The following is a 72,089-nucleotide window of genomic DNA, read 5'->3' on the forward strand; positions in this document are numbered from 1 at the left end:
TAAGCATTTTCATTCTCTTTGATTTCCCGAGAGGAAAGCTGGGTATAATTAAATATAATAATATAATAAATAATTTATGTATAATATAATAAATAAAATAAATAAACAAATATAATAGTATAATAGTATAATTAATATATAATATAAGTACTATAAAATATAATATAATCAATGGAATAATAATAATAATAATAATAATAACAATGATGCCCCTTGACTTTGGGCAGATGGGAAGAAAGCCTTTTCTCCAGTGCTTCGGGCAGCCAAATCTCTTTGCCTGGCCTGGTGGGATCACCAATTCTACCCACCCTTATTAGGCTACTAAAAGCCCATCTGGGGCTACTGGGTGGGCCACTGGTCACTCCTCGATGTCCTTCTCAAACAATGCCATGCAAAGGCATTCCCAAAGCGCCTTGTGTTGAGGGGCGTGCCGATGCTGATCCTGCAACCGTGGACCCTTGTCCTCCAAAGCACCTTCTTTGCATCATCCATCCATTCATTCCTTCATTCATTCCTTCACCCCCTTCCTTTTCCAATGACCCAAAATGAAACAAGGTAAGAAGGCTTGGCCTTACCAATTGGCCTCTGTGCTGTCATCCCGGACCAGGTTGTAGGCTTCTCGACAGGCCTCTTTGTCGATTTTGGTGGCCATGGTGCCTTGAAGAAGGAGCTTCTTCTCCCTGGGAGGCCAGGTGCCAAGAAGACAAGGAAGGCAAGAGAAAGGGCGGAAGAGGAAAAGAAAGGAGGCAATGTGCAGCCTGGTTTGGTGGAGCTTTTGTTGCAAAACACCCTCAGATCAGAACAAGGAGACAATCATCCACGGTGGCTTATTCCTGCAGAAGATCTAGACAGGTCGGAGCAGATGTGGGGTCCAGATCCAAAGGGAAAGAAGTGGGTGTGGATGGAAGGAAGGAAGGAGAAAAAGAGAAGGCTGATCATCAGGCTGCAGCCTCCTCCTCCTCCTCCTGCGGCTGCAGTTGGTCACACTCAAGTGATCTGTCACCCACTGAGTGAGCAAATCCAGATTAACCCCTTCCTTCACTGCAAAGGACTTGGCCTAGCTCCTTGCAAAGGAGGAAGAGAACAGGCTTCTCTCTCTCTCTCTTTCTCTCTTCTCTGCTCCTTCTCTCATCTACTTGTGAAATATAAGAATGAGAATGATGCTAATGGTGGGAAGTATCTCTCCCCCCCCACCAACCCCTCTCCTGGAAGCAAGTTGGTCTTTTCCTCGCAACCGCCCACTCCCTCCCCAGCTCTTTCTTCTCTGTTCTGGGCAGCATTGCCAGGATTTCTGTGGGATGAGGCCATGCGCCGCCTTGCCTTTTCTTTCTTTCTCTCTCTCTCTCTCTCTCTCTCTTTCTCTCTCTCTCTCTCTCTCTTTCTTTCTCTCTTTCTTTCTCTCTCTCTCTCTCTTTCTCTCTTTCTTTCTCTCTTTCTTTCTTTCTCTCTTTCTTTCTTGCTCTCTTTCTCTCTCTCTTTCTCTCTTTCTTTCTTGCTCTCTTTCTCTCTCTCTCTCTCTCTTTCTCTTTCTTTCTTTCTTTCTTTCTCCCTTTCTTTCTTTCTTTCTTTCTCTCTTTCTTTCTTTCTCTCTTTCTTTCTCTCTCTCTCTCTCTCTCTTTTTCTCTCTTTCTTTCTCTCTTTCTTTCTTTCTCTCTCTCTTTCTTTCTTTCTTTCTCTCTCTCTCTCTCTCTCTCTTTCTTTCTTTCTCTCTGCATCTTTTTCAAAAAGGGGTGTCTTGGAAACACTGTGTGGGCCTGCAAGGGGAGAGGCAGAGGGAAGAATAGAGAGAGGAGAGGAGGAGGTTAGATAGATACACAGAGATTAGATAGATAGATCAGACAGAGAGACAGACACTAGATAGACAGATAGAGATAGATTGATCTCTGCTTGGTCAGGCTGAAAGTCAGATAGATGATAGATCAGACCAGGCATATGAAAAACAGATCAACCAATAGACTGATAGATAGATAGATAGATAGATAAGCCTGGAAAGATGAAAAATAAATAAACCAATAGACTGATAGACAGACAGACAGACAGATAGATGATAGATCAGCCTGGAAAGATGAAAAATAAATAAACCAATAGACTGATAGACAGACAGAAAGACAGATAGATAGATAGATAGATAGACAGACAGACAGACAGACAGACAGATGGATAGATCAGCCTAGAAAGATGAAAAATAAATAAACCAATAGACAGACTGATGATAGATAGATAGATAGATAGATAGATAGATAGATAGATGATAAACAGATGATAGATCAGCCTGGAAAGATGAAAAATAAATAAACCAATAGACGACAGATAGATAGATAGATAGTTTGATCTATCTATCTGTCTGTCTATTGGTTTATTGGAATTAAAACTTTTGTGCCAGTTGCGCCCGTACCTTGGGAAGTCAGATCTGGCCACAGTGGTCCACGCTCTTGTTACATCCCGAATAGATTACTGCAACACACTCTACGTGGGGTGGCCTTTGAAGATTGTTCAGAAACTTCAACAAGTCCAACGGGCGGCGGCCAGATTACTCTTCGGAGCGTCATACAGGGAACATACCACCCCTCTGTTATGTCAGCTCCACTGGCTGCCAATCCAGTTCTGAGCACAATTCAAAGTGCTGGTTTTGACCTACAAAACCCTATACGGCTCCGGCCCAGTGTACCTCTCCGAACGCATCTCCTTCTACGTCCCGCCTCGTGGTTAAAGATCTTCCGGGGAGGCCCTGCTCTCGGCCCCACCTCTATCACAAGTGAGATTGGAGGGGATGAGGAGCAGGGCCTTCTCGGTGGTGGCCCCTTGCCTTGGAACTCACTTCCCAGGGAAATTGGGTCATTGACATCCCTCCTCTCATTTAGAAGGAAACTAAAAACATGGATATGGGACCAGGCCTTTGGGTAATCTGGCAGACAGACAAAGGACAGTGACAACTAGAATTGGATAGGACTTACAGATTTTGAGCTTGGCGAACGTTGATCATTAGATTAGTTTTTTATTAGTTTTGCTGTATAACTGGATTGTTTTAATTGTTTTTAATTGTTGCTGATATATATATTATCTTACTATTGTATTGCTGGCATCGAATTGTGCCTTCTGTAAGCTGCCCTGAGTCCCTCCTCGGGAGCTGAGAAGGGCGGGGTAGAAATGCGCGAAATAAATAAATTATTTATTTATTTATTTATTTTTCATATTTCCAGGCGGATCTATCTGTCTGTCTGTCTGTCTATTGGTTTATCTACTGGTATTTTTCATATTTCCAGGGAGATGGAGGCAGGGTATAAAAATCAAGTTCTTCTTCTTCTTCTTCTTCGATAGATTGATCGATCGATGATAGACAGATGATAGATCACACTAGACATATGAAAAATAGATAGACCAATAGATAGACAGATAGCTAGATCAGACAAATGATATATAGGTAAGGATATAGGTAGACCGATAGATGAGAGATAGACAACAGATAGATCTGATAGACAGACAGATCAGACACTAGATAAATAGATACACCAATTGATTGATTGGTTGATTGATCAGACAGATAGTTTGGCAGACATACAGAAGATCAATCAAGAGATCAGACAGAACGGATTGGACACCTGATAAAAAAGATAGCCCAATAAATATATATTGATGATAGAAATATCAGGCAATCAGATGAGAGATCAGACTGGACATACGAAAAATAGATAGAGAGATGACAGATCAGATAAACTATATATAGGTAAGTACTAAGTAGATAGGTAGACAGAGAGATGATAGATAAATAGATAGATCAGGCAGGCAGGCAGACAGATCAGACACTAGGTGGATAGATACACCAATAGATAGACAGGTTGATTGATCAGACAGATAGTCAAGCAAGTATACAGATGATCAATCAATAGATCAGATATAACAGGCAGATTGGACACATGATAAAGAAAGATAGACCAATAAATATATATTGGTGACTAGCCACCCCCTGCCAGGTGTTGCTGTGGTCCACATGGGGGTTCTGCGTGGAAGGTTTGGCCCAATTGTATCGTTGCTGAGGTTCAGAATGCTCTGTGATTGTAGGTGAACTACAAATCCCAGCAACTACAACTCCCAAATGTCAAGATTCTATTTTCCCCAAACTTCACCAGTGTTCACATTTGGGCATGTTGAGTATTCGTGTAGAGTTTGGTCCAGATCCATCATTGTTTGAGTCCACAGTGATCTCTGGATGTAGGTGAACTACAACTCCAAAACCAAAGGACACTGCCCACCAAACCCTTCCAGTATTTTCTGTTGATCATGGGAGAACTGTGTGCCAAGTTTGGTTCAATTCCATTGTTGGTGGAGTTCAGAATGCTCTTTGATTGTAGGTGAAATATAAATCCCAGCAACTGCAATTCCCAAATGTCAAGGTCTATTTTCCCCAAACTCCACCAGTGTTCATATTTGGGCATATTGAATATTTGTGCCAAGTTTGGTCCATATCCATCACTGAGTGCACCGTGCTCTCTGGATGTAGGTGAACTACAACTCCTAAACCAAAGGACACTGCCCACCAAATCCTTCCAGTATTTTCTGTTGGTCATGGGAGAACTGTGTGCCAAGTTTGGTTCAATTCCATCGTTGGTGGGGTTCAGAATGCTCTTTGATTTTAGGTGAACTATAAATTCCAGCAACTACAACTCCCAAATGACAAAATCATTTTTTTTTTAGTGAAGGACATACATTGGGTTGTTAAGTGTCTTGTGTTCAAATTTGGTGGCAATCCCCCCAGTGGTTTTTGAGTTCTGTTAATCCCACAAAAGAACATTACATTTTTATTTATATAGATTGAAAGATCAGGCACATGATAGGTAGATCAATAGATAGATATTGATCAGACAAGTGATAGATGGATAGATTAGACAAACAGACCGAATGGCAATATTTTTGAATGAAGCCAAATACAACATAGGACGCATTTTGTGTTGGTCCCTAATCAGCACTTGGACATTGTACTTTGGGAACTAGAACTTCCAGAATCCATATCCATCCAAGTTGGTTAGGGGATTCTGGGAGTTGTAGTTTTTTTTAAAAGGAACATTATGAATGTATCGATTTATATTACAAAAAAATGAAAATTATGAGAATTTAAAAAAGCAACATTCCCAAAAGTGTCAGCCAATTGTGGGTGTCGTTTTGTCCTTTTGTGTTGATTATGCTAATGGCGCCATGGCATGCGTGTGTGTATGCGCGCCCACGCTTTCCCACAGCCGTGTGTTTCGCCTTGGATCTGTGCCTGGCCTTTCCTTTGCTGGCCTTTGGCTGGCGTGGAGAAGTTACTATGGCAACTTCCCAATTCCTGGCAAAAGCGAGGCACGACTTTGCAGAAGGGTCCAATGGTGCACATGCAAAGAACAGAGGAGGAGCCCTTGCTTTGTGCAGAAAACCTTGCATCCTGGCCCTGAATGGCACCTCCTTCTCATAGGTTTGCATCGTTGGTTGTGCACGGAGGGACCTCTGCCATGCTTTCAAAGCAAAAATGCAATTCTTTGGAAGTGATGCCAGAACAGGCATGGGCCAACTTTGGTCCTCCAGGTGTTTCGGACTGCAACTCCCACAATTCCTAACAGCCGGTAGGCTGTTAGGAATTGTGGGAGTTGTAGTCCAAAACACCTGGAGGGCCCGAGTTGGCTCATGGCTGCTACACAATAAAATATTGCAGTTTGGCACCACTTTAAGTGCCATGATTCAAGGCTATGGGGTCCCGGGAGTTGTAGCTTGCCGAAGTGCCAGCCCTCCCTACAAAAACTACAACTCCCAGTGTTCCATAGCAGTTAAAGTGGTGTCAAACTGCATTCATTGCACACTCTAGATCAAGGGTTTGTCAAACCTTTTCAGCCATGGAGCCCTTTTCAAAGCAAAAGTTTCTCATGGAGCCCCAAGAAATGATCTGAACATGAAGAAGAACTTCCTGACTGTGAGAGCCGTTCAGCAGTGGAACTCTCTGCCCCGGAGTGTGGTGGAGGCTCCTTCTTTGGAAGCTTTTAAACAGAGGCTGGGTGGCCATCTGTCAGGGGTGATTTGAATGCAATATTCCTGCTTCTTGGCAGGGGGTTGGACTGGATGGCCCATGAGGTCTCCTCCAACTCTTTGATTCTATGATTCTATGGTATATTATATTTATATAATATATGTGTGTGTGTGTATATATGTATGTATATGTGTGTATATATATGTGTGTGTGTGTGTGTGTGTGTGTATACCTTCCTTGCTTAGTTTCCAATATACCTCATAACCTCTGAGAATGCCTGCCATAGATGTAGGCAAAACGCCAGGAGAGAATGCTTCTGGAACATGGCCAGACAGCCCAAAAAACTTACAGCAACCTTGGCTAAAATTGTTCTTCATTTTAAATTTTGCATCTCTCTCCCTCTCTCTCTCTTTCTTTCTATTGCATTATGTAATTAAGTTTACACAAACACTTTCCATCAATCTGCCACTGGCCCAGCCCATGCCTGATAGATAAATAGATAGATATTTACATATATATACACACACATACACATTCTAGTTATCTATCTATCTATCTATCTATCTATCTATCTATCTATCTACCTATCTACCTATCTATCTATCATCTGTGGAAGGTCCAGGGTGTGAGAAATAACTCTTGTCTGTTGGAGGCAAGTGTTAATGCTGCAATTAGCACCAGGATTGTGGTGCAGCTGGCTGAGAGTCAGCTGCATTAAGATCACTCTGACCAAAAGGTCATGAGGTCGAAGCCAGCCCAGGTTGGAGTGGGTTTCCAACCAATTGTGTAGTCTGTTGTCGACCTTTGCAACCCGAAAGACGGTTGCATCTGTCAAGTAGGAAAATTAGGTACCACCTTAAAGTGTGGGGAGGCTAAATGAACTGATTTATGAGGCCATAAAGAAGACTCCAGCAAAGCATTCCAGCGGGGAAGTATGCGGGGAATGCGGAAGTGCTTCATCAGCGTCACAGATGGACAATGAAAGTGACAGCTCCCCTGGCAGCCAGAAAAAGTTAAATAGCCTCTGTGTATGTCTGTATATGTTTGTATGTCAAAAAATTGGCATTGAATGTTTGCCATATATGTGTACACTGTAATCTGCCCCGAGTCCCCTGCAGGGTGAGAAGGGCGGAATATAAAAGCTGTAAATAAATAAATAAATAAAATAAATTAATTAATAACCTTGATTAGCATTGCAAAGACTTGCAGCTTCAAGGTCTGGCGGATTCATGTCTGGTGGAATCCTTTGTTGGGGAGTGTTCGCTGGCCCTGATTATTAACAGGGCAATTCCAGACAGGAAACAATCAGGGCCAGTTAACACCACCCAACAAAGGATTCCTCCATGCAGGAATCAGCCAGGCCTTGAAGCTGCAAGACCATTCAATACTAATCAAGCTGGCCAATTGCAACATTTACCCCTGCCTGAAGACCTACAGGTCAGAGATTCAAATCCAGGGAGAGAGCGGATGAGCTCCCTCTGTCAGCTCCAGCTCCCCAGGCAGTGACATGAGAGAAACCATTCACAAGGATGGGAAAACATCAAAACATTCAGGTAACGCCCTTGCAGACGGCCAATTCTCTCACACCAGAAGCAACTTGCAATTTCTTAAGTCACTTCTGATATAAAAACAAAAATCATAATAACAGCAGAAACCCCAGGGGGCCATCCAGCCTAACCCCCTGTATGCTGCCATGCAGGAAAAGCACATCCAAAACATCTCCAACAGATGACCATCCAGCCTTTTCCGTAATCATAATCATAGCAGAAACCCCAGGGGCCATCCAACCCAACCCCCTTTATTCTGCCATGCAGAAAAAGCACAATCAAAGCAACCCCAACAGATGACCAGCCTTTATAATAATTATAATAATAGCAGAAATCCAAGGGGCCATCCAGTTCAACAGTTGCCATTTCCAGCAGCTCCAAAATTTAATTTCCCTGCATTTTTCAGGAGGAGACTTAAAATGGTTCCAAAGTGTTATAAATGTATAGTGCGGGTAATGTACACTCCGTCCAGAAGCCTATGGAGGGAAAGACGATTGTTTGTATCCAGCTTCATAAAATATGAATTAAACAAGGAGAACCCCCGACAGGTTGAAACAAGCCTCAGTCTCCAGTTTCAGGCTTCCTTCCTTCCTTTCTCTCCTCCTTTCTTCCTTTTTTTCTTAATTAATTATGAGCCACCCAATTGCCGCAGGCTCTATTTCATGGGAAGGAACTGGGCAAACTGCCTCTGAGTTATTCCTTGCCTAAGAAAACCCTATTACATTTATGGGGAAGCCATCAAGGCAGGCACTTGCATGCATATTACTGTCTCTGCACTGAGTTCAGGTCTATACATATATATATAGGCTGGCTTAAAAGTGGCTGAGAAAGAGAGTCTGCCCCAAGGCCATGCATTAAGTTTCACTACTTAGTGGGAATTACAACATGGACTCTCTGTCTCCCTGTCCAGAAAGGCAAAGCTCAGGATGTGTCTACACGGTGGAATCAATGCAGTCTGACACTGCTTTAATTGCTATGTCTCAGTGCTATGCAACCCTGGGAGTTGTAGTTTGGATCGAGAACAGTACGTGTGAAAAAGATCTTGGAGTCCTCGTGGACAACAAGTTAAACATGAGCCAACAATGTCATGTGGCGGCAAAAAAAACCAATGGGATTTTGGCCTGCATCAATAGGATAGTGTCTAGATCTAGGGAAGTAATACTCCCCCTCTTTTCCGCCTTGGTTAGACCACACCTGGAATATTGTGTCCAATTCTAGGCACCACAATTGAAGAGAGATATTGACAAGCTGGAATGTGTCCAGAGGAGGGCGACTAAAATGATCAAGGGTCTGGAGAACAAGCCCTATGAGGAGTGGCTTAAGGAGCTGGGCATATTTAGCCTGAAGAAGAGAAGGCTGAGAGGAGATATGATAGCCATGTATAAATATATGAGAGGAAGCCACAGGGAGGAGGAGGGAGCAAGCTTGTTTTCTGCTTCCCTGGAGACTAGGACGCGAAACAATGGCTTCAAACTACAAGAAAGGAGATTCCATCTGAACATGAGGAAGAACTTCCTGACTGTGAGAGCCGTTCAGCAGTGGAACTCTCTGCCCCGGGGTGTGGTGGAGGCTCCTTCTTTGGAAGCTTTTAAACAGAGGCTGGATGGCCATCTGTCAGGGGTGATTTGAATGCAATATTCCTGCTTCTTGGCAGGGGGTTGGACTGGATGGCCCATGAGGTCTCGTCCAACTCTTGGATTCTATGATTCTATGATAAACTGCACCAACATTCTTTGCCAGAGATTGCTTGCTGTCCTGGGAACTACAATTCCATACAGCATTGAGCCATGGCAGGTAAAGTGGTGTCAAAGTGCAGTCTTTGGCAGAGAAGGTTAATGACCCGGCAAAACTACAACTCTTAGGATTCAATAGCATTGAGCCATGGCAATTGAAGTGGTGTTAAACTGCATTCGTTCATAGAATCATAGAATCATAGAGTTGGAAGAGACCTCATGGACCATCCAGTCCAACCCCCTGCCAAGAAGCAGGAAAATTGAATTCAAAGCACCCCCGACAGATGGCCAACGTAGATTTACTATACTATATCATGCACTATAAAGATTTACTATATCATGCACTATAAAGTGCATGATATAACACAGTAATTTGAGGTTGTTGTTGTTGTTCATTCGTTCAGTCGTTTCCGACTTCGTGACCTCATGGACCAGCCCACGCGAGAGCTCCCTGTCGGCTGTCACCACCCCCAACTCCTTCAAGGTCAGTCCAGTCACTTCAAGGATGCCATCCATCCATCTTGCCCTTGGTCAGCCCCTCTTCTTTGTTCCTTCCATTTTCCCCAGCATAATTGTCTTCTCTAAGCTTTGAGGTACACTATTCATATTTATACCCAACTATAAGTCTCTTTTCTGGAGATAAAAAGTAGGATATAATTAAACATAAACAATAACAACAACAATGGCAAACAAGACCAAAAGATGACCCATTTTGCAAGTGTCAGAAAGCTCTCCATCCACACTGCCATATAAGTTTGAAATCAGTTAGTGGGTGTTTTAACTGTAAAATGCAACGCACAAAGCTGATTAGTTGGGCCACGCCCAACCCAGGAAGGTAGCTGAGCCTGGGAATTTTGGTAACACTTTCATTTTCAGGCTTGAGCTTTGCACGTGCTTGCAGACACAGTTCTTGCTTCATGAGCTGCTAGAAGTAGTTTTTCCACATGGACATTGTGTGAGTCAATGCAACTGATCACATGATTGTATATACATTGTTCTGCGTTACAAACTACTCGTTATTTACTGATCATCTGTGTGGCATATTTTCTTTCTCTGGCAAGACAGTGATAAAACGTGAACTATGTGTGATTTTTATTATGCCAGCAATATAAAGCAGTTTGAAACTGCATTATACATTAAACAGCATTATATGAGTCTACACTGCCAGTTCAAACAGTTAATCTGAATTTTATATCAGTGTAGAAGCAGCCTAGACAAGTATCAGAAAGTTCTCCATCCACACTGCGATATAATGCTGTTTGAAACTGCATTATATGTTAAAAGACATTAGATGAGTCTACACCGACCATTTAATGCATTACATATTAGTGTAGATGGGGCCTCTGTGATAAGGATAATAGTTCTTGACCACTATGTTTTCCTCCAGTGGCTTCTTGTTGTTGTTCATTCGTTCCGTCGTCTCCGACTCTTCGTGACCTCATGGACCAGCCCACGCCAGAGCTCCCTGTCGGCCGTCACCACCCCCAGCTCCTTCAAGGTCAGTCCAGTCACTTAAAGGATGCCATCCATCCATCTTGCCCTTGGTTGGCCCCTCTTCCTTTTGCCTTCTATTCCATAGAATTTTGAACCTATGAACATGGATTTGTCCTTTTTGGCTTCTGAAATACCTGTATTTGCATATATACATATTGAATGGGATACCTTAGAGATGGGACGCAAGTCAAAACACTTTCACACACTCCTTATACGCATCGCCTGAAGGTCATTGTATGCACAATGTTTTAAATAATGCCGTGTGTGCATGAAACCAAAACTGTGTTCATTGAACCATCAGAAAGCAAAGATCTCACTATCTCAGCCGCCCATTGGGCAAGTTGGGAATTCTGGATAATTCCGGGATGCTCAACTTCTGAAAACGGACCTTTGTGCATGCTGTCATTTGACCGCAAAATCAGAACAATGCTTGGAATACAGACAAAAAGGAACAAAGGGCTGGAGGTGCTATAAAAAGATTGATTGTCCAAGGAGGGGAGAAAAGTCAATAGACAGAGGTCTTTTATCAAACACTGAATGTATTATATATTCATTCTCGTGAAGCAGTTGGGGAAATCATCTATAGCAGCATTAAGAAAGGGCAAAGTCCAAGCCCAACCCAAAGCCTGTTTACTCAGATTTAGATTAATTGCATTTTCAGGTAAGCCTACCTTTTTGTTACGCTGAAACTGACTTACATGGTTTCGGTGAATCTACACTGTAGAATTAATGCAGTGCGACATCTCTTTAACCACCATGGTCCAATGCTATGGAATCCTGGGAGTTGTAGTTTGGATAAGCAATACCAACATTCTTTGTTGGGGTTTGCTTGTAATGAAATGCAATCCTGGGAACTACCATTCCCAGGATTGCATTTAGCATGGAGTTTGGGATTCCTTAATCTGGGAAGGCATTGGAAAACATGGAAAACATGGAAAACATCCATGTTTTCAAGCTCCTTCTGAAGACTGCCAGTGTTGGGGAGTGCCTGATGTCCTTGGGGAGGGAGTTCCAGAGTCGTGGGGCCACCACCGAGAAGGCCCTGTCCCTCGTCCCCACCAATCGCGCTTGCGATGCTGGTGGGATCGTGAGCAGGGCTTCACCAGATGAATGAAGGGATTGTGTGGGTTCGTATACGGAGATGCGGTCACGCAGGTAGGTGGGTCCCAAACCATTTAAGGCTTTGTAGGTAAGCACCTGTAGCTTGAATTGAGCCCGGAAAATGAACGGCAGCCAATGGAGCTCCTTGAACAGGAGCCTGGCCGCCGCCCGTTGAACCAACTGAAATTTCCAGGCCGTATTCAAGGGCAGCCCCACGTAGAGTGCATTATAGTCCAATCTGGAGGTGACTAAGGCATGGACCACCCTGGCCAGATCCGCCTTCATGAGGTACGGTCGCAGTTGGCGCACGAGTCTCAATTGTGCAAAGGCCCTCCCGGCCACCGCCGATGCCTGAGCTTCAAGCGTAAGTGATGAGTCCAGAAGGACACCCAAACTGCAGACCTGTGACTTCAGGGGGAGTGCAACCCCGTCCAGCACAGGTTGCCACCCTATACCTCGATCTGGTTTACGATCGACCAGGAGGACCTCTGTCTTGTCAGGATTAATCTTCAGCTTGTTTAACACTCTCTCTATAGTGTTTTTACCTATGATAACATTTACATCCTTAAGGAACTTGGGAGTATTGCACAGATGTTCACAATCTTGGGTTTTCCCTTTGAATTCCTGGCCTGCACCAGAGTTGACTCTTGAATGGCAATTCTGCAAAGAATCCAAATTCTTTGAATGAGATTTCTTTGAGGTTTTGTTTCAGAGGCCGTTGTCTCCCTCTGCTGGACTGGAAAGTGTCAAACACCTGGAGTCAAATGAAATGGAAATGAGTGGATCACTAAAAATACCAAAGTCAGACTTATCCAGGGTATCATAGTTCCAATTTTTATGTATAGCTGTAAAAGCTGGGATAGCTGAGGTGGGGCCAAACTGTATTAATTCTACAGTGTAAATGCACTCTGTGCTCAATGCAATAGGAACAATGAAAGAAAGAAAGGAAGAACAAAAGGGAGAGATGAAAGACAACAATGGCTTCTGATATGCGGAACAGGGCATAGGGTTACAGCCTGTGTTGGACGGGGTTACACTCCCCCTGAAGACGCAGGTTCGTAGCTTGGGTGTGATCTTGGACTCATCGCTGAGCCTGGAACCCCAGGTTTCAGCGGTGACCAGGGGAGCATTCGCATCAAACTGCATTTGTGCGCCAGCTGTGCCTGTACCTGTAGACCACGCTCTGGTTACATCCCGTATAGACTATTGCAACGCTCTCTACGTGGGGTTGCCTTTGAAGACTGCTCGGAAGCTTCAAATGGTCCAACGTTCGGCAGGCAGGTTGCTAACAGGAGCGGCACTCAGGGAGCATACGACTCCTCTGTTGTGCCAGCTCCACTGGCTGCCAGTCTGCTACTGGGCACAATTCAAAGTGCTGGCGTTAGCCTATAAAGCCCTAAACGGTTCTGGTTCTACTTACCTCTCTGAACGCATCTCCTCCTATGAACCGACTAGGACACTAAGATCATCTTAAATGGCTGAGGGAGAAAAGGTGGGGGCTTGAGGCTGTTAGGAATGGTGGAAGTCCAAAACACCTGGAATTTGCCCAGGCCTGATCTACACAGTGTAGAATGAATGCAGCTTGGCATCACTTTAACAACCTCATAATATTAAAAGGGGGAAGCTAGGGTGACCGTCCTTTTAACGTAGATAATCGCCCCTCTTCACGCATTCTGCCTCCCCATCACATTCACATTCACATGTGGAAACTCAAGAGTTATTTATTTGTTTTATTTTGTTTACTATCTTTCTATCCCGCTCTATCTCATCCTGAGGGGGACTCAGAGTGGCTTACAGTTTGGCAAAATTCAATGCCACATTATATATACAATCAATACATAGCATAATTAACAAAAAATCAATAGACATATAAATACGAATTAAAACCATTTTTTTGTCGTGCCAGGAGCGACTTGAGAAACTGCAAGCCACTTCTGGTGTGAGAGAATTGGCCATCTGCAAGAACATTGCTCAGGGGACGCCCGGATGTTTTGATATTTTACCACTCTTGTGGGAGGCTTCTCTCATGTCCCCGCATGGAGAGCTGGAGCTGATAGAGGGAGCTCATCTGTGCTCTCCCTGGATTCAAACCTTTGACCTGTCAGTCTCCAGTCCTTCACTTCACTTCACTTCTTATTTAGTCGCTCTCCACCAAGGTGCTCCGAGCGACTTACAGTCTAAAATAGCATTTACACAATATAAAAACATTCAACATAAAAACATTCAACAGTGACTATTTGGCAAATTAGATCTGATCACTTTACTTAAATGCACAACCAAACAGCCAAGTCTTGAGTGCCTTTACAAAAGGTAGCAACTCCGACATTGCTCTAATGTATGGAGGCAAAGAGGTCCACAGAATTGGAGCATAGGTCGAAAAAGCTCTATGATGCCTTGTAGCTTCCAGGTGTACCTCCCTAGGGCCCGGTAAACATAGGAGATTTTCCTGGGTGGATTGAGGTGACCACTGATGGAGAAAAGGAATGAGGCGGTCCCTAAGATACAAAGGTCCTTGGCCATTTTGAGCTCTAAATGTCAGGATCAGTATCTTGTAAGAGATCCGATGTTCTATTGGTAGCCAATGCAGTTGTTGCAGAATCGGTGTAATATGGGATCTTATAGATGATCCCGCTAGCAGCCTGGCCGCTGCATTTTGGACCATCCGAATCCTCTGGGTTGTTGACTTCGGAAGGCCGGCATATAAGGCATTGCAATAGTCCAACGTCGTGGTGACTGTTGCGTGGATTACTGTTGCCAATGCTTCTACCGAAAGTTAGGATGCCAATTTCCTTGCCTGGTGAAGATGAAAAAAGGCCTGCTTACTTATGGCAGTGATCTGGGCCTCCATCGTCAGCGATGAGTCCAACACAACCCCAAGGCTTTTAACAGTGGAAGACGGAACCAGAGCTTCCCCATCAAAATCAGGCAGAGACTGGATTAATTCTGGCGGCTGGCCGGGCCAGAGTATCTCAGTTTTTGCATGATTCACTTTTAGTCTCCTCGCTCACAGCCAACTCATCACTGCTTCCAAACACAGCCTAAAGTTTTCAGGAATCGCAGTTGTCCCAGGTTTGAGACGCAAGAGTAGCTGGGTATCATCTGCATACTGGTAGCACTCTATGCCAAAGCTCCGCACCAGTCCAGCAAGTGGCCGGACATAGATGTTAAATAACAGGGGCGAGAGGATAGCACCCGGGGAACTCCACAGCAAAGGCAGGAGCTCTCAGAGCTTTGGCCTGACCACTCCACCCTCTGTCTCCAATCCCGGAGGAACGAAGTGAACCATTTAAGGGCTAAACCTCGTACACCAGACATAGCCAATCGATGAATCAGCAAGTCATGGTCCATGGTATCGAAAGCAGCTGTAAGGTCCAAGAGTACCAATAGCACTGATCCGCCTCGGTCTAACTGACGACGAGTTTCATCAGTAATAGCTACCAAGACAGTCTCTGTCCCATGACCTGAACCGAAGCCTGATTGAAAGGGGTCCAAACCTGCAGTCTCATCTAAGAATTGCTGTAGCTGTCCCACCACTGTCCGTTCAATCACCTTGCCCAAAAATGGAAGCACAAGGGTTTAACCCACGGTTCCACTGGGTTTTATTAAACCATTAATTAAAACCGTTAAAACACAGCCAGGGAGAAGGCCAGTCTGATCTCCCTGGGAAGGCAGTTCCACAGCCAAGGGGCCACCACCAAGAAGGTCCTGTCCCTCGTTCCCCCCAGTCATGCCTCTGAAGGTGGTGGGACTGAGCTGGGCCTCCTCAACAGATCTTATAGCTCAAACCGGTTCATAATGGGAGATATGTTTGGGCAGATAAGTTGGACCAGAATCATTTAGGGTTTTGTAGGCTAAAGCCAGCATTTTCAATTGTTTTCAGGAGCAGACTGACAGCCACTGGAGCTGACATAAGAGGAAGGATGTCCGCTCCCTGGACACCGATCCAGTGAGAAATCTGGCTGCCATCCATTGGACCACTTGGAGCTTCTGAACAATCTTCAAAGGTAACCCGTTGCAGTAGTTCATTTGGGATATAATGAGAGCATGGACTACATGGACAATTCTGACTTCCCAAGACCAGTGGTGCACAAATTTTAACTGTGTGAAAGCTCTCCTAGCAACCGCCAAGATCTGGGGCTCCAGGCTTAGTGATGAATCCAGGAGAACTCCCAAGCTGCGAACCTGCACCTTCAGGGGGAGTGTAACCCCGTCAAGCACAGGCCGTAACCTTATGCCCTGTTCGGCCTTGCGACTGACCAGGAGTGCCTCTGTCTTGTCTGGGTTCAACTTCAATTTGTTTGACCTCATCCAGATCATCACAGCTCCCAAGCACTGGTTCAGGGCCTGAACAGCCTTCTTAGTAGCAGGTGGGAAGGAGTGATAGAGTTGGATGTCATCTGCATACAGTTGGCACTGAACTCCAAAACTCTGGATGATCTCTCCCAGCAGCTTCATGTAGATGCTAAACAACATGTGGGGAAATATTGAGCCCTGCGTGACCCCACAAGACAATGGCTGTGGGGCCGAGCAGGTATCCTGCAACAACTTCTGGGTACAATCCTCCAGGAAGGACCAGAGCCACTGTAAAACAGTGTCCCCAAGGCACATTCAGGACTTTGTAGGTAAGAACCTGCGCCTTGAATTGGGTCCAGAAAATAAATGGCAGCCAGTGGAGTTTGACCTCTCTCTGTAAGGAGCACCAGTTAGCAACCTGGCTGCCGCCCGTTGGACCATCTGGAATTTCTGAGCCGTTTTTAAGGGCAGCCCCATGTAGAGTGAATTGCAGTAATCCAATCTAGAGATGACTATTATTATTATTATTATTATAACTTTATTTGTACCCCGCTAGCATCTCCCAAAGGATTCGATGCGGCTTACACTGGCCGAAGCCTCAAAACACAATACAACAAAACAATATCAAGCAAATTAAAAACAGTTAAGCAAAATAAACAACAAACAATAAAAATACATCAGGACACTTTAAAACTGGGCCGGCCAGAGTAGTGGGTACAGGATTAAAAGTGCTGAAGTGGCAGAAGGAATGTAGGATTATAAGGTAAGTGCAGTGTGCGGTGTGCAGTGATCTTGGTTCGACAAAGTGCTTCTAGGACTTGGTATTGGGGTTCCTAATCCGAAAAGACACATCAGAACAGCCAGGTTTTCAGGTTCTTTCTGAAGACTGCCAATGTAGGGGCCTGTCTAATATCTTTTGGGAGGGTGTTCCAAAGTCGGGGGGGCAACACAGAAAAGGCCCTGTCTCGCGTCCCTGCCAAGCGCGCTTGCGACGCAGGCGGGATCACGAGCAGGGCCTCTCCAGATGACCGAAGAGAACGTGTGGGTTCGTAGACAGCGATGCGGTCACGCAGGTAGGGTGGTCCCAAACCGTTCAGGGCTTTGTAGGTGAGCACCTGCACCTTGAATTGGGCTCGGAAAATAAACGGCAGCCAGTGGAGCTCCTTGAACAGGAGGGTTGACCTCTCTCTGTAAGGGGCCCCAGTTAACATCCTGGCTGCTGCCTGTTGAACCAGTTGGAACTTCCGAGCCGTTTTCAAGGGCAGCCCCACGTAGAGCGAGTTGCAGTAATCCAATCTAGAGGTGACCAAGGCATGGACCACCCCGGCCAGCTCAGCCTTCGCGAGGTACAGTCGCAGTTGGCGCACGAGTCTCAATTGTGCAAACGCCCTCCCGGTCACCGCCGACGCCTGAGCCTCAAGCGTGAGCGATGAGTCCAGGAGGACTCCCAAACTGTGGACCTGTGGCTTCAGGGGGAGTGTAACCCCGTCCAACACAGGTAGCCACCCTATACCCCGATCCGGTTTGCGATCGACCAGGAGGACCTCTGTCTTGTCAGGATTGATCTTCACCTTGTTCCTCCTCATCCAAACAGCCACAGCGGCCAGGCACTCGTCCAGCACCCAAGGGTGGTTAGGTGGAAAAGAGTAGTAGAGTTGTGTGTCATCTGCGTAGAGATGGCACCCAACTCCAAAACTCCGGATGACCTCTCCCAGCGGTTTCATGTAGATGTTAAAAAAAATGGGAGACAGAATGTAACCTTGCGGGACCCCACAGGTCAAAGGCCAGGGGTCCAAGCAGGTGTCACCCAGCTTCACCATGTCTCAGCGAGCAATCCACACTGCAGAATTAATCCGTTTTAGTGCCGCTTTAACTGCTATGGCTTCCTGGTAGTGGTAGTGTTGCGAGGCCTCTCGCCTTCTCTGCCTAAGAGCGCGAACTACAGCTTCCACAACCGCCCAGCTTCGAGCAAGGGCAAACTCCATTCATTCTTCTACAGTTCCACTGACGCATGCGCAAAAAATGCTCTCTCCAGGCCCTTTCCCTACAAATTGCCAGGAAGGCCGCGCGCATGCGCATACCTCCTTATTCGGACGCCTCGCCTCCGCCGGGATTGAAAGACGCATGCGCACTTCGCTCCTTTTGCCTCCTGCGGCTGGGAGCTTTTTTCGAGAACGCGCATGCGCAAGTGAGTGGGGGAATCCATGTCAATCAATGTAGCTCGATCCGCCCCTTTCTTTCCGAAGTAGTCTCGACAGGAGAGGTGGGAGAATGAAGTTGGCTGAGCTGGAACCTCCGCGCAGGCGCACTGAGGGCGGGGAGTTGTGTTGTCCTGTCAGGAGCCACTTGAGAAACTGCAAGTCGCTTCTGGTGTGAGAGAATTGGCAGTCTGCAAGGACGTTGCCCAGGGGATGCCTGGATGATTTGATGTTTTTATCATCCTTGTAGGAGGCTTCTCTCATGTCCCCGCATGAGGAGCTGGAGCTGATAGAGGGAGCTCATCCGCCTACCTCTGGATTCGAACCTGCGACCTGTCGGTCTTCAGTCCTGCCAGCACAGGGGTTTAACCCACTGCGCCACCAGGGCTCCTGGGGCGGGGAGTGACTGGGGGACAGCTGGAATGAAGTTGGCCGAGTTCGAGCTTCCGCGCAGGCGCAGTGGGTACGGGGAGTGAAGCTGACTTGAGCTGGCGGCTTCGCGCAGGCGTACTGGGGACAGGGGCGTGACTTGACTGAGAAGGAGGCTCCGCGCAGGGAGTAACTTGGCTAAGCTGGAGCCTCCGCGCATGCGCACTTAAGGCGGGGGGCGTGACTTGACTGAGAGGGAGGCTCCGCGCAGGGAGTGACTTGGCTGAGCTGGAGCCTCCGCGCAGACGCACTGGAGGCGGGGGGCGTGACTTGTCCGAACTGGACCCTCCGCGCAGGCGCACTGGGGACGGGGGAGTGACTTGACTGAGAGGGAGTCTCCGCGCAGGGAGTGACTTGGCTGAGTTGGAGCCTCCGCGCAGACGCACTGGGGGCGGGGGGCGTGATTTGTCCGAACTCGAGCCTCCGCGCAGGCGCACTGGGGAGAAGGGAGTGAAGTCGGCTGGGCGCGAGCCTCCGCGCAAGCGCACTGGGGAGAGGGGAGTGAAGTCGGCTGGGCGCGAGCCTCCGCGCAGGCGCACTGGGGAGAGGGGAGTGAAGTCGGCTGGGCGCGAGCCTCCGCGCAGGCGCAGAGACCCGTGTGGCGGAGCGGAGAGAGACAAAATGGCGGCGGCGGCGGGTCTGGCGGCGTGAGGCGCTGAAGGGAGACGCCGAGCTCGCCGCCCCCTCCTCCTTTCCTCCCCATGGCGGTCCACAGAGCGCAGGTAAGAAGGGCCGGGCGGAGAGGCGGCGTTGGGGTTTCCCTCGGCTTCTTGGCGCGGCCTGCTTCCTTCCCTCGGGGCGGGCGGCACGCTGCCTGGCGGAGGCGGAGGCGAGGGTTGGGCCTAGCCGCGATTCTGCAGCCTCATTGATTCATTCAGCGGTTAGGCCGCGGGGAGGCGGCGCTGCGGCCTACCTCCAGCCTTTCGCCCTCACTATTAAAGAAGTTGCCCAGTTTGGAAAGACAACTCTCTTCAGATTCCCAAACCCATTGAATCTTTCCCCTCCCCCCGCCTTTCCCAGTTGGGTTTCAAACTCCACTGTATGCCTCGTTTTTGTGTTGCGTGTTTTATGGAGGTGTGTTTTAACAGAGTGTTTTATGATGATTATGATACCTTTCTGTTTTAGTGAGGGGACGCGGGCGGGCAAAAAATAAAACTTGTAAATGCCTCTAGAACATGGCCATATAGCCCGAAAAAACCCACAAGAACTGAGTGATTCCAGCCATGAAAGCCTTCAACAATACATTAAAACTTGTTATCATTCGACATCAAGCAAAAAGTGGGTGCTAGAAACAATATCATACGAAAGCTGACTGGCACAACCTGGGGATCACAACCAGACACAGTGAAGACATCTGCCCTTGCGCTGTGCTACTCCGCTGCTGAGTATGCATACCCAGTGTGGAACACATCTCACCACGCTAAAACAGTATACCTAAAACGTATAGATACTCCTTTTGGGATTATTGACACACTGTATATGAATGCTTGCTCCATCCATATTCAACATCTACACAAATGACCAGCCACTGCCAGAAGGGACAGAGAGTTTCATCTATGCTGATGATCGTGCCATTACTGCTCAAGCAGGGAGCTGTGAGATGGTTGAACAGAAGCTTTCCGAAGCTCTAGGTGCTCTTACTGCCTTTTACAGGGAAAACCAGCTGATCCCTAACCCATCTAAAACACAGACATGTGCCTTTCATCTCAAGAACAGAGAAGCATCCCGAGCTCTGAGGATTACCTGGGAAGGAATCCCACTGGAGCATTGCAGCACACCCAAATATCTGGGATTCACTCTGGACCGTGCACTGCCTGAACATCAAACAAAAAGTGGGCGCTAGAAACAATATCATACGAAAGCTGACTGGCACAACCTGAGGATCACAACCAGATACAATGAAGACATCTGCCCTTGCGCTGTGCTACTTGGCTGCTGAGTATGCATGCCCAGTGTGGAACACATCTCACCACACTAAAACAGTGGATGTGGCTCTGAATGAGACATGCCGCATTATCACGGGGTGTCTGCACCCTACACCACTGGAGAAATTACACTGTTTAGCCAATATCGCATCACCTGACATCCGCCTGGAAGTAGCAGCCAATAGTGAAAGGACCAAGGCAGAGACATCTCCAGCTCATCCCCTGTTTGGGTATCAGCCAGCATGTCAACGACTTAAATCTAAAGGTTTCCCCTTGACATTAAGTCCAGTTGTGTCCAAATCTTTGGTGTGGTGCTCATCTCCGTTTCTAAGCCGAAGAGCCGGCGTTGTCCATAGACACCTCCAAGGTCATGTGGCTAGCATGACTGCATGGAGTGCCGTTATCTTCCCACAGAATCGGTATCTATTGATCTACTCACATGTGCATGTTTTCAAATTGCTGCACCACTGGGACTCTTGTTGAGACATGCCGCATTATCACGGGGTGTCTGTGCCCTACACCACTGGAGAAATTACACTGCTTAGCCGGTATTGTACCACCTGACATCCGCCAGGAAGTAGCAGCCAATAGTGAAAGGACCAAGGCAGAGACATCTCCAGCTCATCCCCTGTTTGGGTATCAGCCAGCACGTCAACGATTTAATCTAGAAATAGTTTTCTAAGATCTACAGAGACACACATTGGAACACCTCAGCAAGCGAGAGTCCAAAAGTGGCAGGCTCAAACTCAGAACCTCAACCAGTGGCTGATACCAAATGAGAGACTCCCTCCTGGGCACACAGAAGACTGGGCGACTTGGAAGGCGTTGAACAGGCTGCGCTCTGGCACCACGAGATGCAGAGCTAACCTCAAGAAATGGGGCTACAAAGTGGAATCCTCGACATGCGAGTGTGGAGAGGAGCAAACCACTGACCACCTGCTGCAATGCAACCTGAGCCCTACCACATGAACAATGGAGGACCTCCTTGCGGCAACACCAGAGGCACTCCAAGTGGCCAGATACTGGTCAGAGGACATTTAATCAATTACCAAACTCACAATTTTTTTATTTTGTCTGTTTGTTTGCTTTGTTCTGTTAAAAATGTAATATAATTGACTGGTTGCTGATGACTCGAGAAATAAATTCAATGGGTTTCTTCTAGTTGGAACGAACAGGCCTGAGGCTGAGTTAGGCTCCTTCCACGCGGCTGTATAAAATCCACATTGAACTAGGTTATATGGCTGTGTGGACTCAGAGACCTTCCGCACCGCCATAGAACCCAGAATATCTGGTTTGAACTGACATATTTGAATCCGCACTGCCATAGATCCCAGTTCAAAGCTGATAATTTGGGGTTTTATTTAGCTGTGTGGAAGGGGTCTTACATAACCCAGTTCAAAACAAACATTGGCCCCTACCACACAGCTGCATAAAATCCGCATTGAACTGGATTATATGGCAGTGTGGACTTAGATAATCCAGTTAAAAGCAGATATTGTGGATGATCTGCATTGATACTCTGGGTTATATGACTGTGGGGAAGAACCCATTGTGGATGATCTGCCTTGATACTGTTATTCATATGGCTGTGTGGACTCAGTCCCCTTCTACACTACAATTTAATCCAAATTATCAAAACAGATAATCCACTTTATCCATTTAACTGTATTGTATGAGTCTATGCTGCCATATAATCCAGTGCAAAGCACATAATCTGGAGTTTGTATGTAGTGTAGAAAGGGCCTGAAATAACCCAGTTCAATACAGTTATTGTAAATGATCTGCCTTGATATTCTGGGTTATATGGCTGTGTGGAAGGGCCCTAGAACTATGCAGATATGATTTAGTTTTAGCCTGATTGACTTTAGAGTCCTTGATTTAGTTTTAGTCTAATAGGCCTCGTAGTTCTTGGGGCTATGGTTTAGTTTCAATCTGATGCATTTAAGAGTCCTTGTGCCTCCCACCTGATACACTTCAATTCGTGCACCTAGCATTAAGACTACCTTATTAATGCCTTACATGAAGGGTTAGAAGGCATGATCATCAAGTTTGCAGACGACCACAAATTGGGAGGGATAGCCAATACTCCAGAGGGCACGAGCAGAATTCAAAGTGATCTTGACAGATTAGAGAGATGGGCCAAAGCTAAAAAAAAATGAAGTTCAGCAGTGACAAATGCAAGATACTCCACTTAGGCAGAAAAAATGAAATGCAAAAATACATAATGGAGGATGCGTGGCTCGAGAGCAGTACGTGTGAAAAAGATCTTGGAGTCCTTGTGGACAACAAGTTAAACATGAGTCAATAATGTGATGCAGTGGCAAAAAAAGCCAATGGGATTTTGGCCTGCATCAATAGGAGTATAGTATCTAGGTCCAGGGAAGTCATGCTCCCCCTCTATTCTGTCTTGGTTAGACCACACCTGGAGTATTGTGTCCAATTCTGGGCACCACAATTGAAGAGATGTTGACAAGCTGGAAAGTGTCCAGAGGAAGTGACTAAAATGATCAAGGGTCTGGAAAACAAGCCCTATGAGGAGCAGCTTAAAGAGCTGGGCAAGAAGAGAAGGCAGAGAGGAGACATGATAGTCATGTATAAATATGTGAGAGGAAGTCATATGGAGGAGGGAGCAAGCTTGTTTTCTGCTGCCCTGGAGACTAGGACGCAATGGAACAATGGCTTCAAACTTCAAGCAAGGAGATTCCATCTGAACATTAGGAAGAACTTCCTGACTCTGAGAGCAATTCAGCAGATCTCTTGACTCAGATCCCATCTACACTGCCTGATAATTCATTTTCAAACTGCATTGTATGGTTGGTCAGTGGGGACTTGCAGAATGCACTTCATTGCAATTAAACCCCATCATATGAGTCTTTGCACTGACCAGCCGTGTAGTACAGTTTCAAACTGTATTATCAGGCAGTGTAGATGGGGCTTCAACGGCTGGATTGAAAAAAAAAGTCGATAGTTACCATAAATGGAAATATAGGTTGAGTGTCCTGTATCTGAAACACTCCAAAATTCTCCCAATAAGTGGCTGAGAAAGTGACACCTTTCTTTTTTTTTTAATGGATAATTTTCATTTAGAGAAAGTAGCGTAACACAAAATCTACAGACATAATAGTAAGAATCCAAACCTTAAGATAAAAGGCACAAGACAGAAACAGTCAAAATGCAATATCCTTATAGAAAGAACATTGTATGACTGCAAGCACTAAACAGTAACTCTGTGCAGGTCAAAACTACCTGGTATTTTACACAACTTTCATTCAGAAAAAGTACATTTAACAACAGAAAATCTACAGCAAGAATGTAGCAAAAAAGCAAGAATGCAAACCATAAGACGAAATGCACAAGGCAGAAACAGTAGAAATGCATTTTTCTAATGTAAAGAACATTCTACTACTACAAGCACTAAGCAGTAAGTATGTGCAGATCTAAAGTACCTAGTACATTAGGCACCTTTCCTTTCTGGCAATCCAGTGACACAGAAACTTTGTTTATGCACAAAATTATTTAAGATATTGTGTATTAAGTTGCGTTCATGCATATAAAATGGATATGAAACATACATGACTTTCGTGTTCGGACTTGGGTCCCACCTCCAAGATATCTCATGATGTATGTTCCAGAATCCATACTTTAAAGCAATTTAGGTATCAAGCATTTTGGATAAGGGAAACTCAACTGGAGTTCGGGCTATTGAATATTGCTGATTTTTGAAAAGGTATGCAGATATGCAGGTCCCATTCATTCATGATCTAACAACTGAGGAAGAAATATGTGCCCTCAGTCCAGTAACTGGATCCATATAAAGTGAATGCCTTGAATCAGTTGCTGATTTTTTTAAATAGCCAGTACACGTTGAACATCCCTTTCCAGAATTCTGAAATCTAAGATTCTCCAAAATTGTCCTGTGACACCTTTGCTTTTCTGGTGGTTCGGTGTACACAAACTTTGTTTCACACACAAATATTGAAAGTACTGTGTACACAATTATTTTCAGATTACCTGTATAAGATGAATATGAAACATACTCTTTCGTTGGAAGGGGTTGACTTTGCTACAGTTTCCGAAACCTGAAATGGTTTACTTTGTTTAAAGATGCTGTGGGATTTCAGTCATCATGTGAAAATACATTATTTTTTCATGACAGTGGTCTTGTAGAACAAATAAATAGTTTGCATGAATAGGGTTATGTTGCAACTTTGTAGTGCCATTCTCTTTTAAGGAAATAGTAAACCTTGCTTATGTTCAGCCTGTCCCAGGGTCCTTCCACACAGCCTTATATCCCAGAATATCAAGGCAGAAAATCCCACAATATCTAATTTGAACTGGGTTATCTGAGTCCACACTCAGATAATGTGGGATTTTCTGCCTTGATATTTTGGGCTATAGGGCAGTGTGGAAGGGCCCCCAGTAACTTCTGTTACTTGATCTTTTCAATATTTGGGAATATATGTTTCAGAGATTTCCTTTGTGTTTTGCTTTCAGGTAAGCACATGCTTAGGATTGCTGAAAGTTTAGTTAGGCATACATAAGTCACACTGAAATTCAGCTATATTGCTTCCAGTATTCCTCATGTAAGCACAAGTATAGGGTTCCTGCAGCATTATAGCCTAACTTGGGAGTGAGGCTCCTTGGGGTCAGTCAAGGAGCTTTACTCTTGGATAAGTATATCTCTGGCTGCTGGAGCTTTACAACCTGATCCTTCAGCAGATTAATTGTGACCATTTATGGGAGTATCAGGTAAGTGAACAGACTGGTGCAGCCTTATTTTTATCAGAATTATGAAGGCTGATACCCCCCCCCCCCCAAAAAAAACCCCAAAAACAAACAAAACACAATTCTGTCAGAATAATTAGAAAGAAAGAAGTGAAGTCTTGTCTCATGGTCTGGACTGCAAAATGTAAAAGGTGAGAAACTCCTGAAAATAGACACACAATACATTCTGTTAAACAAGGTAGGGAAGAAGAGGAAGAATTGCAATGGATGAAGTAGCAACTTATCCATGGTTCAGAGCTAGATAGTGTTGTGGTTGACTTGCATTCATTTATTCTTTCCTAAATATATTCAAGTTAGATGCAGGCCCGTATCCAGGATTTTGTTTGGGGGGGGGGGGGGGGGGGGCTGAGTCTGAGTGAAAGAGGGTCTACCCTAACAAACCTTTTGTATCGTTACCACAATACACCCATGCGTATGGGATATATTGAGTATAGTGATCAGATCATGATATGAATAAATATAGCAGTTTAAATAATGCACCAGTAAGGCCTTCTCGAGGACCAGAGGACCACCATCAGAATTGGGGGGGGGGGCTGAAGCCCCCCCCCCCCCCCCCCCGGCTACATGCCTGATTAGATGGTTTTCCCTTTCTTACAGTTATAGGATGGCAGCCACCTTTTAGAGGAGGGGTTGTTTAAATATTATTCTTTTAAAATTTAAACAATAATGGTGGGTTGATGGCTGTGATAGTAACTCCTTTGCTTTCTGATAGTTCAGTGTACTCAGGCTTTGTCTCATGAAAATCGTTATTTAAAATATTGTGTATAGAATTACCTCTGGGCTATGTGTATGCAATGTAATATGAAACAAGTGAATTTCATGTTTAGACGGGTCCAACACACAAGATATCTCATTCTCTATATGCAAGTATACCAAAATTCAAAGCAATACGAAACCCTTCTGATCCAAAGCATTTGGGATGATGACTGCTCAACCTGTGTCTCCTTCCACTCTTTTATGGAATGTTTGGCTTTAAATTGAAAACTTAAAAAAACCCTCTGCACAGTAATACTTTGAAGTGGTATTCATACTTTTAAAATATTTACGTTTGTAGAACACCAAGGATACATAAAATTATAAAGAAGTCATTGGGAAGATATCATTTGGTCATGGAATTTGCTTCTAAATGTTAGTTAGTCAAAATCTCCTTTAATGAGTTTAGGCAAGATTGTACAGACTGCTCGGAAATGGCAGTTGGTGTAAAGATCGGCAGCCTGGCTACTAACTGGAGCTGGCTATAGGGAGCACACAATGCCCTGCTTAAAGCAGCTCCATTGGCTGCCAATAAGTTTCTGGTCTCAATTCAAAGTGCAGGTCATTACCTATAAAGCCCTAAATGATTTGGGCCCTGCCGATCTTCGTGACCACATCCCCCTCTATGTACCTGCTCGAGCATTAAAATGTGCTGGGGAGGCCCTCCTCTTGGTCCTGCCACCGTCACGAGCGCGGTTTGTGGGGACGAGAGAGAGGGCCTTCCTTCTTGGTGATGCCCTTTGGAACACCCTCCCCAAGGAGATTAGGCAGGCCCCTACACTGTCCTTCCATAGGGATCTGAAGACTTGAATGTTTAAACAAGCCTTTGAGAACATCTAGCCCCAATGGTCTGCAATCAATGACACAGCACTGCACTTTCATCCCATGCCCTTGTTCCTTAGGTAGAGCCTGCACTATCCCATTCCCTTGTTTTGATTACAGCCTGGTCATGTCTTACGATAGTTGTCACCATAGATTTTGGGTGTTGATCTGAGTTTTACATTGTTGTTTTATATTCTATATGTTTTACTCTATTGTATTGTACTGTGTGCTTATTTTATGCTCTGCTTTAGGCACTTTGTGCCATATGTAAGTTGACCCAAGTCCCTTTGGTGAGATGGAGGGGGGGTACATAAATGACATTATTGCTACTACTACCGGTCAGACTTTTATAAAAATATTAGCATTGACAAATTCAGCCTGCAGTCTACTTCAATGAGCGCTCTCTGCTCAAGGAGCCTAAAGAATGAGGAGACAGTTTGGTAAAATTGAAATTGTTAGTTTATTGTCGAAGGCTTTCATGGCTGGAATCACTGGATTGTTGTCGATTTTTCAGATTGTATGGCCAAACCTCACAACCTCTGAGGATGCTTGCCACAGATGCAGGTGAAACGTCAGGAGCGAATGCTTCTAGAACATAGCCATACAACCCGAAAAATCTACAACAACCCACTAAAATTGTTGGGTTTGCATGAATCAGGTATATCATAGGCAATGGATCAAAATGATCAATTCCATTCATAGAATCATAAAATTGGAAGAGACTTCGTGGGCCATCCAGTCCAACCCCTTGCCAAGAAGCAGGAATATTTCATTCAAAGCACCCCTGACAGATGACCATCCAGCCTCTGTTTAAAAGCTTCCAAAGAAGGAGCCTCCACCACATTCCGGGGCAGAGAGTTCCACTGCTGAACGGCTCTCACAGTCAGGAAGTTCTTTCTAATGTTTAGATGGAATCTCCTTTCTTGTAGTTTGAAGCCATTGTTCCATTGCATCCTAGTCTCCAGGGAAGCAGAAAACAAGCTTGCTCCCTCCTCCCTGTGATTTCCTCTCACATATTTATATATGGCTATCATATCTCCTCTCAGCATTCTCTTCTGGCTAAACATGCCCAGCTCTTGAAGCCGCTCTTCATAGGGCTTGTTCTCCAGACCCTTGATCATTTCAGTCGCCCTCCTCTGGACACATTCCAGCGTGTCAATATCTCTCTTGAATTGTGGTGCCCAGAATTGGACACAATATTCCAGGTGTGGTCTAACCAAGGCGGAATAGAGGGATAGCATTACTTAGATCTAGACACTAGTAGTTTGACCTGTAGGAAGAAAATCTTAATATGTGGTGGGCCCACATTGTCCTTGGAGGTTTGCTTCCACTGACCCCACATTGATATTTAAAAAAAGGATCCCATCATATATTATTAAATGCATATGTTTTGGTGTGTCCATATTCACGTCACTACCATTTAACAAAATGGGGCATGACAAACTGATCTGTTGGATTTGTGGATCCAGTAGGCCTATTATAATAGTAAGCCTGTGGAAGTTTAAAATGCAGCTTATTGTCTTGAAAACCAGGAATGTTCTCTGCACTATATTGTTAGCTTCTTTGATAAATGGATGAATACCTTGTCATTAGATTTAAATAATTACAAATTCACACAAAGTTTTGACTCTTTAATTGATCAAGTGGGCAGCTGTGTATTGTATTTGTAATAAATAAACACCAGATAAATCTTGCAGCGGTTCTCTGTATGCCACCTAAATGATGCAGTGGCCAGAATGTTGGATTTTGATAGAGAAAGCCGAAGTTCACCTCACTACTCAGCTTACCTGATGGCCTTGGATAAGATTCATTCTCCTAGCCTAATCTGTTTCATGTGATTGTAAGGGTTTTTAATATGTGATAAAAGTATGTTGTGCAAATCTGTGGCTCTGTGGAATTAACTTTTGTAGTAAGTCTTTAAAGAGCATACTACACAAGGGCATAATGGAACCAAGCTGAATGAGGAGTGTACAGATTTCTACTGCAAGAAATGTTGAATGTAAAGTTGTGATTAAAAATTACTTTTAAAGTACTTTGTTATTATCTGAGTTGATGTTGAGTATCTCTTATCCAAAATGCTTAGACTGTGTTTGCATGTATTTATATAATGAGATACCTTAGAGATGGGACCAAGTAGAAACATGAAATTCATAGCCTGAAGGTAATTTTGTGCAATCTTTTTAATAATTTTGTGCATGAAATAGAGTTTATGTACAAGAAACCTTCAGAAAGCAAATCTATCTTGGTTACTCATGTAGACTGGTTTTGGTTTTGGAGCATTTCAAATTTACTTGAATAACAGGTGTTTAGAGATGTCATTGTAGAGGCTTCTGTTGGCTGTTCCAAACAACATCAATTGCTACTCCTATAGTAAGCAGTTTAAAGCAAATGCAAAGTGAGATTTGAATGAATGAAGAGATAACTTACATGTAATGCAGTCTGTCAACCAGTGGTGTGCTTTACACCAGCATCAGCCATGTTGTATGGGGGTGATGTGAGTTGTAGTTTAATACATCTAGAGGACTGCTGTACATTAGTGCTTGAATTCTGAATATTTGATTCCCATAACCATGATAACATATTGACACCATTATGTAACATACTCTTTCACCTGATATTAGATCGGTTCTGACAATTCTTATTTTAGGCTATGTTCAAGATACTTCAGACCTATTTTTAAAAAGGTTCCAGGTCCTGTTCAGCTTACCATGTACTTTCTTCTTGTGAATAATCTAGATGCTATATATTGATTTTGTGAAATTGTTTTCTTGATTGTGTGATATTGCTTTGAAATCTTCAGGTGTAAATAGGTTTTAATACCACTAAACAATAAATAACATTGCAAAAATTTATTTATTGTTTATAAATAAATTTATAACCTGTCAGCTTTCTTCAATAACACTGCTAGAATATCAGCCTGCTGTTTATGCTACCTATTTGTAGTAGGTAAGATTGCCTTTCTTGCCACAACATATTTTCTTTTAAATGTTCTAATGCTACAACAAAATCAACAAAATATTAATTCCACTATTCCTAGGATTTGGGGTATTTCGTGTCTGGATAATGTGGAGTTGAGATGGTAAAGACACTAGTTTTGCTTACGTCAGTGTTCTTGAAAATTGGTTGTCTCATTGGATTGTACAGAAAACCCGGTGACAGGTTAGGAAAAGCTGGCCAGTTCATTGTTTTGAGGAAGCTTGAATATAAAAAATGAGAAAACAGTAGCAATCTGGAAACTTGTTTTGTGCTTTGATCTACTAAGCAGTAAAATTGTATCAGAAGGATACTTGTTTAAGTAATTTTGTAGCTTACCCATTCCAAGCAGTTTTGTAAGCCGAGTTTTGTAAGTTGAGCGTCTCCAAATAAAATTCTTCCAGTAAGAAAAACGTGTTGCTGCTCCCTGCAGGTGAGTGGCTATTTTTAAACAAGTCCCCTTCAAAATCAATCCCTTTTGGTTTCTCTGGAGCTTGACTCTGGAATAGTTGTATTAGGACTGCAGCCAGAGCTGAAAAGCTCAAATATCCTTACCTGTGAGGCTGTGGATAAACTCAAGCCTTGGCTGCATTTCCTCACACTACTCTGAGAAGTTTAACACATTAGGCCTTGTTGCTTAAAATGGCTATAATTACAGACCTTTTCTTTGACCTTTCTTGCTCATGGCAACTGGTTGTCTTTTCAGTGCATATCTCAGTTGTCTTCAAGTACAGTGTGTTGATGTTATGTGTCTTCCAAGTCGTTTCTGACTTAATGGCAACCCTAAGGCACCCTATTACAAGGATTTCTTGGCAGATTTTGTTCAGAGAGAGGTTGCCTTTGCCTTCCTGTGAGGATGAGAGTGACTCAGCTAAGGTCATGCAGTGGGTTTCCACTGCTGTACATGGATTTGAACTCTTGTTCTCCAGAGCTCTAGCTCAACACTCAAACCACTGTATAACACTGGTTATCCAACTACAAGATAGCAAAAGCTATAGCTTCAGTGGTTGCCCCCGGTGGCGCAGTGGGTTAAACCCTTATGCCGGCAGGACTGAAGACTGACAGGTTGGAGGTTCAAATCCGGGGAGAGTAAGTTGAGCTTCCTCTGTCAGCTCCAGCTTCCCATGTGGGGACATGAGAGAAGCCTCCCACAAGGATTGTAAAACATCAAATATCTGGGTGCCCCCTGGGCAATGTCCTTGCAGACGGCCCATTCTCTCACACCAGAAGCAACTTGCAGTTTCCCAAGTTGCTCCTGACACGGGGAAAAAAGTGGCTGCAATGTTGTTCAGCAGTTCAGGGAAAGAAATTTTAAGCCAACCCACTGCTTGCTGTGGCGGTTTTTTTCCTGGAAATTCTTGATTTAAGGAAGCATTCAGCAATACAAATCCTTACATGCATTCTAGTGTAGTACAGTCTGAATTCTGTTGCATGTATAGGGAAGTTTTGGGGTTTTCTCCCTTGAATTCAACACAGAACTTAGGTTCCTGTGGCTTTTCTTTAACACTGTTTGAATTGAAAAGTTTATGCTACTATAATGGCATAGCCTTGCAGGATAGTATAGGTCTGTCAATGAGCAATTGAATTGTTCACTTTTGTACCAAAGAAGTATCACAAAGTGGTATGCCATCTTTCATTATTTGTCTAGAACTTGTGTATAGTGTGTGTGCTTTTTTGCTTCTTAAAAATTCTCAGATGTTTGCAATACTCCATCTAAATTATGCATTATATTGAAAATTATATTTACATGTAGAGGCAATAAATAATGATAGACTAGGATGCGGTTGTGAAATCAATAGAGAAAGGATAAAAGGTAGGAGGAGCACTATCTAACTTGTTTTGTTATCTGCAGATTAATTGGATAGAATAATTTTACTGCAGCTCAGTACAGATCAAAAGAGAAGATTGTGTCTCTAACAGGTATTGTTTCTCTTGATTCAAATTCTTCCAATGAAGCTCTATGGAGTTACAGAATTTGGATTTACAGAACATGGCTTTTTTTTTAGAAAAGTGCCATGTTACAAAATGTTCCTTATATTCTTTGGCTTTCTTTTTAAAGTTGAAGGGCGGAACCAATGCCTTAATTGCAAAGGTAATCTGTGTGGTTCTGTTTCAGTTTACTGCTGTGTACATTCTGTGTGCTATTGTTGGCATTGTACAGGTCTGTTTGTAGTAGAACTTGCTGGCTTTGAGCCACAGGATTATGGTCATTTGTTACTTTAATGCTGTTTCAGCAAAGTAGATATTGAGTTTGAAAGAACTGCATTGCTAGAGCTGCATTTTTTCTGTTCGGTTGAAATGCTTTATATATGACCATTTGACATACTACTAAGGATTAAAGAACTTTGCATGGAACAATGGTGTGTCATGGCAGAAGAAGCTCTCTGTTCTAAACTGTGTTTGTAATTTGGGCCAGAAATTCCTGCTTTTCCTGTACATGTTCTTCAAATGAAGCAACTTGTGCAAAGTATAGATTGGGTGACAGAGGTGCCGTATAAAACATTAAATCCATAAAGAACTGAAATGCTAATGCTGCCATGTTTTTCTAAACCTGACAAAACAGAACTGTTGTTTAGTTTCATGAGTGTGGAAAGCTGAAAACTGATATTCAGTTTTCTGCTCCAGCTCGGTTGGAAGTTTCCTGTAAAAGTGCACCTGTTCTAATAATCAGATCCATTCATTTTTGGAATGGGGTGGGACAAATGTATTTTTCCTTGACATTAGAAAGGCTCTGCACATCAGAAACTGCTGTTTCCCTTGGGAGACAGTAAGAGGCTTATTAGGTCACTTTATAGCTGATTAAGTTGAAGGTTTTGTTTGATCTAGATAGGACAAGAGTTGAATGAAGTGTTGCTCAATAGTATCGGGAGCATTTTCATGTTTCATGCTAAGCCAATTTGCCGTGCACCACTCTATTAGATCTTCATTTAAGAAGTAAGGTTTGAGGAATGTAATAGACACAACCCATAGGGACGGATCTTTATGTTATCTTTTTTTAATCATGTAGGTTATAAAGTATTGCTAGAAGCATATTTCAGCTGGTAATTATTTGGTGGACAGGCTTTATTAGTCTGCAGAAACCAGTAACGCTTTGACCCTTTCCCCCCATAACTGTCAAATAAAATAGGTAAAAGGCACTTTAACTTGTTGTTCTGGTAGCAGCTGCCCTAAAGCATCTCCATTATCCTTCCTACTTCCCTAGCAGGATTTGCAGGTTTTGGAATGCAGTATTACAGATGCTGTCTGCCCGGAGTGAAGCTTCATGGGACAAATAGATTCATTCCTTCCCTTGAATTAGTATCACCACCCCCAAATTATCCTGTTATGTCATTATTAAACAATAAGTATGTTTTTTGAAACTGTCACATTACAGCTGTGTTTGATTCGTGATAAGAACATATATCTAATATATTCAATAGGATATAATTTGTGTGTCTCCCTGTTCTCTCTGTGATTAATGTAGCTGACTGTCAAATCAAACTTTTTATGCTAACGCTCGCAAAGCCAGTATGGTATAGCGTCTTGAGTATTGAACTATGACTGTGAAGGCCAGGGTTCAAATTCCTGCTCAACCATGGAAACATGCTAAGTGACCTTGGATAAGTCAGACTCTCTCATCAGAGGAAGGCAAGGGCCAATCCCCTTCTGAATGAATTCTGCCAAGAAACCCCCTGATAGCTTTGCCTTAGGGTTGCAATAAATTGATTATAACTTGAAAGCACAACAACAACAGTTCTTGCAATTTAACAGTGCTTGTAGGTATGGATACCATTTTAGGATCTTCAGAATTTAGTAAATCGTATGTTAAGGAATTGAAAGGAGGAGAATAGAATAGCATTTCTCAAACTGGGGGTCAGGACCCGGGGGTGGGGGTCACGAGGGTGTGTCAGAGGAGCCGTCAAAGTCCATTAGTAAACACAGTATTTTCTGTTGGTTATGGGCGTTCTGTGTGGGAAATTTGACCCAGTTCTATTGTTTGTAGGGTTCAGAATGCTCTTTGATTGTAGGTGAACTATAAATCCCAGCAACTACCACTCCCAAATGCCAAGGTCTATTTCCCCAAACTCCACCAGTGTTCACATTTGGGCATTCATGCCAAGTTTGGTTCAGATCCATCATTGTTTGAGTCCACAGTGCTCTCTAGATATAGGTGCACTGCAACTCCAAAACTCAAGATCAGTGCTCACCAAACCCTTCCAGTATTTTCTGTTGGTCATGGGAGTTCTGTGTGCCAGATTGGGTTCGGTTCCATTGTTGTTGGAGTTCAGAATCCTCATTGATTGTAGGGTAACTATAAATCCTGGTAACTACAACTCCCAAATGACAAAATCAATCCCCCCAACCCCACCAGTAGTCAGACTGGCCTAGAAGCTAGAGAGTAATAAAGAGATATCTAAATGTTCTAAATGGTTTAGAGTGCAGAAAGCTTGGCCAGTAATTGGTCTGGGTTACATCCATGTGCTAGAACACAGGCGTCCCTCAGTTAACAAAGCCTCTGGCAAAGAAGCTCCTTTTTATAAAGTCTGCTTCTGGGACCCCACCCCAACCCCCCCTTTCTTGCCTTCTGTTTAGCTGGAAGTTTTTTCCCCCCTGAAGCATTGGCAAGCCCTGGTCCTCCTGTGCTGCTTCAAGGACTTCTAAATATAGTGGAGCATTGCAACCCAAAGTGGTGTAGTCCATTTTGCCACTTCTGCCCATTAATTTTACTGAATTGGTCAGTGTTGGAGAAGGGGGAAATGGGAACTTGGAAGAGTAGCCTCTGCTTGTGTTTGATATATTTTAGTGCTGTTCATGGCTTATGTAGCTATGACATGGCATGTTGCATTTATATCAGTAGATTTCTTGCAGCCTGCTACATTTTCATGACACCTGCTACCAGCAAGTAACAGTTGATTATTATGAAGATGGGTCGTGAGTGTGCACACGTTCCTTGAATTTGCATTTGTACCACAGTCACACTGCTTCAGTAAAGAAAATAACTAGCACTGATGTACCATAGTTTTGGTGTGTGTGATAGAACAATTAGCCAAGATTTTATTGTAGCTTGAAATGCATATTTTTGTGATGTTTCTGGTATTGTGTGCTATTGGGTAGTATATAAGCATTCAGCATAATTGATTTAAGTCCCAGAGAGTAATGTGTGTGGGAATTGGTTTTATTTGTGTAGCAGCATTTTAAACTGCATGATTGCATTTCATGCTTTGCATGACTTCATCTAAAATAAATTATGATTCAGTAAGTTTTTTGTGCTGCCCATCTGATCTTGGAAGCTAAGCAAGGTCAGCTCTGGTTAGATACCTTATGTTAGTATAAAATGGTTTTTGAATATATTTTGCCTGTGCCTAAAGCTTTATTACTTGATTGGAGTTGTAAAAAGGTCCATTGAAATATGAGAATGGTTTCCAACGTGCTTCAGTTGCCTGATTATTCTGAGGTGTGACATAGTTGATCTCTACCAGCTGCTTAGATGGTCCTTAACAGATTAACAATTTAAAAAAATCAGAAGCAATTTTATAGGCCTGTATTTGACTTCAGGAAATATTTCATTTCATCATTTCCAACTTCATTACCAACAGCACTACATTTGTAAAGAAGTGTAAGCATTTGAGATACAGTGGGTTGTTAAAAGTTTTCATGACTGGAATCACTGTATGGCCGTGTTCAAGCAGTATTTTCTTCTGACTTTTTGCCTGCATCTGTGGCTGGCGTCTTCAGAAAATGCTGCTAGAACACAGCCATACAGCCCAGAAACCACACAATACCCCAATAGGGATGCAACTTTTTTATCATAACAATACTAGCATTTAAGCATGGAACTTTAAAAAGCCTGGCTTCCAGAAGACATTTGCATTTCCAGGACTACATATGAAGTTCATGCATTTAGCAAAGCATGGGCAGATGTTAATTTTGTATCTCCATACAGACCTCTGAATGATCTGCATTAAATTGGTAGATGTGTCTAATTCATAATTACTTAACAAGAAGAAATACCAACTAATAGTAAGTTAGAACTAGTAGTGAACCATCCATCCCACAATCCAGTTGCTTAGACAAGTATATTGGGAGTGGAAATGGAGGTGGATTATTGAATGGAAAGACATGTGACTTTGGATCACTAGAACTTTGTAGTTTGAAAAGATGTTTAGAGTGGTTTATTCTATAGTTCTTAGTGCATGTATTCCTGAACTGCAGATTTATTAGAATAGATTTGGTCACAACAGAGGGATAGGGCATGCCTCCATACACTTGTTAAAATTCACTTTATTTAAAAGCATTCCTAGAATCCAGTTTTGCTTCAAAGCTAAGAAAGTCAAAAGAAAAAGTTTGTAAGAGTTTTAACAGGCAATTAAAAGTCAATCACTCACAATTGGGGAACAATCTTAGTTGAATGTTTGACATGAAAGAAAAGCTTTTAGGGAAGGAGAATATAATCAGACCAAAATCCGTTCAACCTTTTAATATCTAGATGCATCTCTAGAAAAGAACACTTTTCCACAGACCTGGATATTCAGGCACTCGATGTTTCCATAATCTAGACCAGTGATTCCCAAAGTGGGCGTTACCGTCCCCTGATGGGCACTGCAGCGATCCGGGGGGGGGGGGTGGTAATGGCCACAGGTGTATTTCGGGGCGATGAATAACTGTAAGGGGGCAGTGAAAGCATAAAAGAAAGAAGAGAAGCTTTAGAAAAATTGATTTCCAGGGGGTAGGCCAAATTAGTTTGGGAACCACTGATCTAGACCATAGTTTCTCAAACTGTGCTCCTACAGATGTTTTGGACTTCAACTTCCACAATTCCTAACAGCTAGTAAGTTGTCTGGGACTTCTGGGAGATGAACTCCAAAACGCCCGGAGAAGCACGGTTTGAGAAACACTGATCTGGATGGACCATTCCTAGCAGTGTCCTCATTTGGGGCTGTAGGGCCAAACTTTGGGCTGGTGCTATGGCTCTAAAACAGTTGTCCAGCTGTGTACAGGTTTTCCTGCATCTTTTGCTGCCAAATGTTATTTATCAGTCATTATGTATACAGTGTAAAGTGGACAAAATAAAAGAGGAAGTTGGGCTGATAATGTGCTAACTGACCATTAACTTGTTCCAGAGGGCACACAGAAAACAAGAGCCAGGAAAGAGTTGGCAGAAGAATTGAGCATTGAAGAAAGTATAAAAAAAATGGAAGAAGGACAACTTGAATGGATAAAGAGCATTTAGGATTAGGCTACAATGAAAAATGAGAATTGTGAATTTTGTAGATTATGAATATATTGAGGAAGTAGGTTTTGCGGTGGATGCCAAATTGTTCTTTGAGAGCTGATTGTTTGTTTAGAAAGCATAGGTTGAGTAACTGGATGTCAGTTTATATTATACAGTATTTTAGAATGTAAGTGAAGGGACTTATCAAAAAAAAATTTTTTAAATAAATATCATTGCAGTTCCTATAAAGTTTTGCAGAATAGCCAAAATCTTGTCATTTTATTAATTGCTACAGTTAACTTGATGTAATGTGTTTTATTTTTCAGTACATCTTTGGAGAATTCAGCCTTGCTGAATTCAATGATTTCTTTGTGACACCTCGTTGCTCCGTTGAGGTATGAACTGTTTTAAATTTCTCATTGTGCCAAAGCTTTTCACTATTCCTCAGAGTCTTTTATAGCATTAGAAGGAATCCTGGAGTGCTTTTAAGCCCGTTTTACTTAAATGTGAGATAAGATTTCATGGACTCCCATCTATTTCTTCAGCTTCATCTGAAAGTTTGTGCTAAAATAAATCAGCAGACATTTTTATAATGAAAGATAACACAGTCATCTCTTTTGAAATTGGCTTTATAAGGCTGCCACACAGTGCCCCGCCATGTATATTTTGCATGTTGTTTTAGTCATCCTGCAGTTAAGACAATAACTTTTCTTCCTTATGATTCAGACCTGTGATTTTTTAAACCTGTCTTCAGGCTGATGTGTAAATGAAGGAGCCTTCAAAGAAAGCTATGATAGGAAGATATGCATATTTGAGGGAAAAGGTACTGTTTCCATTTGCAAAAATAGAGAGTTTTGCCAATTTAACCACAACTAAAGGGATGGAGCATTTGATTTGCCATGCAGTGCAGAAACAAGTTAATATCGCTTAAATATTTTTTCAACTCCAATTTGATTTATTTCCTTTGCAGCTGCCTCCCTACAATGACACAATTTCATGTGACCTTAAGTCCACAGGAGACCTCCGTGATGGTAAGAAGCCATTCCTTCATAACTGTTGTTCCAACCCATTTGAAATCTAGCATATTTCAAGGTTGTTATTTGAATTCAGCTTTGGGGATTCAGATCAGTTGGCTGCTCAAGTGTAGTACAGTGGGTACTTTTTAATGACTTCATATTTTAAAACCTTTTTAATAGCGTATCTCACTGCTCATTTGTTTTATGAACACTTCTTTTCAAATCAAGTGCTCTGAGGCCTTCTTATTTATTTATGTATTTATTTATTTATTATTTGAACTTATATGCCGCAACTCCCCTGGGGCTCGGAGCAGCTTACAAGAATAGGCTAAAATCGAACACAATTTAAAAACAATTTAAAAACAATCAGAGATCAAAGGCCCGTCGAAATAGATATGTCTTACATGCCCTGCGGAAAGCTGATAAATCCCGCAAGGCACGGACTTCAGGTGGCAGAGTATTCCAGAGTGATGGTGCCACTGCTGTGAAGGCTCTGCGTCTGGTTGCTGTTAGACGCAAGTTCTTGACACTGGGAATTTCCAATAGATCTTGGTCCTCAGAACGGAGGGATGTCTGGGGTTGGTAGGGGGTGAGGCGGTCCCTCAGGTACATCGGCCCCAGACCATGCAAGGCCTTAAAGGTGAGAACCATCACTTTGAAAGTGATCCGATGCTTGCATTCTATGATGCCATTTCAGTTTTGTGGTATAACTTCCTACCGTCTTGATGTGAAGAATCTGTTCAAAAGTAGAAAATAGAGGCCTTAAATAAGCCAAATTGGATAAAGCTGAAAAAATTATTTAGCAGTATACTATAGGTGGTTCTGAGATCATTTGAAATTTGCACAGCTATTCAGTAGTTCATAGGAACATTAATGCATCTTTCCTGCACCAAAAGCTTTTCTAGATGTCAGTTTGTTCATGTACAGAATTCATACTTGTTATTTTCTCTTTTGTTACCCACTCCATAAATGCACTCTTTTTTTCTTTTTCAGGGGAAGAATACCAGCGAATCGAATTTGGTGTTAATGAAGTTATTGAGACTGATTCTTCTGTTCTCAATAACAGTGACTACAGTATTTCAAGCACTCTGAACCCACAGGCACCGGAATTCATTCTTGGTTGCACACCGACCCAGAAAACGCCAAGCGATGTCCTCAACGAAGCCAACTATAACTCCATTGACTGCCAGTTCTCGGATCCTTCTCTCACTTTGGATAGTGGTTCTAATGCTGAAAACGATAGTTTGCCAGGAAGCCTTGGGCAAAGGGAACGCAAAAAGAAGAAGAAAAGACCTCCGGGATATTACAGTTACTTGGAAGATGCCAGCGATGGCATCGTTCCTGCTGAGGCATTGGTGAACGGACATGCAAATTCAACGGGACTTAATAGCATAAGCACAGACGATGTAGAACTTTCTGGTGACGCCCCGTCGGTCACTCCAAGGACTTGTAACAGCCCTGAAAACTCTGTGGACTTTGCTAGCGAAGCCGTTTCAGAAGATTCAGTTTCTAGTGCTGTAGATGCTACAAGGACTGCAGGGCAGCCGGACGTGTGCAGTGTTACTCCTTTGGAACAGTCTTGCATCCCTTCCGAGAGTGGGAGAGACAGCCCCTTAAGGACAGCTGTCCAGCCTTACGCTGGTACCGATACTACTGAAAGCCTTGGCATTGCCAATGGCCAAACACTTGAACCCTCTAACGAGGGCCCAGCTGCCAATGGGGTAGACTTGCACACTGTGGAAAGTACTGACTCAGACCAAGTGAAGCTGGAAGGTGCTTCCTCTCCTGCTGAGGCAGCCACCCCTGTTTTGGGATCGGTTGTGGTTCATCAGCCTGCGAAATCATGGGCGAGTCTCTTTCACAATTCCAAGCCCTCAGTTTCCACGCCTATGGCTTACGTGGAGACTAAGTATACCCCTCCTGCCACCTCTCCTGTGGTCCCTGAGAAACAGGTTGAAGTGAAAGAGGGGCCTGTTCCAGTTTCTGAGGATCCCGTAGCCATAAAGATTGCAGGTATCATTAACATGCTGCAAAAATCAACAGGGCCCACCTAGCAGGGGTTTGAAGGCATGGATCAAAATGGCGCAATACTTTTAACAGAGCACAGTCGCTAACTTAGTTGAAAAATGATTAACTGAACTGTAGAGCAGCATGCTTTGCTTAAAATATAGCTAGGGAATTCAGATGTATCCTCTTCTCATATATAGTCGGGTAATGACAGATGCAATTTGAACACATCTGGAAGGGCCCTGTATTCCCTATTCCTGGCTTGTCATGATTAGCACCTTGTTGTAATTACCTTCTGCAGACTGATGCACATACATGCCTTTCAGCATGTTCTTGGTGGAGAATACTTGGCTCTACCACTTGCACACGTTGGTTTGTCTAGGCTAAAACAGTTCTGTTCTTTCTTCTATAGCCAACTTTTTGCTGCTGGTGTTGTGAGATTCAGGGGTGGGTCGGCCTCCGTTTCAAAAGCCCTGTCAACTCAGCACTGAAAGTTTGCTGTGTCAGAGGGTCTTTGCTGTCAGTATGCCCTCCCACCTAGGACTGTGAGAGGGGGAGGTTTAGCCTCTCCATTGGAAGAGCTGGGTGCTGTTAGGGGAAACGCTGAATAGAGCTGTCTACTTTCTTCATCATTGGTCTAATCACAAAAGGAACACATTTTATTGCTCAGTAAGCCAGAAGTCAAACACTGGCTTCATTCACACATAAATATAAGCCAGGCCGTGCCCCCCCCCCCCCCCCCAATTCATTGTTGACTAGCATATACTGGTGCACTCAGCTCTGTCCTTTCCACCAAGTGAGTGAATAAATTAACTAGGTAACATTAACTTAAATGAACCTGGAGTTGTAAGCCAGCAATCAAGCCAGTCTGCCAATAGTCTGTCACTGCGACAAAGTAGACATGTTTAGCTTGGCCTTTTTCTCATCGTCCATAATGAGGTGTTATGCATAACTGAGAAGCTTCCCTGTGCCATGAAAATGGGACAGAGTGATACTGAGAGTTGTTTATTCTTCTGGCTTTCCTGTGAAATTAACTGTTGTGGGCAGAACAGTTTTCCTTATGATTCAGGAAATGTCAGGCTTTTGATATTCTTGGAGTGCAGAATTGCTAATCTTAGTTAATTTCCCCAATTTGCCTTTTTTCTGTACCATCTTATTTTTTATAGTGGTGTTCTTCCTATATTCTGTTTTTACGAGGTAGAAATGCTTTCATTTTTTATGTGTCTGGTTCTACAAAACAATTGCACCTGGTCTGTATTTAATAATCTTAAATCGACATATTAGTAGAAGGTCTGAAAAAGAAAATTACATATAATGTTGATGTTCTTGTAATGATCTATAGGCATACCTCAGTTAACAAAACACCTGACAGTGACATTCCTTTTTTCAGAGGCCTTGTATGTCTGCTCAGCCCCTCTTTTCTTCCTCCTGCCTAGCTGAGACTTTTTTTAGCAACATTGGCATGGGGAAGATGATGAAGGAGAGCTGTAGAAATACATGCCATGTGTGTCAAATAACACATTGAATGCAGTAAAGCTCAAGCTATGAAATAATGGAGCTCTAACTTCATTCTGCTGCAGCTGTATATTACCAAGATCCTTTACTGAGCTTGCATGTAGTTATTTCACTTGTTCATATTATTAGTTTTTAATAAACAGTCTCCTGAACTGTACCAAACTTCCCTTCCATTTTGTGGAGCAGGAGCCCAACCCTATTTTTTCCTTTTATTCCTGTTTCTGGGACCAAAAAGTCTATTAAAGAAGTATTTCTCGGAAACACATCTACTTTGTTAACTGATGTATACCTATATTCCATATGTATTTATAATATATTCTATTTATATGAATTTTCATATGTTTCTATCAAATAGTGATAGTCATGGTGGCACTACGACATTTCTAGTAGTCTGAAAAGCAAGAAGAATATTGGAGACGCCTGCATATTTGCAATAACTGTCCAGTGTATAGCATTTTAAAATTATTACAGTTGTTTAGCTATTCTGACACAGGAGACTTATAACTACAAAGGGAAAATACTTCTGTAGAAGAACATTTAAGAAAAAGAAGCTTCTATTACTGTTATTGTCGTGTTGATTACATGAATGGAGTTGCTTGGATGTCAATCTGGCTTCAGGTCGTGGGACTTCATGTTGCTGAGTAAGCTTAGTCCTGCTTATTTCTTAATGCAGGTGAGGTCAGGCATTTCAGAACAGACTTGAATATTGGCTTAGAGTAATTCAGCTGTCTGCTGCATTTTACACTCTGGTCTCTTTCCCATGCAATGCACTCATTCCTTGTTATAAAAGCAAATTAAGTCTGTCTGCATGATGCTAAACATATTTAGAGTTATAATGAAAAGAGCATTGCTGCCTAGTTCTTCTCTCCAGGAGGAAAATGTCTTCCAAGTGTTCACATGTTGCGCTACATAGCATCTTGATGGGTTTGGAATTGTTAGAATAACTAAATAAGTAGTATAATGAAGAAATATACAATACATTCATGTTCCCAGGAGCAATTCCAGATGAAACTACCATGAAATCAGCCTAACCTCTGAAATCATATTAAAATGATGTCGTGATAAAGCTTCAAGAGATATCTTTCAGCAAGCAAGCTGAGTGTCTAAGGTTCTTTCTTTGACCACAAGGGGATGCTAACATTCTTTTTTTCTCCCTTGATTTTGCATCATAGTCAAGATCTGTGTTCAGTTAAAAACAGATTGGCTTTTATTGATATGTTTGAATGTGTTCTTCATTTAACAGAACTACTGGAAAATATAAAACTAGTACATAAACCAGTCTCCTTGCAACCACGCGGGCTGATCAATAAAGGAAACTGGTGTTATATCAACGCTGTATCCTTACTGTGGTGAAATTTTTTCCATGTTTATTAAAGTGGGTTCTTGGTTATGTTGTGTTCTCAAGTGCCATAGATACCCTTGTACTGTTAAGTTTAAAGGCCACTGAATGGTTATTACAATGACTGTTAAATTGATCCCTTGCATCATGAAGTGTTAAAGTTTATTTTGCCAAAGACTGGAGTGTGTGCATGCAAGTATCCGAGAATGAGAGATAATTCCTACTGGCTATCTTTATTAACTGACTCCTTAATGCAGTTCTGTAGACACTGCAAGCTTTGGTGGCTTGCCCTCCTATGTATCACCTCATGAAGTCCATTCCAATGTATTCGAAATCACAGCGGCCATGTACATCAACACCAATGATAGACAGCTTGTAAGTAAATTGCAAGACAGTCGTGATGATTGAACTAGTCTTCAAGTCACTATGGCTCCTTAGTTTTTTTTATCTTTTTGAAAATGAATAGTTAAATGTTTGAGTCCTATAAGTACAACTGCTGTATTTTCTAAGGGATACATTCCAAGATCCCTCATGGATACCTGAAACCATAGATAATAGTGAATCCATTATTGTTATTGTCATTATTATTATTATTATTATTATTATTTGAAACACAACAAGATTAGTACACAGCTAACAAGGTCACTATGCTGGCTGTTGTTTGGATCACAATTGGACACTTTCCAGGTGTCTAAGACTATTATTGTTATAATTGTTATTATTTGACTATTTGGGTCCAAAGTCTGCCATAGAATTGCACGGGAGGACCTAGAGAGGCCTGCAAACACTTCCAGAGGGAAATATGTTTTGGAGCGTAGATAAGTTAAATAATAGATAAGGGGGTTGTTCTGAGAATTTTGAAATTGGCCTCTTATAGACATGTTCTGGCTTTAAAGTATTCTGATTAGAATACAGTAGTTCTGTCACAGAGCAGTGCCTGCAATTTGATATGGAGCTAAAGTAAACATTAACTGCTGCCTTGTTCGGTCTTTGCTTGCCACTGAAACAGCTCCAAATCCCCTTTGTCTTTTCCCCTTTGGCAATTTGTGAATATACTTATATTGGTGCAAAAGCGGAACATGTCATGTTTTATCCCACAGTTGCAAGGAAGGCGTAACTTCTTCCTTTGAGTGGCTAATTTGGATTATCTTTCTCATTATCCCAGAATGTTTGTCTCATCAATCTTTATTGACAACTAAAATTGGATTCTGGCGTGTTTTAATCCATTGACCTAACATTAAACCAAAGTTTCACAGTTTGAAAGTGGCTGGGAACTTTGGTTTGATCCAAACCTGGAGTGAATTGCTCAAGCTAGGAAGCAGCGGGGAGATGAGGGAGGAGCACTTCATCCCATTGCTTGCTATGAGTTTCAACGTTGTTTATACATACATGCAGAAGGGAGCCTGGATGAATTGGGGTGCTACCACCTTCTACTGTCCTGAGTCTTATGTCCAGGTTCTCATTCATCCCATTAGAATTTTGGAAGCTACAAGATGAGAGCCACTTTTGCCCTGGAGGAGAAAACACACCTGGGTTTGCTTTTAAATGGCATTAGCTGAAAAAGATGACTTATTGACTCCTTTAAGTGACAATATCAAAATGAAAAGAGATAAGTTAGCTGTTTTTATCTTGAAATGAATGAAGTTTGCCTGACTTAGAATCATAGAGTTGGAAGAGACCTGACGGGCCATCTAGCTCAAACCCATTCTACCAAGAAGCAGGAAAATTGCATTCAAACCAACTTGAAGTTTGTTAGGTTCAACATGTTCCTAATTCTTTTTTTTTTAATGGATAGCAAACTTTACCTGTTACTGTTTGCCCTCCCTGTAGCTAACACTAGTTTCTCTTTGTTCTGCTTTAGCGTCCGCCTGATGAATGAGTTTACAAACATGCCAGTTCCTCCGAAGGCAAAACAAGGTGGGTAGAAAATGCCAGCTGCTAACTGTCTTGATTTCATGTGGGAACAGTGGAGGAGCTCAATGCAGCCTTTGTGCGATACAGCCAAGGTTCTAGTGCACAAATGGGCTCACATTGGGAAACATACAATACAAAGAGCTTTTCTGTTTCTGTGTAAAGCCATGCAGCATCTCTGAGGCACTCTGTCCCACCCTCAAAATGTTACAAGTTTACCTGCATCTTGCTTTTTTAAGAGAGGGAAGAGGCCTGGCTCCTTCCTTAGTCGCCTCTCGGGCCAGTTTTGGTGAAAAAGAGACTTGTGTATATTCAGTTTTATGTTGTAGAATTTATGTGTCTCCAGAGTTTATAATTCCAGGTACGTGTTAATCACACTCTTTGTTCATCAATTGTCTTGGTTTCTTGGACTCCTTTGCTTTCTATATGTCCCTAACAAACAGGTTGCTATTTTTTCCAACTTGTGACTGCAACAGTTGTCAGAGGAGCTTGGTAGTTGCCCTGCCACTACCAAGTGGGCAGGGCAACTGTTCTTGTGTTGCGGATGAAGCAACAAACCTCCATGTGTCTAAAAATGCGAAGCCACGAAGGGGCAGAGATTTTGGAAGATTAAATATGTCTAGTCAGTAAATCACAAAGGAAGCTGTGATTTTTTAAAAAACGGATCTTCTGTTGTATGTCAGCCTGTTCAGCCTGTGATTGCATCTGATGTTCATGATGGGAATTACGTTTATGTTGATGAGAACGGAGATGATGTTCCCGATGATGGCCTGGGGATGACAGTTGGCTTGGGCCTGAGTTAAGTTCAGAAGAAGCCAGAGCTGTCTCAGGAAGATTCACAAGGCCACATTCTTGAGAGAGGCCCTTCGCTGCTTTTCTCAGAACAACTGTCTGAACATGATTTGTCAAGTTCAGGAGTTAATGAGGGAGCAGATACTGAAAGCCTGGACAGAAAGCAAAGTGTTAGTAAACAGAGGCAAAGTCTTCAGAGACTGAGACGATCATTTCGACTACAACAAAAGAGATAACAAACCTTTATCTGGTGGGAAGGTCAGGAAAAATGCTTTCCCTTCAGTTTTGAGATCTGAAAAAGCTTTATAATTCACCGGAGACAGTTGCCTCAGTCGGGTCAATGTTATGTTATCATGGTCTTGCTTTCAAGTGCTCTGAGTTTCATGAACCAAGTTTTTGCCAAGCTATGAGATTTTCCTGCTGTCTTGATTCATGGATTCAAGTGCCTAGTTGAGTGGATTTGTATATACTCGTGGGTCTTGTTTTCCTTTGAAGCTTATGGACTATTTCATATTGGATCTTTACTGTTTTTGCTATATTTTTTTTTTTTACTGCTTTGCCTACATATATTCTTCAGTAAACTGCTTGCTGATTTTACTAAGCTGGTGTGTTTAAGGTCAGAGGTGTTCCTGTGCTGGCATTCGACCTCTTCAACTTTTTTCAATTTTTTTTGTTTATTTTCCTTGCAGCTTTAGGTGACAAAATTGCAAGAGACATCAGGCCAGGTGCTGCATTTGAACCCACATACATTTATAGATTGTTGACAGTTATCAAGTCGAGTCTTTCAGAAAAGGTGAGGCTTAGTTCTTTTAAGACGCTTGTTATTCCATTGGTGTTTTACGGAAACAGCCCTGCAGATGAGGAGTTTATAGTACTGTCTCGTTACTGGGAAGATCAATTTTAATTTTATTGTCTGGAGCACTTTGTGGAATAGTGATGAGGGAGTAGAAATTGAAATAGTGCTGATGTAACTTTGGATCACTCTAAAAGTCATGGATTATAAGAATTTACTGTTTATTCAGGGGAGGCAAGAAGATGCGGAAGAGTATTTGGGATTCATCCTCAATGGCTTACATGAAGAAATGCTCATTCTGAAGAAACTGCTGTCTCCACATAGTGAAAGTAAGTTTTCATAAAGCAAATTGAAGTGCTTAAATCTATTTTGATGTAGTCCCTGGGCAGATATAATACTTTAGCAACCATTATGTTTTATTACGTCTCAGTGCACAAATTGTGGTGCATAATTTAGCTTTGAACCATGTTGTTAAATATTGACTCGGCTTAGTTCTTACATTAACGAAGCACACTTGTACTATAAATCATAAGGCACATTTCCCCTTTCAACCACCCTTTTCCCTTCCAAACATGCATATGGGTTTCCTTGGTCTGCTATACCTCCTCTACCTGATCAAGATTAACCATAATTTCCACGCCATAGTTTAAGACAAATTGTGTCTAAGAAGACCAAACCCTGATTGATGCTCAGAGCGTTTTTTAAGTACTGTGCTTGTTTAATTTATATTTCAATAAGGAGCTAGCAGTCAAAGTAGTTCAAAAAATGGTCACCTGAGACAGGTAGAAATACTGATAGGTACTTTTCATGGTGGGTTTTCAGAAAAACTTTACTTCCTTACAGTTCAGATTGCTATCAGCACAATAGCAATCCGCCCCAAGTATCGTGTAGAGCTCATTGCAAGCATGAACAAATGTGTTTTCCTTTTCTAAGAGCTTGCAGTTTCCAATGGCCCAGAGACCACGTCTGCAAATGAAGAGGAGGAGCAGGAGGAACAAGGGGAAGGCAGTGAGGATGAATGGGAGCAGGTGGGACCGCGCAACAAATCCTCTGTCACCCGGCAGGCGGATTTCGTCCAAACGCCCATTACAGATATATTCGGTGGTCACATAAGGTATACATTTTAATTACATTTCATCAAATATGAAGTGCGTATTGAAGCGAAATGGACACACATGCTGTTTTTCTTGATTCTGATTTCCTTTTCCCGCCTTACCTTCTTGCGTAGGCATGGGAAAACATGTAATAGGGAAAAGTAAGGTTGCTTACCTGTAACCATGTTTCTTCAAGTGGTCAACTGTGAAATTCACACCTGTGGTATTTCCTGCGTCCACGCAGCTGATTCGGATCCTTATTGAAAAGCTTTTGCCAAATCAGGGACTCTAGCCCCGCCCATTCACTCCAGTAATAAAGCCAGGCAGCGGGGCTTGAGGCCTCAGTTCCGTACCGCAAAAGACAGTCGGAGATAGAAGGCATGACAGAGTGCGGGGAGGATGAGCGGGTTGTGTGAATTTCACAGTTGACCACTCGAAAAAACATGGTTACAGGTAAGCAACCTTACTTTCTTCAGCGTGGTCACTGTGAAATCCACACCTAGCGAGCAGTCCCATGGATGGTGGGCGTCATGCTAGGGCAGCAAAAAGAATTGCCCTCCCAAAATCCCCATGTATTTTGGCGGCCAAGTCCAGTTCATAATGGGAGACAAATGTGTATGGTGTCGGCCAAATGACCGCCCAACAAATGTCATCCAGTGGTACACAGTGCAAAAATGCCGTAGAAGCTGGCACTGCTTGAGTGGAAAGAGCATGGATCTGAACAGGTAAGTCCAGTCCTGACATCTGATATGCTAACCAAATAGCATATCAGCTGATTCAGATCCTTTCAATAAGAATCCGAATCAGCTGCGTGGACACAAGAAATACCACAGGTGTGAATTTCACAGTGACCACGCCGAAGAAATAAAATTCACACAAGCAGGGGCAACCCCACAGTTTCTCAACAATAGTTCTGGCTTTTAAATTAGAGGTCGTATGTCTTCTAAATTATAGCATTCTAGAGTTGGCGAGACCTGATGGGCCATCCAGGCCAACCCCATTCTGCCAAGAAGCAGGAAAATTGTATTCGAGGCCCCCCTGACAGATGGCCACCCAGCCTCTGCTTAAAAGCCTCCAAAGAAGGAGCCTCCACCTCACTCCCTCTGGGGCAGAAAGAGATATAGTTCCACTGCTGAACAGCTCTCTCTCACAGTCAGGAAGTTCTTCTTGTTCAGGTGGAATCTCCTTCCTTTCCTGTAGTTTGAAGCCATTGTTCCATTGCGCCCTAGTCTCCAGGGCAGCAGAACACAAGCCTGCTCCCTCCTACTTATGACTTCCCTTCACATCTTGTTCCATGGCCCTCTTCCTGTCTCTGCTCAGCCTTCTCTTCTGCAGGCAAAGCATGCCCCTCTCTTTAAGTCGCTCCTCATAGGGCTTGTTCTTCAGACCCTGGATCCTTGGAGTCACCCTCTTCCTCTGGGCACATTCCAGCTTAGAGTCAACATCTCCCTTCAATTCCGGTGCCCAGAATTGGACACAGTATGATTCCAGCTGTGGTCTGACCAAGGCAGAATAGAGGGGTAGATCGGGTCCAAATTGAATGGGAATTTATTGTCATTTTCATAGACGTGCCTCTTCTCCAGAAGGATGTTCTGATTAATGCATTTTAACGCAGTTTTGGAATTTAGTGTTCATATGTCGAATTTGGTCCATTGTAAACATGCATCTATAAAACTGACATATAAGGATATGGCTAAGTTAGGTATCAGTGCCTTCATTGACTTTGAATAATGACTGAATATTTTATAGATGATGTGTTTCAAAACAATCATTTCAGTATATTTTCAGACCTCTGCTTTGTATGTTTAATATGGTCACAATTATTAACCTGGAGCTTAGCATCCATGGTTGGCTTCCAGAGGAAGCAAGATGAAACCAAGGGATTCCTGCTTTCTTTTTTTTTTTTCTTAAGTCAAAGGAGTGTCCCATTGAATACAAGAACCACAAAGCTCTCGTCCCACATTTGTTGTTTTCTGCCGCACCCGTCCTGGTCACTGTGTAAAGTAGGTCACCGCAGAAACAAGATCCCACTTTGGGAAGCGGGAAGGTTTTCTCTTCTGAGACCAGTGGCAGAGATAGCATCTGTCTAGTAGTAGTAGTACTAGTAGTTAACCAAGCATTGGAAATTATAGCTGCTTTGACATTTTCTCCCTCCCAGTGAAGTTGTTGACATCCCTAGCTATTTTTTGTTGTTAGTACTTAGGTCCTCACTCATGATTTCTGGCTAATGTGTTCCTTGTAAACAGATGCAAGCATCCAAACCTAAGCCAACTTGTATGTGAATATTTCATGCCAGGACATGTGCAGCATTTCTTATGATTAATGCTCTTCCTGTGGAGATTATCCTCAAGGTGGAATTCCCCTTTCTTCAGATATCATGAAAAAACCCACAGTGTTCATGATGGCTGTTCATGCTAGCTGAGGGCTGACAGGGGTCTTAGTCCAAAAATATCTGGCCTCCGTTTTATTGCTGTTCTTGTGGCGCGTCGAGGAAAATGCCTGATCAGAAACGTTAGGTATGTTAAAGAGGAGTTACCATCTGACTCAGAACACTTATTTTCCTTCTACGATTCAAGGACAGTAAAGCCTATTTCATCTAGATAAATCCCTTGTCGGTTCTTGATGGGAAACTGGCAGTAATGTAATGGTGGAGCAACCTGCCCCTCGCAACCATCAATCTTGACATTACTCAAGAAAGAGCTAGTTCTTACCTCGAAATAAAGAAGCTACTGTGTAAAGAGGTCAATGTATAAGATATTTAGGAGCTGGACTTCAAAACAATTCAGCTTCAGGGAAACTGGATTTTGCAAAATGCTTATGGATATGAGATCATTACTCAGGATTTTAGATGTTTTTAATCCATCTAAGATTGATATGCTTATATGTTTAGGTTGTTTTATATTTTGATGAGATGTGTTTTATTGTTTAACTGTGCGGCATTAAATGTTTTCTGGATTTGTAAGTCATCGTGAGGCCCCTCTGGGATCAAGAAAGGCAGGGTAGAAATGAAGTAAATAAATAAGTAAATAGATTGTGTTCATCATTTTGCATTCAGTATTTAATAGGAAACTTTAACAAGTTCATCACAAGGTGTGTGAAGGATCTAAATATGCTGAAACCTTTGAATGGGCAGCAAAGCAGAAAAGTCACTTTGATGTGAGAGAAAGAGACTTGATGCTTCTCACTATCTCCTCTAATTACAGTTGAAAGCAAGGCCAGGTAACTGGACAGGACCAGGAAGCCTTCTGGCCCCACATGTACTATTAAAAAAATAAAAGAACAGCATAGATATTCTGTCCTGTTTCTCAAAGATTTGTACTTTCATTAAACACCTTGCTACGTATTAAAAGATTGAATTGTTCAACTTAGGCATTTCAGCCCCTTCTCCTTCCCTTTCTTTTCCCAAAGAGCCTGGGGATTCAGAAAGCATTGAAGGCCGCATAAAATCCTTTGGGAAGTGTATGTCACCTTGTGGCTATACTTTGCCTATCGTGGCTTTAAAGAAAAGGGGGAGTAGGAAAAGGACGTATTCAATCTAACAGAATAACTAGTTGCTGGTCAAACTATTACTCTTTCCATACTGTTTTGCAGCAGGCTCATAATTCAACCATTCTTCATTACTGCATAAACCCTGAAGTTCTCAACTTTGACTATGAGTATTTCACACCTGTCAAAACTGAGTGTTTGGAGCTCCTGAGTCTCACTTGAAACTTTGCTGCTCGCTTCGACCATGAAGTATTCTTTTTATGGAGCTACACTACAATGTGTGAAAGCATGTTTGGCCCCCACAGTCAGACAAGCAGCCTTCTCTGGAGCGACGTTTTCGAACAGTTTTCACAAACACAACTCTTTAACTCTCCCCCATTTCTTTAGATCTGTGGTTTACCAACAGAGTTCAAAGGAATCTGCAACTTTGCAGCCATTTTTCACTCTGCAGTTGGACATCCAGTCTGATAAGATACGCACAGTTCAAGACGCGCTGGAAAGTTTGGTGGCGAGAGAATCGGTCCAGGGTTATACCACAAAAACCAAGCAGGAGGTATGTGCTTTTCTGGCTGGCTATACACTTCTTGGGATTGGATTTGGACTTTTTGAAAGTAGGGCAATGTGCCTTTGAGATTTGGAGATCTAATCTTTCTGTGCTGTATTTCTCTGCTTCCAGGGAGTAATTCTAAATTATTCTGATTCCCTTGATGTTTCTGTGAAATCAGTGTCATTTTTCCATCCCCCCCCCCCCCCCCCATAAGATCCATGAAGAAGATAGTGTCATCAATAGGACTGTAGTGTTCAGACTTCAGGACAATTGGAGGTACAGTTGTAAGATACACTAAAGATGGGATTAAAAAAAAATCAAAGTGTAGCCCACCATAATGCAGGAGGCACAAGAGATCTTTGTAAACAGTGTGACACCATGTGATAGGAAAGAGACGATTTGGATATTTATAAGGTAGGTGTGGGCAGTGCAGCCTAGAGGAAACAGTGAGGATGTGCTGCCATGAAAAATGATGTGTAGGCAAACTGGTCCCGTCTGGGTTTTATGTCTGATACGTTGTGTGGGAGTGAAGATGGTAAAATACACTCTTTGGTCGTCTGAGAAGCGTCCTTGTATGGGAGGAAAGCTTGCAGTGCAAACGCCCAGGGTTCACCACACGATTTTGTTTGGCCAGCCACTCACTTTTGGTTTTGGGTACATACTCGGTTTTAGCCTCCTCTTTACTTGACGACCCAAAAAGTTCAATTATGGCTTCTGGGAGAAATGGGTGTTCACTGGAGGTGCTAGTCTGGTCTGGTTTGCATTTTAGTGTCTAGTCTGGGAAGAGTACAGGCATCTCAAGCTTCATTTTTCAATAAGTTTTCCCTCAGAACAATTCTAAGCATTGCCCTTGATCTCTTAGACTTTGCAACAACCATTAGCATGCACTGATTAAATAGACTAAGCCCTTGGACATAGTGTTCTAGGTATCGTACAGAATGGAATCGAAGGCCAAATTGTGTCCACAGAGTGATTTCTGTATGGCAAACTGTCATTACTATGAAACTGGAGATACTGAAAATATTCATTACTATGATGGATGATTAGAGGGAGGGATATTCAAGATGTTATTAAAAGAATTGGCTTGACATTATTCCTTTCCCTTTTTCCCAGTGGAGTTTGCTAACTTTGCAGTGACTAAAAATGAAAAGTGGACATCTGCCAGTCTGGGAATCAACTGGCAATACAACTCTTGGTGTCTAATGTTCAGCCCTTGGTACCTAATGGAGATGGAGGCTGAGTGAAATCCCACTTTGCTTCTCTCTTTTAGGTGGAGATCAGCCGAAGAGTGACCCTCGAAGAGCTCCCCCCAGTCCTTGTCCTGCACCTCAAGCGCTTCGTCTATGAAAAGACTGGGGGGTGCCAGAAACTCATTAAAAACATTGAATATCCTGTTGACCTGGAAATCAGCAAAGGTGATCCTCTGAACCAAGCCTTGCCTTTAGGGCAAGGGAAGTAATCATGTTTCATGTCCCTGGGGTTCTTAAGAGAGATCTCACGTTTACCTGCAGGGCAAGCAGACAACACATGCTGGCATAGAATTTAGTTGGGGAGCACCAGCTATGCTTCTCACAGTAAACTTTCCCACATTTTAGTTGCCTTAAATCACAACTTGCATAGTTCACTACAGTAGTTCTTCTCATTTTGCCAAGCTTGACATTGATTGTTTTAGGATATGTCCATACTGAAAGCATGAAAAAGACTAAATGCTGTGACTTGTAAATAATCTTGGGAAAGTATCTGGCATTCTGATAAAATAATGTTTTTTTTAAAGCCACAAAGATTCCTTAAGTGTATGGCATCAAAGCTGCAGAGTGCTTTCATTCTTGGGCCTGCTAGACCCAAATCTTAGCCGAGGATCCAGTCCAAGCCCAGGCATGGTGGACTGAAATCAAAGGGAGGGTGGCCGTGCGTCCTGAGTCCTTTCAGAAGAGAATATTGTCAGTCAGCTGTGCTTTCAATGCATCTTTTGTTACTTTTGCTGGGTGGCTTTTTTTGGTCAATTACATTTGGAGAGAAGAGACCAAAATCTGATAATGCTAAAAAGAAGTAATGGAAATGCTGTATGTTTTTCAGAGCTGTTGTCTCCAGGTGTCAAAAGTAAAATTTTCAAAGGCCAAAGAACCTACCGGCTCTTTGCAGGTATGTACTCCCTTCATCTCAGGTACATGGGTTTAAAAGCACCCCCTGCCATTTCCTTCAAATCCATCACATATAGCTAAGATCAAAGAGTTTCTTTATTGTGTAATGGCCTCTACTGTATGTAAGCCCAGAGTATCGCTGTGGCCCTCCAGGAGAACCAGTGGTGATTATGAGATTATGAGAGCTGTAGTCTGCCATTCTGGTGAAGGATTGAGAGTTTTAGTCCCTTTTCAATGGGGAACCGTTGCCTATTCCTGGTATAAGGTGGAATAATGAATTTGAGAATTCAGTCCTATCTAGAGTCACACTCGGGAGTGGCATTGTTCTTGATCATGTCAGACAATGGCTTCAGAAATACTGGGTGGAAGGAGAAAAGGGGGTCGTCCTTCCTGTATTTCTTCAAGCATGCAGTTGCCTGTCAGTTTCTTCCCTGTTATTCAGATTCTGTTGTTCAGGCTCTCCACACTCCAAACTCAGTTGTAATGCAGTCTGTCTTAAAAAAAAAATCTAGCAGAGATTTGGAACTTTTTAAAACTGCCTAAGAGGGAATGCCACTGTTTCCTCAAGTCTTTGCAAGCAAGACATATATGAAGAAAAGATGGAAGCGCTCTCTCTTTTGAGCTAGCCATAGAGACAGTGTATTTTAAAAACAAGATTTCCCCTGCGGTTCCTTTCTCCATTTCTTGTGTCCTTTCCAAGTCATTTCCATGATGTAGAACAACTTTAGGTGAACCTGCTGTGGGATTTTTTTTGGTGACTGATAGTGTGTGACTTGAAAACCTGTGGGGATATTTGGTATCTATTAGGGCTGGGCGGTTTCGTTTCGTTAATTCGTAATTTGTTAAAAATTCGTTATTTTTTTTTGTTAACGAAGCGATAACGAACCATTCTGGAGCAGCTTAAAAACGAAACGAATTTTTCAATTCGTTTCGTAAATGCTTCGTATTTCATTATGTATTCGTTTCGTTATTTGTTTGAGGTCGTTTCGTTATTATTTCCGCATGTCTGGGGCAAGTTTTATAGTTGTTTTTTGTTTAATTAGTGAAAAAAAATTATAATATCACACCAACAGTCAACAACAGAGGGAGAGGGAAGCTTCAGAAGTTCCCCCTGTCCCATTTGGAGGTTTTTTAGCGTACTGCGTGGTCGCGTCCACCATTAACGAATCGATTCGTTATTGTTTCGTTATTGTTTTGCAATTTTTTTTACCATTTACGAAATTTCGTAAATATCGAACTTTTTTTTAAAAAAAATTCGGAATTCTTTTAAATATCGAAACGCAAAAAACCCCAAAAAAAGAATCGATTTTAGAAACAAATTTTTCCGTTGTTACCCAGGCCTAGTATCTATAGCAGACTAGAGTGCAGCATAGCCAGTGTTATATACGGAGCTTCCAGTAGGAGTCAGGAGAGAAAATAGGCAGGGTGCTCTGGTAAGGTTTAAAAAGAGGTTCAAAGCTTTCTGTTAGTGTTGCAGGTGATACACCTCAGGTAAAAGAATAGATAGACCAGAGAAAGAGTTTCCTAACTTTGGTGCAAGAGCTCCTAATGCTGACTCTCACGTCTTTGCATAAGAGAGAAGCCTCATGGTGCTTCCTTCTCAAACAAAGTACAGTAGAGTCTCACTTATCTATCCATCCTTTGCTCATCCAACGTTCTGCATTATCCAACACAGTCTGCCTTCTGCTGTTTCAATACATTGCTATCTTTTAGTGCTACATTCAAAAATACAGTAATTACTACATAACGTTACTGTGTATTGAACTGCTTTTACTGTCGATTCGTTGTAAAACATGATGTTTTTGGTGCTGAATTTTTAAATCACAACGTAATTTGACATTCAATAGGCTTTTCCTGGATCCCTTCTTATGATCCAACATTTCTGCTTATCCAACGTTCTGTTGGCCTGTTTATGTTGGATAAGCAAGACTTTACTGTATAATAAAACATGTACAGACTTTTGGTAAGAAGGGGAAGAGACTTCTACATGCCAAATACTTTAGTTATATAGATCAGCGGTCCTCAAACTTTTTAAACAGAGGGCCAAGTCACAGTCCCTCAGTCTGTTGGAGGGCCGGATTATAATTTGAACAAAACATGATGAATTCCTATGCACACTGCACATACCTTATTTGATAATGACGACCAGAATTTGGAAAGGACTATGGGCAATGCTGAATGGACTTACGGATTTTAGAACTCTGAGAACGTTGGCCACTAGATTGGCTTTTAGTTGTTACTGTATTAATTGAATGTTTTAACTTGTGGTTATTGTTGTTATGTATTTTATTTGTTGAATTGTTGGCATCGAATTGTGACGGTCGTAAGCCGCCCTGAGTTCCCCCTAGGGCAGTGATGAGCAACCTTTTGAGCTTGGTGTGTCAAAATTCCCCAAAAACCTGAGCATAACTTGGGTGGGTTGTCACTTCGAGAGAGAAAAAAACACCATAATTTTGCAATATTTATGGTTTAAATAAGAAAAATATATAATCCATGCTGAGTTATGGAGTGAACAATGCTCAAACATGCAGATGTTAAATTTGTAGAGCCTTTTACAAAATTAAGGATGGAATTAGATTGGCTATTATGAGGTGTACCTCTCTGCATGCGGCTGCATGTGTCTGCGTGTCATCAAAAATAGCCATGCGTGTCAGTGCTGATACGCGTATCATAGGTTCACCATCACGGCCCTAGGGGGTAGAGAAGGGCGGGGTAGAAGTGCCCGAAATAAATAAATAAATAAATAAATAAATAAATAAATTGTAGTGCAAAAACACTTAAAAACAATACAATAATTAAAATGAAGAACAATTTTAACAAATAGAAACTTATTCCTATTTCAATGGGATGTGTGGGCCTGCTTTTGTCTAATGAGATAGGATTGTTGTTGTTGTGTGCTTTGAAGTCGTTTCAGACTTAGGATGACCCTGAGCGAGGGCCGGGTAAATAACCTTGGAGGGCTGTATCTGGCTCCCGGGCCGTAGTTTGAGGACCCCTGATACAGATATTGAAACAAAGGTGGGGAAACAAAGCACTTTGAGTCCCATAGGGCTAGGAAACAAGAGGTGGAAGCAAGGCAGCAGGCATGTGCCACAGGGTTCCTTCTGTCCATTAATGTCTGTGTATACAAGTGCTGATGCTTCTTCACTTCCAACAAAGCCATCCTCCGTTGGAACTTGCTTTTGCTTCCTTACTTACCACTCCATTATCTTTTCTCCCGCTGTCTCTTTGTAGTTGTCTATCATCATGGAAACAGTGCAACTGGCGGACACTACACGACGGACGTCTTTCAGATCGGTCTGAACGGCTGGCTGCGCATCGACGACCAGGCCGTCAAGGTGATCACGCAGTACCAGGTGGTGAAGCCGTCTGCGGAGCGCACAGCCTACCTCCTGTACTACCGCCGAGTCGACCTGCTTTGAAGCCTCCTCTCTCCTCCCTTCCCCTTTTCTGCTGTGTTTGCCAGATTTACCTGCTTTCTAGAACGCCAACTCTCTCTCTTAACTCTTAAACTCCTCCTCCTCCCCCTCCTCATCCCTTCATGCTCTTTGGCGTGACTCCTTCCCCGTTTCCCCCTCCTTGCAAACTATGGGATAAGAGTGAAAGTGAAGGCTTTCTTTTCGGGGATTTGTAAGCAGCCCCGTTTGTGTTGGCTTATCGACTTTGCTGAATGATGAAGTCTTTAGGGTTTGAAAGGCTCGGTCTCACAAATCACACACACAAACAAACACACAATAATTCTTTTTTTCCCCTTTTTCTCCTTTGTTTTGGTGTGCTAATGCTGAATCCTTGGGGATTTAACATGGGATTTGCAGCTGATTCCCACTTTCTAATTGCATAGTAGAAACAGCTCTGCACCAGCAACAGAACTTGTAGATTTCTGTGAAAATGTTTTATCTTTACTTAAATAAAAAAAACTAAAAAAAAAATGACACCTTCTCCATCCTCCCCAACAAGAGTTTCCCTTATTTTCCTTTTTTTTTTTTTCTTTTTTTTTGGATAAATGGTTAAAATGAGCCAGTCTCTATCAAGGAAAAAAATCCTTTTAAAAATACTCTACAAAAAAGAAGTATAATATTCAGAGTTCCTGGTTCCTGATAGGAAGAGATACACATTTTAATAATTGTGCGATGAGAAATTGCAAAGTACACATTGCAAATCAAAATACTTGGAGTTAAAAAAATGTTAGTCTATATAGATGGGTGATTGTAACTTTATTGCTATTAAGAGATTTCAAAACTGCATTTATGCTTCTGTGTACATGGGATTTTAAAACGGGAAAAAATGGGCAAAACGATGAAGGTTGATATTTCTTTCAGTCTGCTTTGTTTAATTTTGCTGTCTGCTCTCCTATAATGTTGAGTTTCCTCAGTGTACACAGTCTAGTGATATCTAGGAGTATAAAGTTGTCGCCCATCAATAAAAAAAGTCACAAAGTTGGTTTTAAAGCTTCTTTGAATCGGTCGGCTCATACTTGGTTTTTTTTTTTACTATTTACCACATTTATATGCCGCCCTTCTCACCCTGAAGGGGACTCAGAGCATCCTTATATCAGGCAATCATTCGATGCCACACAAATACGTACAATAAATAAACAGGTACATTAACATCCAAAAAGTTTAAAACATCAAACATTACCCATTAAAACACTTGATTAAAACCACTTAGTCCAAAATAGTAATCCAGAGCATTCCATTCGTCATTGCAGTGTTTCATATTCAATTATTGCACTGTTTGAAAATTACTGACCAAAGGCGCGGTCCCACAGCCAAGTTTTTACTTTTTTCTGAAGGTCAGAAAGGAGGGCGCTGATTTCATATTGCTGGGGAGGGAGTTCCATAGACGAGCCACCACTGAGGAGGCCCTGTGTCTCATCCCTACCAGTCGCACCTGCAAAGGAAGTGGGACCGAGACCAGGGCCTCCCCAGAAGGTCTTAACATCTGAGGTGGGTCATAAGGAGAGATAAATTCAGACAAGTAAGCTGGGCTGGAACTGTTTAGGGTTTTATAGGCCAGCACTTTGAATTGTGCTCGGAAGCAGACTTGCAGCCAGTGCTCCCTGTACACCATTCCAGTGAGCAGTCTGGCTGCCACCCATTGGACCACTTGAAGCCTCTGAACAGTCTTCAAAGGCAACCCCACATAGAGTGCATTGTGGTAGTCTATTCAGGATGTAACAAGAGTGTGGACCACTCTGGCCAAGTCTGGCTTCTCACGGTATGGGCACAACTGGTGCACAAGTTTTAATTGTGCAAAGGCCCTCCTGGCCACACCGAGACGTGGGGTTCCAGGCTCAGCAGTGAATCCAGGAGGCCTCCCTAGCTGTGAGCCTGCGCCTTCAGGGGGAGTGTAACCCCATCTAGCACAGGCTATGTAACCCTATGCCCTGTTCGGTCTTGCGACTGACCAGGAGGGTCTTCCATCTTGTCTGGATTCAATTTCAATTTGTCCACCCTCATCCAAACCATTGCAGCTGCCAAGCACTGGTTCAGGGCCTGAACAGCCTCCTTAGCAGTCGGTGGAAAGGAGGAGTACAGTTGAATGTCATCAGTGTACAGGTACTTGCACATATTAATTATTTACAAATCCATGATCAGCAATTTCAGTGCTGGGTCATTATAATAAATCTGCAGTTTTTAGAGATGGAAACCAAGATGTTGGTCACACAAGACTTTAAATGTTCATGTTAGGAGATATGTGCTTTCAAACATGAAACCTTTCTATAAAATACACTTGTTCAGATCTAAGTTCTGATATATCCCCTGCAGAAAGTCAATTGAACATGCCTTTGTATTTATGGAAAATCATTAGTAATCCGTATTAGTAATTTTCACTTGTGAGTATTCTCTAACGTGAGTTTTAAAACCTTTGCCTCCTAACTATATATATTTACATTAAGTTAGTCTGGTTAAATTGGTTCCCCCTGAAACCTCAGTCTTATCCATCTATCATAGCATCAGCTGGATTTCCAAATAATAAAATATTGTATTGTCGAAGGCTTTCATGGCCAGAATCACTGGGTTGTTATAGGTTTTTTCGGGCTATATGGCCATGGTCTAGAGGCATTCCCTTTTGACGTTTCGCCTGCATCTATGGCAAGCATCCTCAGAGGTAGTGAGGTCTGTTGGAACTTGGAAAAAGGGTTTATATATCTGTGGAATGACCAGGGTGGGACAAAGGACTCTTCTGCTGGAGCTAGGTATGTTTCAACTGACCACCTTGATTAGCATACAATGGCCTGACTGTGCCTGGGGCAAACTTTTGTTGAGAGGTAATTAGATGTCCCTGCCTGCTTCCTCTCTGTTGTTGTGCTGTTGCAATTTTGGAGTTTTTTAATACTGGTAGTCAGATTTTGTTTATTTTCATGGTTTCCTCTTTTCTGTTGAAATTGTCCACATGCTTGTGGATTTCAATGGCTTCTCTGTGTAGTCTGACATGGTGGTTGTGAGAGTAGTCCAGCATTTCTGTGTTCTCAAATAAAATGCTGTGTCTAGGTTGGTTCATCAGGTGCTCTGCTATGGCTGATTTCTCTGGTTGGAGTAGTTTGCAGTGCCTTTAATGTTCCTTGATTTGTTTGCGTTTGGTGGTCCCTATGTAGACTTGTCCACAGCTGCATGGTATACGGTAGACTCCTGCAGAAGTGAGAGGATCCCTCTTGTCCTTTGCTGAACGTAGCATTTGTTGGATTTTCTTGGTGGGTCTGTAAGTGGTTTGTATGTTGTGTTTCCTCATCAGTTTCCCTATGCGGCCAGTGGTTCCCTTGATGTATGGCAAGAACACTTTTCCTCTGGGTGGATCTTTGTCTTGACTCTCATGGCTTGTTCTTGGTCTTGCAGCTCTACTGATGTCTGAGGTGGAGTCTCCATTGGCCTGTAGAGCCCAGTTGAGGTGGTTCAGTTCATCTTGAAGGAGGTGGGCTTCGCAGATTCTTTTTGCATGGTCTGCCAAGGCTTTAATGGTTCTTCTTTTTTGACTTGGGTGATGGTTGGAGTTTTTATGTAGATATCTATCTGTGTGTGTGGGTTTTCTGTAAACGGTGTGACCCAATTGTTGATCTGGTTTGCGGATGACTAGGACATCTAGTCCTCCAGGAAATAAAGCCCGACTGCTCATTGGAGGGAAGGATACTAGAGACAAAGTTGAAGTACTTTGGCCACATCATGAGGAGACAGCAAAGCCTAGAGAAAACAATTATGCTGGGGAAAGTGGAAGGCAAAAGGAAGAGGGGCCGACCAAGGGCAAGATGGATGGGTGGCATCCTTGAAGTGACTGGACTGACCTTAAAGGAGCTGGGGGTGGTGACGGCCAACAGGGAGCTCTGGCGTGGGCTGGTCCATAAGGTCACGAAGAGTCGGAGACGACTGAACAAATGAACAACAACAACAGGACATCTAGAAAATGCAGTCTTCCATTTTCTTTTTCCATTGTTAATTGGATTTTTGGGTGGATGCTGTTAAGATGGTCCAGGAACCTGTTGAGTTCTTCTTCTCCGTGGCTCCAAATGGTGAAAGTATCATCCACATATCTGAACCATATCGTGGGCTTTTTTGTTGCTGTCTCCAGGGCTTGTTTTTCAAAGTGTTCCATGTAGAAATTAGCTATGACCGGGCTGAGAGGGCTCCCCATAGCTACTCCATCTTTCTGTTCGTAGAACTCATTGTCCCACTGAATATTCCTCTTAAAATATTCCTCTTCGTCCCATCATGTTTATCAATCATGATCAGTCAATCAGAAGATTCTCATCAAACTCCTGCATGTTCTGTCTGGTGATCTGTATTGCTGTTCATTTTCCAGTCAATGGGCCAGTGAGTGTCCACTCCAGACTTTTGTCTGAACTTCCAAGAAACTTTCGTAAATGGATGGGATTTGGAGTTCAACAACATTGGAATGGCTCATGATTCCCCTCACCACCTATGAGCAGCATCCTTGGAGAAAGCTTAGAGATACTTTAGCAAAGATTTGGAATGTAGTTAAGCTTATATTTTGTGAGATCAAAACTTGGTCAAGTCATTTCTTGGACTGCAACTCCCAGGATCTGCCTGCCAGCTGTAGTCCGCTAGGCCAAGTTCTTATGGATAGTTTCCTCTTGCGGTCCTTCACCCTTCCTCACCTTCCTGCTGAGATTTCATTCTCTGGGAACAGAGCAGACCATTCCTTTGGTGGAGGTTGTTCTGTTTTGTTTTAATTTTAGCTCACTCTGTCCTTCTAAAGCTTGGAGTGGAGGTAAACAATGCTTCCTATCAAAATAGTTTAAATCCACTTAAAGGCTCTGTTTATCCCCAAAGCCCGAGTGGAAATGCCTTTTAAGAGCTGCTGGAAGAAAGTATCCTTTTTGGCTTTTAGTACAGTAGAAGGACGCTCCAAATCTAGAGAATGGTTGCAGATATGTGTGTTTTCCTGTGGTTGAGAGAGTGTGACTCGCTCAAAAATTAATTTTGCATAGAGGCGACAGTGGCGCAAAGTCGCATAATACATTCCATTTACAAGTGGAGACTTGAATTTATCCCAAATCCAGCACTTAAAACATTATTGTGGTTATTATTTGCTCAGATCAGTTGTGTGTGTGCGTGTGTGTGTATGTATATGTATGTATGTATATCTATATAAAAAATGTAATGTTCGTTTGTGGGATTAACAGAACTCAAAAACCACTGGACAAATTGACACCAAATTTGGACACAAAACACCTAAAAACCCATTGTATGTCCTTCACTAAAAAAATTGATTTTGTCATTTGGGAGTTGTAGTTGCTGGGATTTATAGTTCTACAATCAAAGAGCCTTCTGAATCCCACCAATGATGGAATTGAACCAAACTTTGCACACAGAACTCCCATGACCAACAGAAAATACTGGAAGGGTTTGGTGGGCAGTGTCCATTGGTTTTGGAGTTGTAGTTCATCTACATCCAGAGATCACTGTGCACTCAAACAATGATGGATCTGGATCAAATTCTAAATGAATACTCAATATGCCCAAATGTGAACACTGGTGGAGTTTGGGGAAAACAGAATCTTGTCATTTGGGAGTTGTTAGGATTTATAGTTCACCTACAATCATGGAGCATTCTGAACCCCACCAACGATAGAATTGGGCCAAACTTCCCACACAGAACCTTCATGTGGGTCACAGCAACACGTGGCACGGGACGGGTTTTATATATATATATAGAGAGAGAGAGGGAGAGAGAGAAAGGTTTTCTACTGACATTTAAGTCGTGTCTGACTGCGTTGGTGCTCATCTCCATTTCTAAGCCGAAGAGCCGGCATTGTCCATAGACACCTCCAAGATTATGTGACTGGCATGACTGCATGGAGTGCCCTTACCTTCCCGTTGGAGCAATACCTATTGATCTCACATTTGCACGTTTTCGAACTGCTAGGTTGGCAGAAGCTCCCCAGATACGAACCTGTGACCGAAGTTAAGTTTAGCAGCTCAGCAGTTTAACCCACTGCACCACCGGGGGCTCCTACACACACTCACTCACTCACACACACACACACACACACACAGAATGGTGTTGCGTAGGACCAACTGTTGCAGTGCCACCAACCCAAGAGTCATACCAAAAATAAATGTTGACTATGGGCATTTCCTCTTCCTGTTACCTCATGCGGCTTTGTTTATGTATTTCATGGCCGGAATCACTAGGTTGTTGTAGGTTTTTCGGGCTATATGGCCATGTTCATCAGGAGAAAATGCCTCTAGAACATGGCCATATAGCCCGAAAAACCTACAACAACCCAGCTTTGTTTATCCCAAATCTCAGGACCCACTTCTCTGGATGAGAGAGAGGAATCCCAGAGTAAAAGCACTGCCTTAAAATTTGTATTTTTTTTCCTCCTCATTTAGATTATTATTTCCATGGACACTTTTGTGGGTGCGTGCAACTCTGGCTGATGGTTAAAGCTATGGTTTTCAACCTTTGGTTCTCCAGAATTTTCGGATGTTAGCCAAATATTGGCCACACTGGCCTCAACTTCGGGGAGCGGAAGTCCGAAACGTCTGGAGGACCAAAGGTGGAAACCCATCGGCTTAAAGCAATGTAATTACGTCATATCATATAATCGTAGAGTTGGTAGAGACCTCATGGGCCATCCAGTCCAGCCCCCTGCCAAGAAGCAGGAAAATTGCTTTCAAAGCACTCCTGACAGATGGCCATCCAGCCTCTGTTTAAAAGCTTCCAAAAAAGGAGCCTCCACCACACTCCAGGGCAGAGAGTTCCACTGCTGAATTGCTCTCAGAGTCAGGAAGTTCTTCCTAATGTTCAGATGAAATCTCCTTTCTTGTAGTTTGAAGCCATTGTTTCGTGTCCTAGTCTCCAGGGCAGCAGAAAACAAGCTTGCTCCCTCCTCCCTATGACTTCCTCTCACTTACACTCCACCACACTCTGTGGCAGAGAGTTCCACTGCTGAACGGCTCTCATAGTCAAGAAGTTCTTCCTAATGTTCAGATTGAATTTCCTTTCTTGTACCTTATAATATTCCCCTCATAACATTGCACTGCCTACTTATTGTGGCATCACCAGTAGCCAATACCTTTGATTTTGGCTCTAAAATTTCCAAACCAGGAATAATCCTGACATAGCAGTGCCAAGGTTCATGTGCTTTACAGCTGGAAAATGGTTTTGGTTTGTGTTACCAACTCTTAAGAGAAAGAGTGAAAGATCTATCATCATCCATGTAACGCAAGATACTTGTGGGCAGATTTGTGCATCATCTCTATGGTGAAACTTGGAGATCTCTAACAATCTTTTTGGAACAGCTTGACCCTGTATTTGATCATAGCCACCATTGAAAACTGTCCAAAGCACAGATGTTTCTGAAGTGTTCCTCAAGGTTTCTTTGATAGCTTGTTAAGAAATAGCAAGTCTGTCTCTTTCATTTTGCAAGCCCTGTCCTCCTTATTGCGGCTCTGGCTTCAATTAGCACCTTTCCTTTTAATTGCTGGTTTTTTACGAGGAATGCTTCCTTTGCCTGTAAATGAGGTGGTGTGTGGTTCTTTGAAGACATACGAAATGGGTAGGAAATTGTGAAAGAGGAAAGGAGTTACGTGTTTACAAATGAAACATCCTGTCTTAAAGGGAGAAACATATTTCTGGTATCGACGTTCCTTAACTAATTGGATGTGTTCGCCATCGTGTAACTGGATATCCCATTGGCAGAATATTACGATAGGAAAATGAGCCAACAATGTGATGTGGCGGCAAAAAAAGCCAATGGGATTTTGACCTGCATCAATAGGAGCATAGTGTCTAGATCTAGGGAAGTAATGCTACCCCTCTATTCCACTTTGGTTAGACCACACCTGGAATATTGTGTCCAATTCTGGGCACCACAATTCAAGTTAGATATTGACAAGCTGGAATGTGTCCAGGGGAGGGCGACTCAAATGATCAAGGGTCTGGAGAACAAGCCCTATGAGGAGCGGCTTAAGGAGCTGGCCATGTTTAACCTGAAGAAGAGAAGGCTGAGAGGAGATATGATAGCCATATATAAATATGTGAGAGGAAGCCACAGGGAGGAGGGAGCAAGCTTGTTTTCTGCTTCCCTGGAGACTAGGACGCGGAACAATGTCTTCAAACTACAAGAGAGGAGATTCCATCTGAACACGAGGAAGAACTTTCTGATTGTGAGAGCCGTTCAGCAGTGGAACTCTCTGCCCCAGAGTGTGGTGGAGGCTCCTTCTTTGGAAGCTTCTAAACAGAGGCTGGATGGCCATCTGTCAGGGGTGATTTGAATGCAATATTCCTGCTTCTTGGCAGGGGGTTGGACTGGATGGCCCATGAGGTCTCTTCCAACTCTTTGATTCTATGATTCTTTATATAAAATAATGCAGATGTTAATTGAATCCCACTCTTGGCAACCAATTTCTTTTAAAGGAGCCGAATGTGCGAGTGACTTCATTTGGGTTGAGTTTCCCATTTTTTTTTTTTGCGCCATGGAGTGTGCAATTGAACAAGCGATTGGCAAGTATCGGCTTTTGGGGCCCTGGCAGGGCTTAGCCAACCTCTGTTGAGCAATGCCCTATCATTATCCCCTAACCACAATTGGGGTTTGTGTTACGTGGGCTACGCAGTCCCACATTCCTTGGCGAAGAACAAACTGAATGTTGCCTTCAGAGAACTTTGCCATAACAGTCTGTCTGGACATCAGTCAAAGATTACAAAAATGCATGCTTTTGGGGGTTTGTGCTGATAAAACCAGTCTCAAAGAGCTGCTTCAGATACAGGGACCCCAGGCCAGAGAATGAATTTCAACAGGGAGAAACATACAAAAACAACAATAACAATAACATTGGGTTGTTGTGATTTTTCCATGCTGTCTGGCATTGTTCCAGAAGTACTGTCTCCTGACGTTTCGCCTGCATCTATGGCAGGCATCCTCAGAGGTTGTGAGATCTATTGGAAACTAGGAAAATTGGGTTTATTTTTCTGTGGAATGATGTCCAGTGTGGGAGAAATAAGCAAGTGTGAATGCTTTCTGGAATTCCCCTGCTTTTTGAGTGTTGCTCTTTTTTTCTGTCCTTATTTTGGTTACCATTAAAAAAAAACCCTGTAAAATAAGGACAGTAAAAAAAGGGAATTCTGGAGAATTTATTTATTTATTTATTTATTTATTTGTGACATTTATATGCCGCCCTTCTCACCCCGAAGGAGACTCAAAGCGGCTTACAAGGTATATATTACATACAATATATTATATTATTAGCATAGTACAATATCAGCATTAAACATTGCTATATTGCACCATACCATTATATTGTAACATTATTAGTAATATTACATGTAATATAAATATATAATTATAATATCATATTATTATTATATTGCATTACATTATAATATTATAAATATTATATGTATATACAATATATTATATTATATTAATATTATATTAGAATAGCAGAGGAGACAAGGTGGAACTGTCCCCTGGCCCCCTCTCTTCACTCTGGCCCAGAGCGATAGTTGGTGCTGGAGGGATGAGTCTCCAGCTGATGGCATATCTAGGAGACACGATGGAACTGTCCCCTGGCCTCCCCTCTCTTCAGTCTTCAGTCAGGGCCAGCTAACACCTCCAAACAGGGGTGGCTCAACCCATTACACAAAGTAAGCATTTGCAGTATAGTTGATTTTACCCAGGGGCGCTCTTGAGGCGCTCTTGGGGGAAAATAGACCTTGACATATGTGAGTTGTAGTTACTGGGATGTATAGTTCACTTACAATCAAAGAGCATTCTGAACTCCACCAATTATGGAATTGAACCAAATATGGCACACAGAACTCCCACGACAAACAGAAAATATATATCAGTGATTGGTTGGGGGGGGGGGGGCACCAAAATACTGTGTGCTTACTGTTGAAAATTACCTAGGGCCGCCTCTGCCTCCAAACAAAGGATGCCCCCAGGCAGCAATCAGCCAGGCATTATCAGAGATTGTGAGGTCTGTTAGAAAGTGGGATTTATATATCTGTGGAATGTCCAGAGTAGTAATAATAATAATAATAATAATAATTCCACCCTGCTCCTCTAGGGGACTCAAGAGTGGATTATAGCATTTACAGCAGACTTAGACCCCATCACACTAGAGAATGAATCCACTTTAAATCCAGTTGCTGCATCCTGAAGAATTCTGACATTTGTAGTTTAGAGAGGAGTCTTTAACAGCCTCACTAAACTACAAACCCCAGAATTCTGCAGGAGGCAGAAACCAGATTTAAAGTGGATTCATTCTCTAGGGTAATGAAGTACATAGGCAAACATACTATGGCTTTACAATAACATACAATGAGACACACAAGCAAAGGCAGAGGCTTCTCCTTTAATTTCCGGCTTCTGGAGGTGGTGCTCGTCTCTGGCTCTGGGGGAGGTACTTTCTACATTTTCAAGCAGAGGAGCCTTGTTTGGCTGGCAAGATTGCTTGGAGCATCGCTGTGTCTTTTCCCAGCAAATTTATCCCACCTATTTATCTACTCACATTCACATATTTTCGAATTGCTAGGTTGGTAGGAGCTAGGGCTAACAGCAGGAGCTCATCCCTTTTTGCAGATTTGAACTGCCAACCTTCAGGTCAGAATCCACTTTAAATCTGGTTTCAGGTCAGCTTTTCAGCAGCACAAGGGTTTAACTCATTGTGCCACCACAATTACAGTTGGACAATACAACTGAAATGCATAGATACGGGATGGCTTAAAAACAGTACGAATGAAAGGGATCTAGAAGTGTTAGTAGACCATTAACTGAACTTGAGTGATTCGGCAGCTCAAAAGTCCAAAAGCACCTGGAGGGGCCAAGTTTGCCCATGCCTGGGATAGAGGATTCCCAATCTGTATTCAGCTCTATATTAGGTTCTGGATCACTCATCCTTCCCCTTCATAACCAATACTGTCCTTATTTTCCCCATCCTGAAATTTAAGAAAGAACAATTTTGTTCTTGGCTTGTAAAAATCCCCTTGACCAGTTCTTTTTCTTGGATCTGCTTTCATTAGGACACACCCTTCCCAACCAGAAGTCTCCTCCTTGTCCCTTCTGCTAAGGTCTCGCACCAAAAGTTTGGAATGGCTTCAGAGCACGGTCCAAAGAGCGGATTAAGGAGCAGCTTTTACAGTGTATTATGGTGTCTACTTGTAAGCACAATTTCTCAACAACAACAAAAGGCTTCCAGAAATTCCATCTTCTGGCTCTGCTCCGTTGCTGAAGAAGTGCATCGATTTCTTCTTTCTTTATTTTATTTTATTTATTTAGAACTTTTATATACCGGTCTTCTCACCTCCGGAGAGGGACTCAGGCCGGTTTACAACAAGATTCATGAACAGTAGTTTAAAAACATCACACCCCATAACATTCCAATACATAAAATACATTAAAAAGCAATCATAAGCAATCATAAGCCCAAGTCGTCAAAGAGAAACAAAATTCATTATTCATTACCATCCGTCCATGTGGTCAAAAGTTATTGACTTACTCATCAAATGCTAAATTCCAGAGCCAGGTCTTCACCAATTTTCTAAAAGTCAGGAGAGAAGGTGCAGTTCTAATCTCCAGTGGGAGAGGTTCCAGAGCTGAGGGGTCACCACCGAGAAGGCCCTGTCCCTCGTCCTCACCAGACGCATCTGCGAGGGTGGTGGGACCGAGAGCAGGGCCCCTCCAGAGGATCTTAACAACCTTGATGCTTCATAGGGGAGAATCCGTTCGGACAGGTAAACTGGGCCGGAGTCGTTTAGGGATTTATAGGTCAACACCAGCACTTTGAATTGTGCTCGGAAGCTGATTGGCAGCCAGTGGAGCTGGCGCAACAGAGGAGTAGTATGCTCCCTGTACCCTGTTCCTGTTAGTAATCTGGCTGCCGCTCGTTGGACTAGTTGAAGCTTCCGGGCAGTCTTCAGAGGTAACCCCACATAGAGAGCGTTGCAGTAGTCTATACAGGATGTAACCAGAGCATGGACCACCGTGGTTTTGATTCAAGGCTCATGTTTAGGAAGCCAGAATTCTCCAAAGGCATGCCTCTCTTTGTCATTTTACATGGTTACGGTCTATAAGGCCCAACATGACTTGGGTCAAGTTTATATGGTGGTATTGGACTGGAGGACCTACAAATGCCTAGAATCATGGAGTCATAGAGTTGGAAGAGACCTGGTGGGCCATCCAGTCCAACCCCATTCTGCAAAGAAGCAGGAGAATTGCATTCAAAGCAGATGGTCATCCAGCCTCTGTTTAAAAGCCTCCATAGAAGGAGCCTCCACCACACTTCAGGGCAGAGAGTTCCACTGCTGAACAGCCCTCACAGTCAGAAAGTTTGTCCTAATGTGCCATCACCTTTCCTGTAGTTTGAAGCCATTGCTCCACATCCTAACTAGAGAAATGTACACTTTCTTGGATGTCCAACATAATTCTTATGTTCAACTTTGGTCCTTCAGCATGATTGTATGGTCAACTTAGGTCCTACGGCATGAAGGTATAGTCAACTTCAGGCTTCCAATGTGCCTCCATGGCCAATTTTGCTCCTCCACCATAAATCTATGGTCAACTTTGCTTGGGATTTTGGCCTGCATCAATAGGAGCATAGTGTCTGGATCTAGGGAAGTAATGTTACCCCTCTATTCTGCTTTGGTTAGACCACACCTGGAATATTGTGTCCAATTCTGGGCACCACAATTCAAGAAAGATATTGACAAGCTGGAATGTGTCCAGAGGAGGACGACTAAAATGATCAAAGGTCTGGAGAACAAGCCCTATGAGGAGCGGCTTAAGGAGCTGGGCATGTTTAGCCTGAAGAAGAGAAGGCTGAGAGGAGATATGATAGCCATGTATAAATATGTGAGAAGAAGCCACAGGGAGGAGGGAGCAGGCTTGTTTTCTGCTTCCTTGGAGACTAGGACGCGGAACAATGGCTTCAAACTACAAGAGAGGAGATTCCATCTGAACACGAGGAAGAACTTCCTGACTGTGAGAGCCGTTCAGCAGTGGAACTCTCTGCCCCGGAGTGTGGTGGAGGCTCCTTCTTTGGAAGCTTTTAAACAGAGGCTGGATGGCCATCTGTCAGGGGTGATTTGAATGCAATATTCCTGCTTCTTGGCAGGGGATTGGACTGGATGGCCCATGAAGTCTCCTCCAACTCTAGGATTCTATGATTCTATGATTCTGCAACATGAATCTATAGTCAACTTTTGATGGAGGTTGATCATAGATTCATACTGGAGGACCTAGAAATTCCTACAGAGGTCATATTAATCAAATCAGCCAATAATCATATCTGCAAAAGTTAAATCCGCAAATGTGGAGGGCAGAGACCATATGCAATAATTAGTAATACATTTGCCCAATTTGGGTTTTCCATGCAGAGTTGTGTTCAATGGTAACACTACAACTGGACTTAATGAACAACTGGATACACAACCAAAGGCATATCCATGCATTCATGCATCCGGTGGCACCATTATGCATCCTTGAACAAAAATGCCCATATACAATAGAGTCTCCCTTATCCGACCTTCGTTTATCTGACATTCTGTCTTATCCGATGTTCTTATCCAACGCTCTCCTTTTCCTCCAGCATTTTCCCTTCAATTAAAGAAGCACTCCCCAACTCTATCCTCATTGCCAATAAGTGAAAAAGGCAAGACAAGAAGGAGGAGGAGGAGGAGGGAGGAAAGGGGGAAAAGAAGCAGGACCGGAAGTGGAAGCGTCCTCCCTTCTTCTCTCTGATTTCCACGCTCCTCTTCTGCATCTGGGCACTTCCTGCTGGGCTGCTCTAGTCCCGAGGCATTGCCTTGCCTTAACCCAGTGTTTCTCAACCTGGGGGTCGAGACCCCTGTGGGGGTCGCGAAGGGGTATCTGAGGGGTCACCAAAGACCATCAGAAAACATAGTATTTTCTGTTGGTCATGGGGGTTATGTGTGGAAAGTTTGGTCCAATTCTATCATTGGTGGGGTTCAGAATGCTATTTCATTGTGGGTGAACTATAAATCCCAACAACTACAACTCCCAAATGGTAAGGCCTATTTTCTCCAAACTCTACCAGTGTTCACATTTGGGCATATTGAGTATTTGTGCCAAGTTTGATCCAGATCCATCATTGCTTGAGTCCACAGTCTGGATATAGATGAACTACAACTCCAAAAATTCAAGGTCAATGTCCAGCAGACCTTCCCAATATTTTCTCTTGGTCATGGGAATTCTGTGTGCCATGTTTGATTCAATTCCATCATTGATGGAGTTCAGAAGGCTCTTTGATTTAAGGTGAACTATAAATCCCAGCAACTCCAAGATTACCAAATGACAAAATCAATCACCCTCAACCCCACCAGTATTCAAATTTTGGGCATATCGGGTATTTGTGCCAAATTTGGTCCAGTGATTGAAAATACATCCTGCATATCAGATATTTACATTACAATTCATAACAGTAGCAAAATTACAGTTATGAAGTAGCAATGAAAATAACGTTATGGTTGGGGGTCACAACAACATGAGAACCTGTACTAAGGGGTCGCGGCATTAGGAAGGTTGAGAACCACTGCTTTAACCCTTTGACTCCCTGTTGTTAGTATTCCAGTGTCTAGCACCGCGTTGGATGGGTAACAATAGGAGACTCCCTATTATCTGACATATTTGTTTATTTGATGTTCTGCCGACCTGTTTATGTCGGATAAGTGAGACTCTACTGTATATTTTTTTAAATTATCTTTATTCACATTTTTCCATTTTACAGTG

General features: G+C 42.8%; 2 protein-coding genes across 2 annotated transcripts in view; one reads left to right on the forward strand and one right to left on the reverse strand.

Moving 5' to 3' along the window:
- Positions 1–1,146, reverse strand: part of COTL1 (coactosin like F-actin binding protein 1) — a 28,523-nt gene extending 27,377 nt beyond the window's left edge. Inside the window, exon 1 of the mRNA XM_060788047.2 lies at positions 576–1,146. Coding sequence (XP_060644030.1) covers positions 576–652 — 77 coding nt within the window. The 5' untranslated portion in view covers positions 653–1,146. The remainder of the gene's footprint in view (positions 1–575) is intronic.
- An 18,187-nt stretch (positions 1,147–19,333) lies between these two features.
- On the forward strand, positions 19,334–58,326 carry USP10 (ubiquitin specific peptidase 10). Its single transcript, XM_060788457.2, has 14 exons — positions 19,334–19,509; positions 37,564–37,632; positions 38,208–38,268; positions 39,247–40,266; positions 43,019–43,110; positions 43,380–43,489; positions 44,976–45,031; positions 46,507–46,610; positions 46,840–46,939; positions 47,544–47,724; positions 51,578–51,743; positions 53,008–53,152; positions 53,814–53,879; positions 57,113–58,326. Exons 1-14 carry the CDS (start codon positions 19,489–19,491, stop codon positions 57,298–57,300), a joined length of 2,379 nt encoding a protein of 792 aa, XP_060644440.1. The 5' UTR covers positions 19,334–19,488; the 3' UTR covers positions 57,301–58,326.
- The last annotated feature ends 13,763 nt before the right edge of the window (positions 58,327–72,089 follow it).

The sequence above is a fragment of the Anolis sagrei genome, chromosome 8, assembly GCF_037176765.1.
Source record: "Anolis sagrei isolate rAnoSag1 chromosome 8, rAnoSag1.mat, whole genome shotgun sequence".
NCBI classification, from domain to species: domain Eukaryota; kingdom Metazoa; phylum Chordata; class Lepidosauria; order Squamata; family Dactyloidae; genus Anolis; species Anolis sagrei.

Coding starts and splice junctions, on each gene's coding strand:
- USP10 (XM_060788457.2), top strand. CDS start 19,489: ATGGCGGTCCACAGAGCGCAG. Junction 45,032..46,506: donor TCCTCCGAAGGCAAAACAAG/GTGGGTAGAAAA, acceptor TTTTCCTTGCAG/CTTTAGGTGACAAAATTGCA. Junction 46,611..46,839: donor AGTCGAGTCTTTCAGAAAAG/GTGAGGCTTAGT, acceptor CTGTTTATTCAG/GGGAGGCAAGAAGATGCGGA.